This window comes from Zea mays, chromosome 1 (genome assembly GCF_902167145.1).
Source record: "Zea mays cultivar B73 chromosome 1, Zm-B73-REFERENCE-NAM-5.0, whole genome shotgun sequence".
Taxonomy (NCBI): domain Eukaryota; kingdom Viridiplantae; phylum Streptophyta; class Magnoliopsida; order Poales; family Poaceae; genus Zea; species Zea mays.
Window position 1 is genome coordinate 191,568,583 of NC_050096.1, and position 71,178 is coordinate 191,639,760.

General features: G+C 43.2%; 6 protein-coding genes across 19 annotated transcripts; 4 read left to right on the top strand and 2 right to left on the bottom strand.

Annotated features, from left to right (window-relative positions):
- Positions 1-3,123: 3,123 nt before the first annotated feature.
- LOC100384402 (P-loop containing nucleoside triphosphate hydrolase superfamily protein) lies at positions 3,124-6,251 on the top strand. Of its 5 annotated transcripts, none has more exons than XM_008648111.3 (6): positions 3,124-3,573; positions 3,865-4,112; positions 4,202-4,460; positions 5,254-5,433; positions 5,608-5,763; positions 5,849-6,251. In XM_008648111.3, exons 1-6 carry the CDS (start codon positions 3,493-3,495, stop codon positions 6,017-6,019), a joined length of 1,095 nt encoding a protein of 364 aa, XP_008646333.1. In that variant the 5' UTR covers positions 3,124-3,492; the 3' UTR covers positions 6,020-6,251.
- On the bottom strand, positions 6,176-7,252 carry LOC100282049 (thylakoid lumenal 19 kDa protein). Its single transcript, NM_001154962.1, has one exon. It carries the CDS (start codon positions 7,185-7,187, stop codon positions 6,414-6,416), a length of 774 nt encoding a protein of 257 aa, NP_001148434.1. The 5' UTR covers positions 7,188-7,252; the 3' UTR covers positions 6,176-6,413.
- Positions 7,253-9,906: 2,654 nt separating this feature from the next.
- LOC100383360 (RNA binding (RRM/RBD/RNP motifs) family protein) lies at positions 9,907-20,066 on the top strand. Of its 10 annotated transcripts, none has more exons than XR_552746.2 (10): positions 9,907-10,399; positions 11,881-11,981; positions 13,035-13,413; positions 14,251-15,156; positions 15,701-15,752; positions 16,453-16,520; positions 16,604-16,710; positions 18,519-18,606; positions 18,844-19,498; positions 19,882-20,066. XR_552746.2 is itself a non-coding variant. In XM_035959431.1 (10 exons), exons 3-10 carry the CDS (start codon positions 12,790-12,792, stop codon positions 19,108-19,110), a joined length of 1,962 nt encoding a protein of 653 aa, XP_035815324.1. In that variant the 5' UTR covers positions 9,907-10,399; positions 11,876-11,981; positions 12,742-12,789; the 3' UTR covers positions 19,111-20,061. The 10 variants fall into 10 exon arrangements, 8 of the variants coding, with proteins under 8 accessions (XP_035815324.1, XP_035815328.1, XP_008644789.1 ...); XM_035959431.1 differs by adding an exon at positions 12,742-12,884 and having other exon boundaries at positions 11,876-11,981; positions 18,844-20,061; XM_035959435.1 differs by adding an exon at positions 12,742-12,884 and having other exon boundaries at positions 11,876-11,981; positions 14,251-15,144; positions 18,844-20,061.
- Positions 20,067-22,159: 2,093 nt separating this feature from the next.
- LOC100272725 (uncharacterized) lies at positions 22,160-23,372 on the top strand. Its single transcript, NM_001147178.2, has one exon. It carries the CDS (start codon positions 22,277-22,279, stop codon positions 22,805-22,807), a length of 531 nt encoding a protein of 176 aa, NP_001140650.1. The 5' UTR covers positions 22,160-22,276; the 3' UTR covers positions 22,808-23,372.
- A 3,840-nt stretch (positions 23,373-27,212) lies between these two features.
- Positions 27,213-55,025, bottom strand: LOC103641974 (nuclear poly(A) polymerase 1). Its single transcript, XM_008665277.2, has 7 exons — positions 54,892-55,025; positions 28,569-28,608; positions 28,339-28,476; positions 28,154-28,231; positions 27,958-28,065; positions 27,461-27,523; positions 27,213-27,379 (listed from the first exon to the last, which is right to left on the bottom strand). Exons 1-7 carry the CDS (start codon positions 55,023-55,025, stop codon positions 27,218-27,220), a joined length of 723 nt encoding a protein of 240 aa, XP_008663499.2. The 3' UTR covers positions 27,213-27,217.
- A 5,694-nt stretch (positions 55,026-60,719) lies between these two features.
- LOC100281865 (uncharacterized) lies at positions 60,720-62,455 on the top strand. The gene has a single exon (NM_001154785.2). It carries the CDS (start codon positions 60,852-60,854, stop codon positions 62,178-62,180), a length of 1,329 nt encoding a protein of 442 aa, NP_001148257.1. The 5' UTR covers positions 60,720-60,851; the 3' UTR covers positions 62,181-62,455.
- Positions 62,456-71,178: the final 8,723 nt, after the last annotated feature.

Below are 71,178 nucleotides of genomic sequence, written 5' to 3' on the forward strand. Positions count from 1 at the left end.
ACACAGCCCACTCTCTTCTTTTCTTCTTCTTCCTGTTTCTAATACTTAGACAAGTATATTAGTACACAAAACCAATGTACTAAGACTTAGAAACATACCTTTGCTCTAGATTTGCACTTTGTTCAACCATGGGCATTGATTCACATTTAAGCACTTGTGTTGACACTCAATCACCAAAATACTTAGAAATGGCCCAAGGGCACATTTCCCTTTCAGGAGGAATATTGAGGTCGAACTGGAAATGGAAGTTTGGCATTGGCTGTCCCATACCAAAAAATTCAACCGGGAGCTGGTGACCATCATGGGGATATGGAGGCACGGGGTCCTCATCCTGAGGTTGGGCACCAAGCATAAACTGTTGCACAATGTCACATTGAACCGTCCAAGAGACACCCTGAAAACCATCAGCCACAGAGAAGACAATGAACTGTGGTACTTCCTGCAGAGAAGTCACCCTAGCGCGGACCAACAACCTAGTAGCATTGTTAGGATCAGGGCCCCACATGAGCACCCTTCCAAAAGCACCCACCGCATTCTGAATGTGTTCATGAGTCCAGAAATCCATAGGGAAACCAAGCAGAATCAGCCAACATTCGTGATTAAAGGTTAGGGCACGCTGATTCCAGCCCTCATTGTGGCGAATAACAGTAAAGGAAAATCCCAGTGCTTGCTGGGGGCCCAAAGCCACCAAGTTATCTTTGTCGAACGCGAACCTGAATCGCACCAAAGCCTGCCCCAGATGAGAGCGCTGGATGCTCCAGACTTGGACCCGTTGGACTTCCACCAAATACTCACGGATAATATCATCGAAGATATGGAAGTTGACCTCATGCTCCGGCAAGGGGTGAACAAGCACAATGCCCCAATCTTCATGCGCCGAAGGTTGAGGACGAGTAACAGTACGTACCATTATCTCGCGATGATCGACTTGCTGCGCCACGAAGCCATGGGGGAGGAACGGCGTAGGATCAACTCTGCGAAAAGCCATTTCTTTAGCAGCACCAAGAATGCTGGAGGACGAAGGTGGCGGAGGTCCCACACTCGTAAGGGAGCACGACGACGACGGAGTCTTCCAGGGCAGCGGCGCGGAGTGGGGTTTTGTGAACAGTGCAAGTTCCGTGGAAGGCGAAGCGTCGGCACTCGAAAGAACCGCCTGAGAGAACTCACCAAAGTTGTTAAAAGTGGGCGGGTGAGGGGGCCCACCTGTAAGCGAGAGAAGGGGAGGCTGAAACCATAAGCGCGGAGGAAACCCCCAGGAGGCCTTCGCGAACTTATCGGGAAAAGAGACAACCGGTCGATTGCACTTCTGACCCGATATACCAAATATTTGAGAATTATTTCCAGAGAGAGAAAGATCCCGAAAAAACCGGTCACCCGACGCCGCAGGGACAGAAGAGCCATTAATGCCGGGGGCAGAATCCTGTCCAAAATTCTCCGGGCACTGTTCCAAAATCTTCTTGGGCCTCCAAACCAACATCCGCGGGGCCCATGGGGGAACGTGAGGGGTCTCTGGCTTAGACCGAAATCCTGAGCGAACCATGCGGCCAACTCTGCGATTTGAATAATTTTGAAAATGCGGACGATTACGGACAGAGCGGCGGGAGAAGGAAATCCGATCAAAAACCGAACGCCGCTGCATCTGCATCAAACTTTCGGGGGCACGAACAGACCTCTGTCGATGTCCTAAAGGAACCAAATTTGCACCTGTCAGAGCTGGATTACGAGACATATTCACATTCGGGGCCGGAGAAGAACGGCGATGAGAAACCAGTTTCCAGGAATTGGATTCCTCCGCAGAATAACGTTGCCACTCAATAAACTAATTAGGGCCGCCAGAATTCCACAGGTGCAGGTACGCCTTGATTACGGAGCAAGAGTAGGAGCGAAGATGATAAACTGCAAAACCAACAACTTTGCAAGAGATCGAAAAGCGAAACACTCGGTCCGCCAACTGAGAAACTCTGAATAAACCAGCCTCGCCACCAACAAACGATTGAAGCAGAAGGCCCACAGAATCCGGGCACAAACGCATGGAGCATCTGCCAAAGGAGACGACCAAAAAGAACTCATGACGATCAAATTTAACCGGGATGGGGTTGATCGGACGGTTAAACTTGTTGAAAATCCAATCCTGAAAGCGGAGACCGTCGGAGAAATCCAAGGACGAAGCAGACGAACCCACCAGGGGGCCCCCATGGCCACGAGCAGGGGGCGCCAAGGGATGGCGCGCCGAAAGACGCCGGGGGCGACCAGCGCTAAGACCACATCGTCTTCAAGGTTAAGAGTTTTTTATAGGAGAAATTTTGAGGACACCGCTGCAGACAATCCTATCCTCTATTTTATTGATCAGACAATGTTACACTTACGTGGACTAAAGGAGCCACACGTAAATCTGGTATTAAAGAACTACACTCTAGCATCTACTCTCTACTACTCCAACCACCCTGAAATATAATGCATCTTTATTCTTTCAAGTAAAAACTGATCTTAATTACATTCGAAGAGGTTTATAAATAAACGTACTAGCATGTATCACATGAAAAGTGGTAGGCTACTTCCTCATCCACAACCTGGTTTCTGATCACCTTGCATCCATGGATACGTTTTCAAGTTCGAACTAGGCTGTGTGTCCCCATAATGGGTACCGAAGATAAGATAACCACTAAGATACGTGCATACACACTGATCTTTATCGAGAAGATGTACCACATGAGGTCTACATATATAAGCATCATTATGAAAATATGGACCGAAAGGATCATCAAAGTCCGTCCGCAGTGGATCGTGATCGTGTATATAATTGTACAAAATATTGTTTTGCATTATAAATTATACGGTAAAGTTTGAAATAGGAGATATTATATAGATTGATGTTATATTTAATACTACATTATTTATAAGATGAAGTTTGAAATATGAGGTGGTATATTGATCGTTGTCGTTGTTATCCATTCAATTCAAAGGGTTACATGTGGTCGAGGTTCCGGACAATGTGGCCAAGAAAATGTCTCACGTTCATATGTAAACTTTGCACACTTCATCACTGACTGATGTAGGTGACGACCGATGAACTGTTCCGATCGCTTCGCGCGTCATCGCGCTCCGTTTTGTGGTTTTGCTTTTGCCCCCATCCCGTCAGCCACGACCACGTAAGGACAAACGCGAACGGAACCCTCCCCAGCAGATGAGCGGAGTAGGTGGGCGGGGTTCTCCTCCACTCCCGCTCCAGCTTTCTCTGGCCCGATCGATGCTACATTCCCGCGGCGAGCCGCTCGCCTTCCTCCGCGGGCCTTGGGCTACCCAACCCATCGCCGAGCCGCCTCGCGCGGTCCCCCCTCCATCTTTGCCCGGCTCTCTCGCCTCGGAGGACGGACAGAGAAAGAGAGGATGAGAAGGGACTCCTCGACCCGCGTCCCGCGCTCGGGCTATTGGACCGAGGGGTTGCGGTGGATTTGGAGCGCGGGGTGGACTCGTCGCTGATGGTATTCTCCGATGCAAGAGGCAGGGAGAGAGCGGGACAGGGCGGCGGCGGCGGCGGATCTCGGAGGCGTCGCCGCTAGCGTCAGGCCAACGGTATCTCTGCCCCCCGCTGTCGGTCTTCTGTTTCCCCGTCGTTGTTTGTGGTTAGGAGACCATTACCAGCTAGCAGTAGCCACCCGCGCTAGCATCCTGCTAATTGTTCTAACGAGACGCGCGAAAGGATCTCAAGAATTACTTTGCCGTTCCATGTTCCTGTTGATTTATCTGCCTGAATTAGAAACGAGACCAAATTTGATTGCTGTGAGCGAATCCCCAAATGATAATTCATTGTCCCTTCACGTGGCATTTCATGAAATGTCAGTGTCCTTTTTTTTTCAATTGCAGGATACAGCAGCTGTAAGCACAAAGCCGGCAAAGCGATACCCACTGGCCTTATGGATAGGCATATTGGGCCTGATAATGTTAGTCGCTGTGTACATCTTCTCGTTGTCTCTAAAGCAAAATGGGATGCTTTTCGGGCTGATGCAGACAAATTTGATAGAAAAGGAAAGGGAGAAGCCTTGTCATGATCCCAGTATTCCAGACACAGAAATCCCTTACTTGCACTACCCGATGCCAAATACTTATGATAGGTAATGAAGATATATACTGGGTCATGTGATTTTCCTTTTTCTATTTATTTCCAGGTTAGTGTCTGACTTGCATGTTCTTTGTCTGTTAGGAAAGAATGTGCGTGCACAGGGGTTAGGTTCTTTGCTATCTTGTCAATGCAGAGGTCCGGGAGTGGATGGGTTGAGACGTTGTTGAATAGCCATCCTAATATTAGCTCCAATGGAGAGATCTTCTCTGTCAAAGAAAGACGCAGCAATATCACCGCGATCACGAAAACACTGGACAGATTGTACAATCTGGATTGGTATAGCAGTGCTGCTAAGAACGAATGTACGGCTGCCGTGGGGCTGAAATGGATGCTCAATCAGGTAATTCTTGTATTCATCACACTCGCAGGTGGAGCAAAAACTTGCTCACGTGATAATTTGATTTCACAGAACATTTTTCATCTTGGTTATTTATACTCTAAAACCATTCTTCGAGAATAGTTTTATATTGTGGAACAAATTGTATTTACTGTTACATTTTTCCTTTTTGAAACTTAATCGAATATACCATGATTATCTTGCAATTCCAACATAGTTCCGTTTCTTATAACATACCTGTGTGTTTCCTTAAGTGGAACTTTGTTTGATTACTTATGGACTATCTGAAAACCGAGGAAATAAGACTATCAAGTTTTGATGCACTGTCTCCATCAAGATTGCCAATTTTATTTACATGGAAAATTGCTTGCCTGCAAGTGTTAAACGATCTGTTAAAATACTATAGGGAGCGGAGCTAAACTAAATAAACAATGATTTTATCATCTCTCCATCATTACCCCCCCCCCCCCCTCCGGTTTCAAAACTTGTTTGCTTGAACTTTACACAGATGATTGTTGTACTGAAGGTGTTTATTCTAGATAATGGGTACTGATAGATACGACCCTTTGTGTTCTATAGAAACTTCTGCCACAAAGTTATAGATCAGGTTGAAGGACTCATTATCTAGGGTGATTCTTGGTATATATGCTTATTTCAAAAGATCTACTGATTTCATGATTTGCACATAGAACTATTCTTTGTATCACGATTGTTTGTGCGGCTAATTTCCAAAGATATATTCAGCTTCCTTGATCTGTTTTATCTAGTGATATGCTTATTCTAGTGAAAATTATAGGGTCTAATGAAGCACCATCAAGAGATAGTTGAATACTTCAACCGAAGGGGTGTTTCCGCAATTTTTCTACTAAGAAGAAATCTTCTTCGGCGTTACGTCTCTATATTAGCAAATGCTCATGATAGTGCCATGAAACAGTTGAATGGAACTCATAAAGCTCATGTGCACTCCAAACATGAGGTGCACATCTTTCCCTTATGTTCCAGAACTAAGTCAGATTTTATTTAAGCATGCATATTTTGCTATCATAAGTATATTAAACATATATGACTGCAACTTCTATCTGCTAAAATGGTGCAGATGTGTGTCGAGTAAAAGAAAATCCTGTTGATCCTTTTTTTCCCCTTTGTGCAGGCTGAAATCCTTGCTCAATATAAGCCAACCATTGACAAAAAAACATTGATTACTGAACTAAAACGGTCTGATAAGTTGGCAGCTGATGCTCTGGTGAATTTCAAGAACACCAGGCACGTTGTCCTGTACTACGAGGATGTTGTCAGCAATCGCACGGTGAGGCGCTGTTGTTCCGTATCGTTCTGTTGAGGCTAAAACACACTCCTCATTTTCCTGACCAGCTTGTTGTTCCTGTCTTCAGATGCTCATGGATGTTCTGGATTTTCTCAGATTGCCAAAGAGGAAGCTGTTCAGTCGACATGTGAAAATCCACACAAAACGATTGTGCGATCATATAGATAACTGGGCAGATGTTACTGATTTTTTGAAGGGCACACCGTTCGAGAGCTTTTTGAATGGCTCAAGAAGATGACATGGCTAGCTGATGTATATAGTGCTATAGTGAGTTGTCCTTCTGGCGCCTCGTAGGTTTTTTTTTTTGATACCATGATGAAATAAGTATGGGCCACTGAGAGAAATAGTTAGGTAGAGATGCTTGATCCAGGCTATTAGAGCTGTAGAATAAAGATTAAAAACAATACCTTTGTGATTATCAGATATCTAATGCAAGAACTTGCAAAACTGTCTGGAGTCATTCGTGTATACATCAAAGTTTACACTTACACTTGAAAATGAATAGGCCAAGCTCCGTGGCAGAGGAACTGAGGAAAAAGGCAGAGTAGCCTATACAAAACTGATGATTTTTACTAGCAATTACAACGCACCGCGAATCGCTCAGTAGGTTTCTCGCTCGTGCTCAGATGGAGCTAGGTCTCCGTGGCCGGTGGCGGGGCGCCGGGCTGGATGGTCTTGAAGGACTCGTGCAAGCGGCGGAGCATGGCCTCGTCGCGGCTCCACTCGGCGTTGGGCGCGGTGACGAAGTGCGCGTACAGCTTGTTCCGTGCGCACGTCACCGATATGAGGCTGTGCGCGCTGGCGCCCGCCACCTCGTACTCGTAGTACACCTGGCCGGCGCCGTCGGCGCGCTCGGCGGAGCGCACGTCGTCGGCGGACGAGATCTGGTCCAGCAGCCCGACGTCGGAGAGCGCCAGGTTGTCGAGCACGGCGCTGAGCGGCGCCAGCGCGCGGATCCCGGACAGGAACGTCAGGTACTCCTTCTCCGCCCGCTTTCGCGGGTTGAAGAACTCCGAGTCCGTGCCGTTGGTGCCCTTCTCCACCTTGGACACCAGCCGCTCCTTCCACCCCTCCGGCACGTCGTACACGTACTCCGCCGTGTCCTTCTTGCTCGCGTTCCCGCCGTATCCGCCGTAGTTCGCCGCGCTCGCCGCCGTGCCATAGTACACTGTGAACTCCGCCTCGGCGCGGGACGGCGCCGTCGCCGGGGACAGCAGCAGGAGCCCCGCCGCGGCCGCAGCCACCAGCGTCGTAGCGACGGGCCTGTAGTTGTTCCCTGGCTGAGGCGGGAGCCTCAGCGACTGCAGGGGAGGGGCTGCGGCAGCCGCCTGCTGCGACGAGGCGGTCGGGGTGCATGCGGTGGTGAGGAGAGGGGACGCCACGCACGAGAGGAATGAGGGAAGCATGGTCGCCGTCGACCGTCGGTGACACGCGGACGGGGCGGTGGCGGCGAGGTGGTCCGTGGTCGTGTGCTTTGTGTTGGAGGCGACCCGCGAGAGGATAGCAGAGATCGCGTGGGCCCGTGGCTTATCCAAAGAGACGTCGACATGGCACGTTGGCGCTCGTCAAATTTTTAAATCATTTGTTTTTTTTTATCTTGAACGATTCTAAATATGAGTTTGACAAACATATTAAAAAATATTTAGGAGTGTAAAGGAGAGATGGAAACAATCGCATGCCTTCAAGCCCCCGAAGGCTAAAATGCTAGGGGTACAGCGAAATGGAAGATGAACATATGAAAAATTCAATTAATGTACCTTTTTAGTGCTAGTTTGATACACCTAAATTTATATGACTTGGGCTACTTTAACAACTCAAATTCTTTAGGACTAATTTGAAAACACGTATTGGAGAAGATCAAGGGAAAAATTAGTTTATTTTCATCACAATACCCTTCAATTCACATGTGAATTTGAGTTTCTAAACTTCCCTTAGTTATTTGCTTGGTTGACGAGGAATTAAAGGAGAACCATACTATGTTTTCTCAATCTATTGTTAGTAACACAATGTATACCGCTGAATAAATTTCATCTTGACCAAATACAGAAAAAAAATGAACGACCATGCTAAGCCAGGAATTTTAATCTGATCATTCACTAGTTTCCACCATAATAAAGCTAACAAATGGACCCTTAATTTGCAAAATGATTTACCTTTCTCATGAAAAAATGTTGTACTCTTAGAGCAAGAAATTTTTCAGGAGCCCTTGTAGAGCTCACTTTCTAAGTTATCAATTGAATACATAATTGCATAAAAATCGGTTTCTATATATTTTCACACTTCAATATTTTTAAATCTTCTGCGCTTTACAAATACATTCTCGTTATCTATCTTTTGACTAGCGGGGGATCCAAAATAGAAGCTAACTATATTTTTACACTAGAATTAGAACTATATTTCTAATAATTAAAAAAATACAAAGAGTCTCTTGAAACTGCTCCTAGGTTAAGCCACACGTTTATGGCTCAAAGTATAGAACAAGGTCACTTGATCAATAATTAAGCGAACATGTTGTATGTCGGAAATACACTTGATTAATGAATAATTTATCAGTTAATTATCCATATGAGTTTGTGTTTTAATTTTAAAACATTTGAGATGAGATACTTAAATATGAATAGAAAGTATGAATAAAGGTATTTGGAGCATCTCTAAGACTTTATAAATTATCATTTGGAAACTCGATTATATAAAAACTACTTTCTATATCTATTTATTACCCAATAACTTTTCTACATCTTATTTGTACTCTATAGAGTTATTCACGTTTTCTATATTTGGTTAGCGAGAAAACCGAAATAGAAGATGATTATATCTAGATAACCATTTAAATAAGCTGTTGAAGGGTATTTGTTTTTTTACAAAAATCGGTATTCATAAAGACTATAAAGAATATAAAGAGTCTCCCCTCTTGCTATTAAGAGGGAGAATGATTGGAGATAACTATATCAGTTGAGCCATGCCGTTCATTCCAGATTAAAATAAGTTGTTTGGACTATTGAAGCTATAATTAATAGAGATAAAATATGATATAAACAGTAGAATCTAATCTATATCTATACTATACTTAAAGCACCAGTTTCAACGGTCGTCATGCGTCATTTTTTCTACAAATAACTCCTCATAGCTATTTCAAATTAATCCGCTGCACGTCTATAGATGCCAAACGACACCCGACACGGGCCAGATGCACGCGGGCCACAATTATGGCACAAGCACGTCATGTCGGCCTGCTAATTGTGTCGGACCAGCCCGTCGATCTATTTAATTAAATCAGCGTAACAACGCCCGACACGAGCTAGATGCACGCGGGCCACAACTATAACACAGACACGTCATGCCGGCCTGCTAACTGTGTCGGGCCAGCCCGTTAGCCCGTCGATCCATTTAATTAAATCAACGTAACAACGCCCGACATGAGCTAGATGCACGCGGGCCACAACTATGACACAGACACGTCATGCCGGCCTGAATAATCGTGTCGGGACGGGCCAGCACTACGGGCCGAGACTACAGCCCAAGCACGGCACGACGTTCTTTGCTCTTGCAAGCATTAGGTCGTTTATGAGACCATATTGGCGCAATGGACTAAATGGTGTTTGAGGTTGCTGAATTGGATGTAGCAGCAATGATTTGTCACACTAACATCAAAAAGAAAGGTTATTTGTTGGTTTTAAACGTTAGTAATTGCTACGAAGTAGCATAATTTATATGGAGCGCATATAATTTTCATTGATGCATGACTTTAGTAATCACTCTATATTTTGATCTATCTTTTTTATAAGTTTGACTTCATGGGATTTATTTTATAAACTTGATTTCACAAACTTTCTCTTATTTGGTCTCTGTATGATAGAATTATGTCATTTTATAATCTTTGTTCATTTAGTCAATCGTCGTGAACTCTCTTTTAATCGCTCACTTTATTGACCGTGTTTACCAAGACATATTTGTATGGAGTAAACAATAACATCAGTTAGCAAAATCAAAAAATATATTATACAGAGAACAGAGACAATTAATAAAAAATCTTGAATTTTTTTATAAATAGTTTATGTGGTATTATTGTAAGCCGTCGCAACGCACGGAGAACCGACTACGAATTAAATCGAAACTAACATCACAGCGACGGTCATCAAATCGTGCTCAACTTAGTGGCCAAACCACCGGTCCTACCTGGTGGCACCCACGCAAAGGCAACAGAAACGGAGAAACCCACGACAAGCCCAAACAAAAACTCAAAAAAATCTCGCCTGCCATCTCGCGGTCCAGCCCCGTCGTTCACCTCAATCTCCACGCGTCACCGCCGCCTTCCGGCGAGTCTATTCCCCTCCGCCACGCCGTCGAAGCTTTCCAGACCCCGCAGCGGTTCGGATAAGGCGGCCGCCCGCCACCCGCCCTCGTTTCGGCCCCACTCGTCTCGGCCCCGGGACCGCTTCGGGGTGGATCTAGGGTTGCGTGGGGAGGGGTTCTGGAAGCCTCCGCCGCGATGGACGAGGCGGACGATGACGCCCGCACCTTCAAGGTCGGATTCACCGCCGCCGGAGAGAAGCAGTTCCGGGAGCTCGTGAGGGAGAAGCTGCGCGGGTTCAGGAGGGGCCTGGACGACACCCTCCTGGTACGGTTTTCTTCCGTCGCCCTCCGACTCGTTAGCTTATGGTACTAGCGGTTGATTGCGGCTGTTCAAGGACTTGGGGTTCTCTGCAGACTGCAGCTTCAAGTTTTTGGTCGAACTCAATTAACACTTAACAGTATGTAAAGGACTGGTTAGAATTAAAGATGGCTTGTGCGAGTTACGCAACTGTGCCCTGTGTTTTCGTTCAGTGCCGCCCCGCATATAACACCTATTGCTGGAATCAGTCAGTAATCTAATGTCGTTACATCTCGTGGGCCTGCAACTATTACTATGTGATGGCTGTTTGTTCAGGCTAATTGCTGTCTGTTTTCTTTCCCAACTTATAATGTGCTCACTATGCACCAGACTGTTTATAGGTGGGTTCAACAAATGTAATGGATTGGTGGTGGTGCACTATATGCACTAGATTGTTGTGGTGCACTATACTTATGAAGCCTCTTCTCGAACTGAGGATTTTTAAATCAGGATGAATATGAAGTGTTTGTCTAATTGAAGCATGCCTTAGTTTGTACTGCTTCAGTAACTGCCATGTTACTTGATGGCCGTTTTTTATCAGACTGTAGAATGGATCTTACTTGTTGCTGCTAGTCAATATTTTTAGTTGGGCATGCAAGCTTGTCTGTGAGTTAGCTTTTTCACAGGTGAACAAATTACAAATGTACATTACAAATCACAATCGTCAAATTGGTTATCCAGTTCACAAGTGTTGCATGTTATCTGCGGTCTTTTTGATGCAACTTAAATGTAATACTTATTTCGAGCATGGTATATCATAATAATGTTGAGTGAGTTTACTATCCTTGCATGTTAACATATGTGCCTCTTCCGTTCATCACAATTGCACTATTCATATACTTTTAGCCTTAAATTTATAATATTAGTCAACAGTGCCCAAAACAGACAAACAGTGGTGTATGCAGTTTCACTGATAGAACAAAGGGACCTATGAAAGAGTCCGCTGTTATGTTTTTCCCTGTTTTAGTGAATGGTGAAACAATCCAAGTTCGATATTTATCTTTTCTGAGGAAGCACCACAAGTCCACAATACATGGATTACATTGTTTACGTGCATACTTTGTCTGATTGAAAATAGATGTCATTTTATTATTCCTAACTTGTCACAGGAAATGCATGCCATCCTGGAACTTCTAGTTCTATATATCTTTGTTCTTTTTCGTCCTTCCTTGCTCTTATTAAATAGATTCATTATTCTCATAAATAAATGACCCCCGTTTTCCAGTGCAGTATAATAAAGGGCAACGAGGTCAATATACTAACTTCCTTAATCCTTGTGCACAACTCTGAAACTGCATTGCATTTTGTTTTACAGGGAGTAATGCTTTTGATTGCCGTGTACCAACTTTTGTAATCATCGTCATTATCTTACCCTAGTTTTCACTTTATCATGTTGGGATATTTGAAGGGAAACAATAAGTGGATCTCTGTTGCTGTCTTAAGTGCAGGATTATGTTACTATCATGCTCCAGAATGGAAAACGTAAGGATCAAGCCAGTATGGAACTCCATGTATTTCTAGGGGATGATAGTGCAGTATTCGTTTCCTGGTTAGTACTGATCGCACGCATTTCCATTGTTTGTATTCTTTGTTTGTCACCTGTCTGATCTAGTCCCTGATATATTTTGCATGCACATACTTTTTGTATTGTAATTGCTAACTCGCTAATAAGATTGCTATATACAATGGTAAAAGGTTAGTAAATGGTCACCCCTAATTTTAGCATAGACATGGCAAGCGGCATTGTATGTGCCCTAGTATTTGGTTCACTATTCGATGATCGGACAAGTATGTTTATATTGAGTAATAATAAAATAAGGCTCCGATGCACCTTTCCTGTATGAAGAATGAAACTAGCAACTAACTGTGGTGGCACCAAAAGGCAGAGGTTTTGCCAAAGTTGTGTTTCCTAAAGACTTCACAGTAGATGGGCAGAAAGCAGAGGCTTTGACAAGTTTGTGCTTGGTAAATACTTTGCATTAGGTATTCTATGGTATTTATATATTTGTGAACGCTACAAGGGCCTAGTGAACATTGACTACACTTTAGAGTTAGGCCACATGAATGGCTCCCAATATGTATGTACCTTAAAAGTTTAGTTGAATCTAGGTACCTATGCCTTCTAAACACCTGTTATTTAGAATTTTAGATCAGTCCTTATAAGTTATAAGCGTGATTGTTATTGAGGTCATTGATAAATCCACTCATGATAAGTACATCAATCATGAGAATGAATCCTCCACATCCACCCCCACTCACCCATCCAACCAAAAGGAATCTTTTTCACACTTTTTTTTGAATTCATGCAGTGTATTTGAAATCACATTGTGGAGACTGTTATAAGTTCTTAACAGCAAATGGAAATGAGAACATCGGAGCTACTTTTACTTTTGAAACTGACATATGCACTGAGAAATGTGTACTCTTATCTTTTCTTGGCAAGCAGTCCATGGTAATGCATATCTCCTGAGTTAATTCAGCATCCTAATTCATAGGCATCAGCAAGTATGGCTAGAAGATAGAAAAACATTCTTGGTTGGTTTTCATATTATCTCATCACATTTTATATGAATCTGCTACTCATATCGTTTTGTTTTTGCAGGTTGTGGGAACATCTTTCTTTAAATATGCACTTATATGTGCAAGCACAAGAACAAACTCAGGTGGTTAAGGATGATGAGGCCCCCAAAGAAGTATCTGGAAAAGATAAATCATCAGATATGTTCCCAAGAAGCAAATGTCAAACTCATTCTGAGCACCCAATTGAATCAAGTGCAGCCACTACTAGGAAACGTGATAAGCGGGAATGGAAGGGAATTGGTCGGGCGGGTAATGAAAAATTTCCACTTCGAAATGTACTAACTGATATTCTTCACGGGGAAGAGAAAAAATCTCAAAAGTCCAATGAAATACGATACCCTTCATCAAAACAACAGAATGGCAGAAAGCGTGACAGGGATGATGAACCACAACAAGCAAAGGTGTGATGTATTACCTATTACTGGCAAGTTAGGGAACACTGTGCTTTCACAGACACGCGCGCGCGCACACACACGCGCGCGCGCGCACGCGCACGCTATGCCTAAATGTTTGTCTATATTTTCCCAGAACGGACTTGACAAGACTCTGTTAGCTCTAAATTAGTTGCAACTTGCAAATATGTGGTGTAAACTATAGCATTACCATTTTATGCAATTAACTCCCTACCAATTATTTATTAGTTACCATTTTCCAACAATTAAGTCCCTACCAATATTTAATTATTTATTGGCAACCGACGAACCAAATGTTTGTCCATCATGGAAGTGTAATGTGAGTTTGGAGTTTGGACAGCTCATATTCAGTAAGAATGCTGGAGTTTCTTCGGTTAGAAACAACCGACAAAGCTTGTCTATCATGTTAGTTTGTAATTTGGAGAACTATCTGAGTAGGCAGTCCATTTAGTTTATTTTTTTAGAATTTTTGTGAATATTTTGTACTCCCTCCGTTCCACTTATAAGTCGTTCTGGGTTTTTCTTATGTGTCTAGATTTATATTCTATGGCTAGATACATAGTAACAGTTATGTATCCAGAAAAGCCAGAATGACCTATAATTTGGAATGGAGGGAGTATCAAGTTTGGATAAAGAATTTGCTTGTTTGAACTTTGAACTGCTGACCGCTAAGGGGTGAGCATCATAGTGAATCTCTCTAAGCCCTTCGTTGGTCCACTCACATATTTTCCCTCTGTTATATTCTATTACTTCTTACTTCAAAAACCTAATTTGACTTTTTAGGTACTATGACTTATAAAATCAGCTTGTTTTCTTTGTTAACAGAGAGACACCTCATCACGCCCCATGCTTGGTGGTGGTGCTTCCCGTCGTCTTCTACAGTTTGCTGTTCGAGATGCAGTAAAAGCTGTACAGCCAGCCAGCACCTCTGCTGAACCAGCATCCAAGCGTCTGCGCTCTGTGGTTGCCACTACTTCTGCAGAGAACATGCGTGATAGGAGATCAGAAAAATCTCAGGACTACCTGAACGATAGAAGATCAGAAAGATCTCAAGATAACTCGAGTGACAGAAGATCAGAAAGAACTAGACCAATGCTACAGGTACAAGGAGCTGCTTTAGCTCTTAGAGCTGCAGCGGAAGCTGCTGCAGATTCTACAAAGGCTAGATCTACTGGAAGTGTTTTCAAGCGATTGGGTCAAGGGAATGTTGTGAAACAACCATCTCGTTCTCGTGAAGAGAAGAGAGATTATGCTGATTTTGAGCCAGTTACGACCGCAAATGAACATGGTTCTGATCGATATGTTAATAATGAGGAATCTGAAGAGGAATATAGAGAGCTAACCATGGCTGATAGGGTAGCAGGAATGAATGTTGATTCGGGCTCTGAAGATGATGTGGACCGAGATGAGGGGGTTACAAGATACCAAACTTCTATTTCACATGAAGATACTTTCTCATCATTTGCAGAGAAGAAAACTGTATCGGCACAATGCAGTGTTGAACTAGAGACCGATGCAATAAGGCCTTCAAGTGTGAATCACGAGGAGCAACCTGTCCCTTCATTAACAAATACAACAAGTAAAGCTGTGTCTATTTCTGTTGATGTAAATATGGTGGAACCTCCCAGTTATGAAACACCAAAAGATGTTCATGTTGTGGAGAAGCCTTATGTTGCACCCATGAATTCAAATGCCACAAGTGTGGCTACCAATACCAAAGTAAGCAGCCATGTATGTTGAAAAAACAAGTTTGGTACTTAAATTTCTTCCTACATATTGAGTCACCCATTCTTTTGCATTTTGGTTAGGTTTGTATTATATATGGTTAAGGTTTCTACCAGATGTCCTTTTGATTTGTGACTAGATTTTTACAGTTCATAATCAAGTCCTAAGGCAATATTGTAGTCTTTCCTTGATAAATAATAGTTACACTTATATGCTACTTGAATAAATGGCAGAGCAGTTGGGGCATGGATCTTTCTATTCTGCCTTCTCTTGATGATAACTGCCTGTGAATGCTTATTTGCATTTGCTTCCAGTAAAAAAAAGGATGAAAAAAAACAGTTGTTGGCATCTCCTATTACTGCTGTATATGCTCTCAGCCATTAACAAAATGGCACATCATGTCTTCTTCCACACATCTTGTTGATTATGATGCTCATTGGTTTTCTTGTCTATTTCCTATGATCATTTGTCTTGTCTCGTGGGTGTATGCCCTAACTATGGGATAATCCTTGAGTAAATTTGCTTCTGACTGGTGTCAACTTTCATTCAGGAATTAGGCCATGCAGAAGTTCAAAAGGATTCTCAGCGGTCTGCACCATCTGGTATGTCACATATCTACCGATATAAGATTCACTTAAGGGTGGTAATGGATCGTGATCCAAATGGTTTCTTTACAATTTGTTTGAGCCCTTAATTAATTTTAGTTCAAAATTGAATAGAAATAGAGCCCGATCCTAATCCAATCCGATCCTTGAATTTTATAGTGTAAAGTTTAGAGCCCATTACCACCCCTAAATCCACTTATGTTATTACCTTTCATCTGCTGATCTGTTCATATTGACACATGCCAATCTTCTGTCCGGTTGACTATATCTGATCGTTCCTGTTGGTTTTGTGTCCTTCCTTTTCTTCAATAATTGTTAAAACATTGATACATGCAGTAATACACTAGTCAGCCCACCATATTTATTTTACCATATCCCAACTTGCATGGGATTAGAAGGGCAGGCCTGGTACAGTGGTGAGAGCTGTCTCAATGAATCACCAGGTTGTGCGTTCGAAGCGGCCTCTTCGCATTTGTGGGAGAAAGACTTAGCCTCGGTTTATCCCTTACCTAAGAAAAAAAATGTGCAGTTACTACTTACTAGTACAGCAAAATTTGTAAGGATCTGTTGCCTTTGTGATATATTGAGATATGTTGATGCACTGCGCAAGTCATTATTACAATCAATCATAAATAGGAATGGGTTAATCTTGAAGACTGTCATTGATCGCTTGGTATAATATATCTTGTCTTTGTAGTTCCGGTTTCATATAGCACATCACATCCGACAGTGGATGCAGATTCGAGAACACTTTATGTTAGCAATGTGGGTATTTATATACTCTCATCACCTTTATATTATTTTGTGCCAAATAATTATTTTATTCACCTCTGTCAAATTATTTGAAGGTTCACTTTGCTGCCACCAAGGACTCATTATCTCGCCATTTCAACAAGTTTGGTGCAGTACTGAAAGTAGTCATTGTCACTAATGCTGCAACGGGTCAGCCAACAGGGTCAGCTTAATTTTAACTTTTTAATGCTTATTATTAGCTGAGATAAGATTTGTATCATGCTGTTTATTTTACCTGTACAAGAGAAAGATTTATGTTGAACTCCTGTAATTTTGTTGCTTAAATGTAATGAAATTTGGTTTGTTCGTGGTGGGAAAATGTTTGCAAGTTATAGGTGCTTAAACTTAACAGTAGATAATTTCCCAATGGCCACAAATGTGAATGCTATCTGTCAGGACATTTTTTTTCTTGAACACGCAGGAGAGCTGTGTATCATTATATTAAAAGAAGAAAGAAACAAGGTCTAAAATAGATCGGGGTACAACTGACGCCTTACGGCGGCCTAAACGAAAACTAACATAGACTGACTCATCTATAAAACTCTAGCCCACATGTGAGAGGGAAGCAACAAGGGAGGTCAGCCCCTTGGCCCCAGCAGTCTCCCACAGACGGCGCTCATCCCCAATTTGGATTAGGAAATTAGCAATATTAGGGGAAAGGCCATCAAAGATGCATTTGTTCCGGTGATTCCATAAAATCCAAGCACCCAGAATAATGAGGGAGTTTAGGCCATCTCTGAAGGACCCCTGAATAGCTTCTTTTGCTTGATGCCACCACTCCATAAAATTAATATTCGTTGGTTGGGGAGCCAAACCCTGCAGCCCGAATTGCCTAAGAAGGAGGAACCATCATTCTCTTGAGAAGACGCAATTCACAAGCAGATGGTCAATTGTCTCCCTCTCCTGATCACACAAAGGACATCTTTCCGGATGATCCAGCCCTCGCTTCTCAATTCTATCTGCCGTCCAACATTTCTTGTGAGCCACCAACCACAAGAAGAATCGACATTTGGGCGGAGCCCAAGTTTTCCAAATCCGCTCGAATGGTTCGAACTCCACAGAACCAAGGAAGAGCCCCTCATAAGCAGCTTTAACCGAAAAATATGCTTGTCCTCCTTTTCAGGGTAAAGATCAACTTGGGCCACCAGATCCCCAAAGGCGCAGAAAGTCTGCAAGTGCACCAACAGATAAACTCCCAGGAATATCATTAATCCAGAAATGATCTTCGATCGCCTCCTGAACTGTCCTTTTGTTAATCAGCTTCTTAGGAATGGTCTCAAAAAGTCGGGGAGCGATATCCACAATCCGCTGCCCACCCAACCATCGATCACTCCAGAAAAGGGTAGAGGCTCCACTTCCTATCTCAGAATACAAGGCCACTTGTAGAAACTCTCGAATTTTTCTCGGGATATGAAGAGGCAGGGATGACCAGGGCCGACCTGGCTCAGTTTTTTGCAGCCAAGCCCAACACATTTTAAGAGCTCAACTCAGTTCAGTGATGCTGAAAATACCCAACCCACCAAGCTCGTGAGGTCTGCACACTCTACCCCAGGCCACTGCACAATGTCCACCCATGGCATTTTTACGACCACGCCAAAGGAACTCTCTTCTAATTTTATCAATGTCTTTCAAAGTAGCAGAAGGCGGGTCCACAGCCATAGCACTGTAAATCAGCATCCCTGTCAAAACAGATTGCACCAGTACACTACACTAAACTTCTTAATGTTTCAATGAACATTAAATTTATAATAATTGGTTATACTTATATTACATAAGCCCCTCCATTTGATTGCTTTTAGCAGATGTAATTTGTGCAGTTCAAGTTTGAATTCTTGAATTGATGTTTTTGAGCTGAATTATGGTTGAATATGACTGCAATTGATGCAGAAATAACATAGGGACTTAATTCTGAACTCAGGAATATTTGTATGTTTTTTGAAGAGAACTCAATGAGTCCTTGCTATCATACAGGTCTGCCTATGTAGAGTTCTTACACAAAGAATCAGCTGAACGAGCGTTGTCGTTGAATGGCACATCATTTATGACTCGTATTCTCAAGGTATGATTATTCTTTATCTTTTGAACTTTTTTTAGACTACATTTCACTTCTCTACCAATAGACATGGTATTGTCTAACATGGTATTCAAGTAGAGGTTTAATATGGATGATAGTTCTTTTAATGGGTTTTGTTTTATATTCTTATACTGGCATCTTATTGCTCTGTTCACCGTAGTTTTAGATTCCCAGAAAGTAATGACTAAGGTGAGGTCTGTGTTGCTTTTCCTTCTAATGTAGGTTGTTCGACGAAGTTCTCATGAAGCAGCTCATTTTTATGGTTGGCCTGGTATTGGACGATCATCATTATATGGTAGGCATGGTAGGATGGCATACCCAAGAGCTGTTCACCCCGGTGGTTCCTTTAGAGGGCGTGCTCCGATGAAAGCTGGCGCTAGAAGTTTACAGTGGAAACGGGAGCCTTCAGGCACTGATTCAAGTGCAGGTGCGAAAAATGACATGAGTGTGCCATTTTCCTGTGAACAGGTCCTCCCGCCGGCAACATAGGGGAGCATACTATAGCTGATATAATGAGAACTGAATGGTATGTTACTCGTCGCCCCTAATGGCTGAATATGGAAAGCAAGCTGAGAAGATTGTTCCTTCCTGATGCAGCGTAAAACAAAAGTCCGAAAAAACATGAAAATACAAAAAAAACAACAACTAAAACTTAAGGAAAAAAAGAGGGGGAGTTTGGCATTAGGATATGGCTTATCATTCTGGTAACCGGATTGGGTCGTCTTTGCCATATGCGAGTAGGATGACAGCCTGAGCAATTTTCTGTGGACTCCAGCTATCTGAAAAAAGGATTCACATTCGAAATAATCACAACATTTGGGTTGTGTTGGATGGAAGATGCTTATCAGTAGAACAAGATGGGCAGATTTTGGACGAGGTAAGCCTCAACTGTATAGAAGTAACCTATCAATCTGTACCCTTATCTGAATCAATCTCTTTCCCAACCTGAAAAGAAAAAAAAAGCCAACACAAATGATGTGTCTTCTTCTGTTTTTTTTACTCCATGAACTGTTATTTATTGTACTGATTGTTGATTTTTAGTTGGACATTCAATTTGTTGTCAAACAGTTTAACAATGATTCTTCCGTGTGGTTTATAATTAGATTCACCGTGCTGCCTGACTTACAAAATCCAGTTTACTGTCTGATGAGAATGCAGTTTATACTCGCGATGTCTTACCAAGGTTCTTGTATATTTATGGGTTGGCCTGCCTGTCCGAATCTTTCTTGCACATTATATGCTTTTCATTCAATGATGCAGCTACTCATCATGTGGGTTGACACTGCTCGTCGTTGGAGGACTTGTATATATCTTTTTTTGCGGGGAGGACTTGTATATATCTGGCCATTAGTTTACTGACTAATGGTGCATGCTTTGGGAAAAGTAATTTGTTGGAAGCTTATATTAACTCTAAAAAGGCAAAAAATGGCCTTTTTCTTCTGTCTTGTTTCCTTGGAATCACAATGCTTTATGTGGTAAACATCTTTGGTTCTCGGATGGGTGCGGGTATGGTTGCGTAGGAGCAACCGTTATGCATTTATGTACTCTCAAGTATTCTAGTCACTTTAGGTTTATAAATGTATATATGGATATGGACACAGGATGTACTTGATATGTGCGCGATGTATAGGTAGGTTGCTACGTAGTCTAGCTGTAGCCAAGCATCTGCAGTTATCAATTTATATCTAAAAGAAAACCGTACGAGAGACGCCGCCCCGTCCACAAGGTCCCTCAGCTCGCGGCGGGCGTAGTGCTGAGACTATCTGCAACGTTTAACGCTACCGCGCCCTCTCCTCAGCTCGCGGCGGGCGTAGTGCTGAGACTATCTGCAACGTTTAACGCCCCTCTCCTCAGCTCGCGGCGGGCGTAGTGCTGAGACTATCTGCAACGTTTAACGCTACCGCGCCCTCTCCCCTGCGTAGGGGCCCTCTACGCGCTGCAGGTGTGGGCCTCTACGCGCTGCAGCTGTAGGGGTGGGCGCGGGAGTCTCTCAAATCAAGGGATCACTATTCACCTCCTACAGCACTGTGCTGTGGGGCCACGAGTAATTGTTAGTAGATAAAAAAATTAGTAGTAGATATAGAAAATAATATTTTATAGTTGTAGTGGAGTATAGGGGGAACCGCTGCGGGAGATGAAAACATATGGGTGAAATGTTGATGATGTGACCCAAAAAAGTGGGAGATGAAAACATAGAGGTGAAATGTTGATGATCTGACCCAAAAAAGTGATATATGAGGAAAAATTTAGGGGTAACGCTTGCGCATATCCTGAACCGTGGAAAGTTCCTGCACTAAGCACGTGAAGTGTGTTGCGTCTTGCACTAGCATTAGCCGCCTTCGGGTGAGGAAAAACCGCACGCAGATAGTAGTGGCTCTCCAGCGCAGCCGAGCGTCAGCCTTGTGTGTGCCTGCCATCACGGGAGCATAGATTACGCTGGAGGTGCCTTGTGTGCGTCTTAAAAGATAATCCAGTTGCATCATGGTGATAAAGTAGTGTCATGGACACGGCAGCATCCCAGGCAAGGCATGGTACATTCGGCTTCGACGGGCCCTTCTTTCTCTCGAGGTTTGACGGGGTACGCTTGCCAGGAAAAATATCGAGGGTCAACACCAAACGCTGGTTTTTCTCAACACCTCCTTGTCCCTAAAAAACACAATACAATGAATATCTTATATATACTCACTGTTTTTTAAATATTGCGCTGGTCAAGCTTTATTAATTTTGACTAAAAAATTATTAGTAGCGTTTGTAACTCCACGCTGTTTGTGCTCTCTCAAGTAGGTTGTACCCAGGTGATCTTGTTTTTTTAGCGAATGGGACCATGATTAGCAGCTGATCTTGTTTTTTTAGCGAATGGATTAGCTGCTGCTGAAGGCGAGGGATGGGAAGGAAAGAAAAAAAAAGAGACGACGATTCTTCCCCCTTGTGGCGGCCAACAGGGTGGTCGTAGTTGCCGCATGCGTCGCGGCTCCGGGACATTGAAAACAATATCACCTTGGATTTGGTCTCTCTGGCGTAGGGTCCTCTCTCCTCGCCCTCTTGCGTGACAGACACAGAGAAGCTTGCCGTTACGTAGCCCGCGCAGCCGCCGCCGTGCGCCGTAGCCACGACACGAGTAGTAAAGTTGCGTACTCCTTCCTACGAACCGACCGACAACACAAAAAAAAAAAAAAAAACCGTCAACAGCGGTCACGTGCGCAGTGGATGGATGGGTGGGGAGGGAGAGGGAGGAGCATTTGGGCCTGGGCGGCGGCCGGCGTCGACTAAATGCGAATCCGCCGAGGCACAGCCAGCTAGCACAAAGATCAAAGTTCCATTCCACCACATTACAGGCTTGCTGACAGGCACACAAGATTACTCCTCCCCCCCCCCCCCCCCCCCCCCCCCCGCCGTCCCAACGCCGTACCCAGGGGCCAGGGGTGGGCGGGCGCACCGCACCGCACGTCGCTGTCGCGCGTCGGCCCGGAGAACGCGTACGCCGCCCGTCTCCTCCCTCCCCGCGATAAAAGGCCTTCCCCTCCTCCCCAGCCCCCACCAGCTCAGGCCAGCCGTGCGGCAGCTTCTCCCCTCGCCTCCCCCCCTCGTCTCCGCACAGAGAGGGCTCCTCGCTGCCGTGTGCCGGGCTTCACTTTCCCCTCTCGTCTCCTCTCCCATGGCTCAGCGCGACAAGAAGGTGGAGGAGCCGACGGAGCTGCGCGCGCCGGAGCTCACGCTGTGCGCCAACAGCTGCGGCTTCCCGGGCAACCCGGCCACCAACAACCTCTGCCAGGCCTGCTTCCTGGCCGCCACGGCTTCCTCCTCCGCCTCCGCCTCCGTCTCGCCGCCGCCGCCCTCCTCCTCCTCCTCGTCGCCGGCGGTGCTCCAGTTCGACGAGCAGCAGCAGCAGCAAAATCCGAGGCCGCGTGCGCCGGCGGCGTCCGGGCCCACGGAGGAACCGCCCAGGCCGGCCCGGGCGTCAGCTCCGGCTCCGGCTCCGGCGTCGTCCTCGTCCGTCCGCCGGTGCCAGACCTGCCGCAAGCGGGTGGGGCTCACGGGCTTCCGCTGCCGCTGCGGAGACCTCTTCTGCGGCGCGCACCGCTACTCGGACCGCCACGACTGCTGCTTCGACTACAGGGCCGCCGGCCGCGACGCCATCGCCAGGGACAACCCCGTCGTGCGCGCCGCCAAGATCGTTAGGTTCTAGGCGTCTCGGATCCGGCCGGAGGAGCTAGCTAGCTAGCTAGGGGCGGGCACACACACGCACACGCGGTGATGGGCGCCGAGATCCGTCGCCGGTCCTCATCGCCCTCTATAGTCCGTCCCCCCTTCCTCTCCTCCTCTCCCTCTTTGATTGTCCTCTCCTTTTCTTCTTGCTGTCATCTATTTTTATTGCGAGGGGGAAAAATGATTTGATGGTCACCGATCGATCCGTCCTTGGAGGGTGTTGGTTATGTGTTGATCGCCATGCTGTTCTAGAAAATTATTCCGTCTACGAGGACGACGATCGACGAGAAGCGTCGAAAAAGAGAGGGGAGAGAGAATGAAGACGAAAAGAATAGTGCGATGATAACGTTGTTGTTGTTGTTTGTAGCGGTGGTGGTGGTGGCTGGTGGAAGCGATATGGTTCGGTTCGGTTCGGTGTGCTCTTGTCCTGCTGCGAATCACAAATTCCTGTTGAATTTTTTTTATATATCTTTGTATAAAACGAAATTGAAAATGTTTATATGGTGTGCCATGACAGCTATAATACTACCCATTTCATTCGTGTTTGTGTTTGCTCTTGTGTTGTGGTGGTGACCGGTGCGGTGTGCTCTACCACACCATCATGGTTGGTTGGATGGATGGATGGATCAGCTCACCAGCTGCTAGGAGAGTAGCCGACCTAAATTATTATTTTACATATCGTAGAGCCAGACGACAGAGAGAGAGCTCAAAGCTGTACCACTCGAGCTGGAAAAAAAAAGGTCCTCCACCCAATAATCTTGGTGAGCATCCAGACACAGGCAAGAACACGCGGCCCAGGCTGGACCGGAGCGGGACGCGAGGCCAGGGAGCGAGGGGGCCTTTCTCCTCTTCTTCCCGGCGGGAGACGGAGACGGCCCCGTGATGCTCGATCGCACCGCCTCCGCCCCGTCGTGGCGTCGACCGGTCCGTCCGTCCTTGGTCGCGTCTGGCTGCTGGCCGGGGCCGGTCCCCGGGTTCGCTGTCCCATCTCTCTCTCTCCCCCCGCCGTTTTTTGACGGCGACCGATACCGCTAGTGGGAGAGTGGGAGACGGTGGCTCTTGTTGACTAGTAGAATAGGTCGACCAGGGGCCACTGGGGAGAAGGAAAAAAAAAAGAGAGGCTTGAATGCCGCTAGAAAACAGCGTAAGCGACTCGTACGGGCTTTGGAGTCTCGGCCCAAAAGCGCCCCAACCCCGGCCCTTGTCAACTGCTCTCCCAGAGAGCCAGAGGCCCAGCAGGCCGCGCTGTTGCACAAGCTCGGAGTGATACGACGCAGCAGCAATGTCCAAGGAAAACACGTAGATTTTTTTCACCTTTTTTCTTCTTGTAGAGAGTAAATATTGTATAAAAACAATGTACCCGAAGTTTTATTTTTATCTGTAATGATATGCTTGATAAGACAAGAAAAAAATTTGTATCAAATTTTATACATATCTATTTATAATTTTATATTTGTTTTAACAAGTTATATATATATTTTAAAATATTAGATTTGTTCTAACAGTTTGGTACCCGTTTTCCCGAGCCCGCCCCTTGTAAACCTCCGGTACCGATTCAAATTTATAGCTACCACCCCAAAAGAGATGCGCACAAAATTAGAGATAGTAATGGGCTCTAAATTTTACACTATCAATTTTAAATATTAAGTAATATTAGGATACTATCAGACTCTATTTCTATTCATTTTTGAGCTAAAATTAATTGAAGCCTCAAATGAATCGTAAAAGAAATATTTGAATCGTAATCCATTACCATTCCTAAGTGCGGTCGTTCCGGCCCATTATACATTTTTTTGAAAAGAGAATGATTTTTATTTATTCAAATACATTACATTGAGGTGATACAAATCCTTAAAATTCACTTTTGGCCTCTGTACACACGGGCACACAGCCATAAACGAAACCCACACGCGCACACACTAGTGCTTATCAATCCGAAAACTAGACCACGAGCCATGCTCTCGAGAAAAAAACTTCTTGGCCACTTGAGCCGTAACCATTACCGAAAAATTGCACATATTCTGCTTCTGTACCACAGCTCATGTGCAAAGCCAATGTGCTACAGTAAAAAATGATCTGCAAAGGAGATATAGAAAGTTTCTGTTCAAAGATTAAATCATTTCTACCTAGCCGGATATATCAACAAATTGTTGCTCGCTTCATATTAAAGTCAGTTGTTTGACTGCTGCAACTATAATCTATAGAGACAAAAACACCGGATTAAAGTCAAGTCAACATGCCATTTACTCTTTTTTTTCTCCTCAAGATGACAGGTTGCCAATGACACATTTTCTTTTCCATTCCCAAGACAGTGCAATGACGCTTTGCCGATTCTAATTTATTTTAAGCAAGTCAATCGTCTGTTGCGTTACAATGAGCAACGCATACATTTAATGATGAGTAGCATGAGTTGAAAGCTGCCAGTTACTGTAGTAGACCATAAGCGTTCGGATTCGAACTCTTTCCTCTCGTCTGTTTAACTAAACAAATACGCTTTCTTTAGCACTCCTCGAATCAAATGTAAGTTTAGGACTACAATTCAAACTAAACTAGGTAGGTGCTCGTGCATTGCGACGACACATAAATTGTTGAGGGAGATCTATGGCTACTCGTCTAGGTTGATGACAGGCTATCGTTGTTGCTAGGCACCATCATCCTGATAAGGATATAAGTATTCGGGATAGGAAGGAGCGTGAAGTTCTACACGAAACCGAACAGATGCTTGGCGGCTCCCAACTTGCGAAACATGATGGAGATCCTCTTGCATGGACGACAAAGTAACATTAAAAAAACTACAAGATTGATTAAGCTAAAGTAAACGCTCAACATCCACAAACAAGTATTGTAGTGCAGTGCACTTTAATACGCAAATGCTCCCACTGGTCACCTCCGCCTGCGGTTCATAACACCTCATGCAAAATCGTCCCCTACCAAAGAATGTGCTGAAGTAAAAAAAGTCTCATATGATTCATCATCATTGACTGATCAGTTTTCATAACTACAGTGAAATTGTAGGCTCACGCCACACCAGCTGCGATAACATCATCGCTTGGTCATTCATACAAGTGGAAATTGGATTTGCGAGAACAGTAAAAATAGAAGTGAGCAACCATCCATTTCATTGAAGGCTTCATTTTACCAACAAAATAGTGGTGTGAACAGCTCGAAAACTAATTCTAAAACCTAAAATCTTGGACCACATAGTATATCATATTTATCTTCTACAAGATTGTAATACCCATGAACACCACCAGGAGCGGGCTCAGACTTTGGCTGGATTCCGGCAGCCGCCTCAATACTTGTCAGCGTAATTCGATCATATGTCCTGGTGCCAGTAACCTTGGCAAGGTCCACCATGTGCTGCTTAGCTAGCTTCTTAGCATGTGGGTTGGCAATGCCCTTCTTCCCCATGGCCACCAGTGCAGTTCTTGGATTCAGAATAGGGTTGGGGAGGGTAGTTGTAGCTTGGAGCCCAAAAATAGTCCTTAACTTGTATTTATCCTTGAGTATTTGTGATTCCTATCAGGAGTTGTTTAGGTTCAACAGAAGCTCAAGAAGGAAAATACAGTAAAGGGACCTTTACATATAAAAATTATTTTACCTTCGTAGAGTAATCGGCAAGATGCTTTCTTAATTGTACAATCTCTTCTCCTCCCTTTTGACCTTAACAGTAGGTCCTATGTAGGACCTATAATTATTAGGAATTGTGTATTATTGGTATGCATAATTACAGATAACGCTGAACGAAAATAATTTACCTAGTTCTATGATATGTTTGAGTTCATCGTTGAAACTGGTAATAACCTAGAATCATAATCTCCATCTTTTCTATGCTTGTAATGGATCATTATCTCTCTTGACTGCAAAACAAGGTAAAATCAAGAGTGAGCAAACTGACAAAAGTATCTCTGAAAACAAAAACAAAAATACAGAGGAAAATTTTTATGCTTTACCTATTTCTCAATTTCACCAATTTGTTGCCTCTACTGTGATGGTGGAGAAATTCAGCGCCAAGGATGACATCTCGCATTTCAGATTGTGTTAGTGCAGAAGTATTAACATTGTTTTTCTTTGCATAACCAGAGAGAATGAAGTCCCATAGTGCACATACGGCGTCAGAGGCTCCCCATCAGTAGGGTCGAAGTAAGGGATTAACTGAGACAAGCCTTTCTAGATAACTCTCATCGCTGCAACATGCCTAGGATTCAAAAAAAGTTTGGCCATAGATTATCTAAAAACAGACCTAATGTGTTAAATATTAAGTTGCATTCAAGCAACCCTTTAATTAATTACTTAAAATGGGCAATTATTTACTTGTTTTTTAGAATGGGTAGTATGGTATGCAATATAGAAAGATTGTTCAAACAGCAGTGCAGTAAGACAAACTTACCTAAGGAATCACTGCATGAGCAAGATTAGCATACAAAAGGTCAATTGAGACCCCATTAATTTTGAATCCCAGAACAGGCACATGAGCATCTGGTACTGGATGTAACTCAGAAACTTCTGGCATCTCAGCTAGGATGTCATGAAGCCATCTGAAGAAGTACTCCTATGGAGGGAAAAATTAAAAGGTTCATTTGGCATCATAGTGATACAATAACTCTGGGATTTCAAAGGGAGCCCCTCTTACGTTTCGAGTTGCATGTCTTGGAACAACACATAGGGTGTCAATGTCGGCACCAGGGCCATGTACCTGTACAATAGATTACACACCATATTCAGAGCAGTTCCTTTAAGCCACTGTGATAAACAGCATGATAGAAGCAATAATCAAAGATCTGTACCTAACTGAAATTTTAAGATCGCACATGGGGAAAATGAAACATAAAATCCATACACACAATGTTTAATATATACATGTAATATGTACATTATGCAGTAGACCCATAATGGTAAATGAAAGTGGCTAATTATTGAATAAAAAGCCATTTTAACTCTGTGGTAGAGTAATGCCATGTTAAGGCTGATGCCCAGCCGATTCCTCGGTCGCCTTAATTTGGTCAGCCAACTATTTGGCGGAGCACGGAAAGGCAGCAACCAAATGAGACCACACTGTACAATAACAGTTTATAATTTTTTTTAATAAAAAATATATAAATATATTTGATAAACAGTAAGGTGGATTACCCCAAGACGGTATGAACCAAATGTAAAGATCTTTGCATTTGCTTCATGCACAAATTGCTCCCCATACCCGCTGATCCTAGTAGCCTTCTTAATCCAAGCTTTCACAGTCTGCCACAACATCCAACATCTTCAAATCAGTATATGCCTAAGTGAATGATAATCCAAAATGGAGGGGCATCCATGGATATTGTTCAACCTGGTCCAGCTTGCCTAAAACCTCTTCTCGCAAGATAGCCTCATCTTGCCTCTCATCGAGTCGTGCATCTGAAAGGTACTGATCAACACAAATAGAACCACGATGTTAAAACAAATAGCATGAATCTGAGGAAAATAAAAAAATGTGGAAGAGCTTTTGGTTTATCAGATATACAAATCCCCAACCTTTTCAACCTCAGCTGTCTGCATAAGGTACTTCTCAGTCGGCCCACTCAGCGAGATTGGCTCAGTGACTCCATGATAACCACTATTGTTCTTCACCTTCGACATTCCACAGCCCTCACAAACTCTCCGAACACTCAACTTCAGAATTACAAATTCTCACACAGCTAAAGTACAAATCCGTGTCATTTTAGAAGAAAACAAAACCTTGGAGTACAAATTCTTATGAGTACCTCTTTGGAATTGTTAGGTAGTACTTTTAGCAAATTTTGTCTGCATGCACAGATAGGAATATGGATTAGTGTGTGCTCATTGAAGATGTATACTTTTGTTTAGCTCCCTATAAGCTATAACTGGCTTCAGATGCTCTGAGCCTCTTAGTATGTTAATTCGGAAAAAATGAGTGTGGTTCGAATACCAAATACCTTTCCTCCTCAAATTTCAGCTGGGTTTCTTCTAGCACAGCCTAAATGTCTATTGCCACACTACAGGTTCAGAAACAACTAACAACAAACTGTAGTGATACAGATGAAGGAACATGACTTTCAGATTTGATCAGAGCAACCAGTTAGCGTACTCAGTTGAAAGTTAGTCCTTTCCATAGAAACAAAAGGTTAATAGTAGCTTTGCACTCTTGATGTACTTGAGGGTAGGAAAGGGTAAGTAGATGAATTTTCAATGAATTCCATAGAAACATTAGTATACACCATCTGAGTGCATATAATATGCAAACTAAACAAGCTAAGAAAATACAAATTAGAGCGCACACTTGATTATCAGACTGGAAACCATGCTCAAAGAGATGTTAACCATAGGCACGATCAAATCTATAGTGTAATAACTATAACAACAACATAGATAGCCTTGTATACTAACCTACCACCGGCCGGGATTGGTAGCACTAAATTCAGTACCTCAGACAAATGGAAGGAGTAGATTCTAGATATAGAGTAGAAATGTCCTTATAAGCCTCGAGAAATTGGCACATAACCTAAAAGAACTGTAAAGAGGTGCATCGACAATTTGAAAAGTGCTAGTGTGGTACCCGCAATAAGAGATGGGCGTATGGTACCTCTCGGAGCCTTTGGAGAAATCTCTCATCTCTGATAACCCTGGGTGAGCTAGCAGTAAAACTGGGAGCAATAAAATTATCTTCCGTTTTAAAAAATCTATTATGAGTACTGCAACACAGACATGGTTGTTGGAATACATAAGGTTGTTGTGCATTACTGCATTGCTTTATTTTTTATTATTTTCAACAATTCGTTTCAAGCTTGCAGCCTGTTGGTTTCGTAGGGGCTTGCAGAAGCTAGTGCCTGCATTTTTTGAGTTCCCTAGCATGTCACTATATGGTCCATAGAATGACTTTGCTTCACAAAAGAGAATTCTGTTCTCACACATTCCATTCATATGGAATAAAAAGTATTTATCGGTACTTTCAAATAGGTCCAATGTCAGGTTTAAGCGAATAACCAATGCTTAGCTATCAGAACACATTCTCTTCTGTTTCATTTTTATTGTCCCTCTAGCTGTATTTTCAAATGTTGTCTTTGTTAATAAGTTTCAGTCAATCAATAATATTTCTCATTTACTTTAGAAATATTTGTTTAAGATATAAAAATCAGCAATCGTAAATAGTATTACAAATTGTAAAGACTTATCTTTGCTACAACATACATGGACAGTGTAAAGTTGAACTGGACTAACATCAGATTTGGTTTAATTAAAGAGAATTTTTATTTCCATTTCCATCATGACATGAAAATGGCTAAATATCTATAAACCAAGGAAACAAGTTGTGTACCAATTTAGCTTTCCTTTAATTGTGTTCAAAATTAGTAGGGGAATCATCAATGCAATTTACCATTGCTAAAATGGTTGTTCCCATTAATCCAGCTCTAGTACCCTTCGCTTCCTATGCAAGCCAAAGCAAGCACACAATTTGTGAATATGTATAAAGAAATAACAAAACAAGGAATGTGAAACACACTTTATCTTACCTTATTCTTGAGATTCACTGAAACTAAATGGTTGTCAATCCCATTGGAGACGACTTCATATCCTTTTGCAGTCAGGCTCTAATAACAATGTATCCATCAATAAGTGATTCAAATTCTCAAGCACAATTGATAATGCTGCAAAACTACACATTTGTGTTTCTTTCAGCTGAAGTTAATATAAATGTCTGCTGAGTTATTTTATTCTTTTGGTTGAATATAGTACTGACGAGAATGGAACTATATGAAAGTATCATAGGTATCATTGATGAGAAAATAAAAAAAACGGTGAAGAGCATCAGGACATGAACTGCTCGCGATCGTTGTGCGCCTGCGAAGATCCCCTCCTCGATCAGCTTTGGCCATCATGGTCAATTCAGATGACGACAAATAAGAAAAGAAACTAAAAAACGAAAACAGGCAGATCTAACTATTTTTGCTGCTTTCTCTCGGATGTCATCCTGCATGGAAGATATGTAATCTGCAGAAGAATCGACACGACATCAGATTTATATCGCCCATCTGCTTGTACTCTCTTCACAGATAAAGAGCCAACAGTTAAGCCTCGCACAACACAAGAGAAGAGGAAGTCTATTGGAAATAGAATGAAAAAGCAACAGAAAAGAGCACGAATAGAGGGTGCCACCCCAAACCTAGGAGACTATACCTCGTGATAGGCGTAGCAGTGTCGATGCAGATCTCGCAGATCTGGTCCAACCTACCGCGTGCATGGCGAACATGGCTTGGTCCGGCTAGGATTCAACTCCGGCAGGGGTGGAGGAGACGGGTCTACAACTCCGAGGTGAGATGTATGGGGGTAGCGGTGTGGCGGCATCAGCGAAGAAGGACATCAAGGTAAGAGGCCAGCTTGATGTGTCCTACACCAAGAGATAGAAAAGCAAATTTTCAGATAAACCTGGGTAATTGTCTTCTCTATACCTTTTACCACACATAATTCTGAAATAATAATGAACACATAATTCAAAGTTGTTCTTTATAGAGAAATATCTTTTATCGGTGGCCACTTAATCTTCACTGAACACTATAAACATCTGATTGTATCCACTTCAATCAAATCACTCTATGTAAATGGAGCATCAAGGGCCATTCATGGTGGGTAGTGACCTATTGGTCCCTAAACAACACCTTTTACCTCTACAGACTAATAGACACATCGAATCCTACCAAATTCATTTGCCATAAGCAGAAGTGCACACAAAGGTAATAAATGCTTAAGATATTACATCTAAAATATCAATTTGTTCACATTTATCATAGCTGAATATTTAAGCTAGCTTCTACTGTATCGAGCAACCGAGGTGGCACTAACCGGCGGGGTGTCCAGCATATCGTGTACTCGGTAGGCCCATTATGGTATCACAAATAAACGATGGCATATGGTAACACAAATAAAGATGCATCAAAATACTAATCATGCTTAACCAAGTATTTTGTTATGTAATAAAAAATATAGTCCAAGTATTGAATGATCATCAAAGAGAGATAAACATATAACAACCAGTGAAGACTTCTCAGATACAAACCCAACCAGTGAACAACCAAGTATGGCTGAAGATGATGAAAATGCAGTAGTTATGCCTGAGAATTTGAAACCAGGCAATGGTTGTGTGACTGATAATTTGCATATTGTTGGTGGACATGGGGAATGAAGACTTATGGTTGTGTGACTGATAATTTTCATTGGTTAATTATTACTTGCGAGGTGCAAACCCATTTCTGCTCTCAGCCTACCAGATCACTAAAAAATGTCTATCTAAAATTCTAAATTGTTGTGCTGGTTTTGCTTTCTTGAACAATTAGAATTTTTGCGAGTAGCTGCCTTTTGTACAGTACTGGATTTGCCATTGCCTGATGATGACACAATTATGGTGGTTCTATCTCACAATAGATCCATGTTACAGTCCAGTGCTTCTTCTAACATTCTAATTTAATTGTGTTACAACATGCGTCTTTTTGAATTTTTTTCTTTTTTCCTCAACTGTACTGCATTTGCTTGCAGATTATAAAAGGAACAGGATGTAAGAACTAAACAATTTAGAATGATAAACAACATATTGTTAAAAAATATATGAGTAAAAGTATGGTGTTAAACTTTAGTCTTTTGTAAGCAATGTTATCAAGTCGTCTCATAGTCAGGCTTATCGGTGCCATGGCAATCAGTAGTATTTTAAATGTACAATGAGACAGTCAGGTAAATCTTCTTGGAATGATGACCAACAACACCTCAAGTTGCCGGCTGCATTCCAAAGAAATAGCATAGACATAATACATGTATTAGTATTACACTTCGATAAGAATGATTCGAATACAAAAAAGCTAAATTTAGGGTTCAGGTGCTTAATTTGCACAATAGGGAGGGAATAAAGGGATCCAAATACTAAACAAAAATACTCACGATTTGCTTGGCTCCTGCCCAGTCCACTTTGATCCAATCTCCGCTTCGGCTCCTCCCCATTCCACACCATGTCAGATCCATGGCGGCGCTCAGCCTCCGCCATCAGCAGCTGCCAGCAACAAATCATGAGAGGGGGGAGGGTGGTGCGTGAAAACTAACATGATGCTACTACCAAAAATGGGGGAAACAAACCAAAAATAGGGGGAGAAACAAACCTCCTTGTGGGCCGTCTACGCCGAGTTTGGAGTCGCACGACGTCTGCTGCCATGAGAGCTCCCACTGTGCCGAGTGTGGAAGCGCACTCGTAGTAGCTTGGAGGAACAAGAACCAACCCTAAGATCATGAATCAAGAAGAAGCAGATCGGGTTCCAATAACTCATCGGGATTGTGCATTCGTCGCGTGTATGAGCAGCGACGGACGCGCCCTCGTGTGGCCAGCCGCAGGGTGTGTCTGCCGACGTGCAGGGCGAGGTGCGCGCATGGTGGAGCATGCCCCTATGTGGGCAACCATTGACGGCATGCCCCTATGAACGAATGTCGGGACATTAAGTAGACTGAGGTAATTGAAAGCAAATTGATGTTGTTTAACTGCTCCTTGGTCACTGTGTCGATGGCTTATACTGAAAGGAAATTAGGCTTACACCTTTTTCCTAATTGATTTTGGTGGTTGAATTGCCTAACACAAATAATTGGACTAACTAGTTTGCTCTAGTCTATAAGTTTTACAGGTGCCAAAGGTTCACAATAAGCCAATAAAAAGACAAAGAAAGGGTTCAAACAAAGAGAGCAAAAGACAACCCAAAGGCACCCTGGTCTGGCGCACCGGGCTGTCCGGTGTGCCACCGGACAGTGTCCGGTGCACCAGGGCACTCGAAGCTGAACTTGCCACCTTCGGGTAAATGGGAGGCCGCTCTGCTATAATTCACCGGACTGTCCGGTGAAGCACCAGACAGTGTCCGGTGTGCCAGCGGAGCAACGACTACTTCGCGCCAACGGTCGACTGCAACCGCATTCAATGCGCTACAGTGCGCGCCAGAGTCAGAGCACGCACAGTTGGCGCACCGGACAATCTACAGGACCTGTCCGGTGCGCCACCGGACAGCCCAGAGGCCCCACCAGTCAGAGCTCCAACGGTCAGAACCCAACGACCGACTGAAGTGGTTGGCGCACTGTAGGATCTAGAACACCGGCTAGAGGGGGGGGGGTGAATAGGCGGTTTTGACTAAAAGCAAAAACACTAGGTAAATTTAATCAATATAACAAGAGGAATAAATTCCCTAGTGACAATAAGTAAACAATGTATGAGAAACAACTACGGTGATTGAATACTTGAGGAACAATATGCAAAACACTAATTACTTGCAAGGCAATAAGTAATGCAAGAAGGTAGAGACACCGAAATTTATCCCGTGGTATCGGTGATTTGCCGATCATCCCTAATCCACGTTGAGGTGGACTTCAAGCTCTCACTTGCTCCTCTATCAAGTCACGGCTTGATCTTTGAGCCAAGTGGACAAGAAATCACTCAATACCTCGATTCCACTAATGTCACCTTTGCCGCTCCGGCGAGGTAGGCGCAAACCCCTCACAATCAACACCGCGACTTCTCCACAATCTTCTTGGAGAGCTCGACGGAGACAATCACCCGAGCCATCTAGGAGGCGGCAACCTCCAAGAGTAACAAGCCAATGACGCTTGCTCGGTGTACCACCTAGTGCCTCAAGAATCACCAAATGATGCAAATGCACTAGGAACCCTCAATCTCTCACTAGAATGCAATCTCAAGCAAAGAGTGTGAGAGAGTGAGTTGGAGGATCACAAGTGAGCTCAATGTGTGCAAGGAATGGTCAAGAGAGCTCTCTCACACGAGCTACCCTTCTATTTATACCCCTCCATCAAAATCCAACCGTTATGTGCAAAAAGCACATGTTCTGCGCACACGCGGACGGTCCGCGCCCTAGGGCCGGACGGTCCGCTGTACATATAACGGCTATAATTCCCGTTTGAAAACTGTCAGAACTGTCAGAAAAGGTGGGTCCGGACAGTCTGCCTTCCAAGGCCGGACCGTCCGCGACCTGGCAGCACGAGACACTCGAGCCTCGGACCAAGAACAGTTAACACGCGCGGACTGTCCGCCTATAAATCCGGACGGTCCAAGACCTGAGATAGTACTGTCCGGACTAGTCCCCCGGACAGTCCGTAGTCCAAATGTACAAAATCACACAGTCCCTGTCCAAAACATTTTTGACACTTGCGGACGGTCCGCCCATCACAGCCGGACGGTCCGCGCTATAATACAGGGACTGGCCCGAAACCAACCTTCTCTGGTCATGACTGCGGACGGTCCGGCCCAAAGGCCCGGACGGTCCGCAGTGCAAAAGAACAAAGTGGCTGCCTAAGTGGTTAGACTTTGGACCCCTCTGGTGGATCGCGGACGGTCCGCCCTCAAGGCCCGGACGGTCCGCGCATCCAACACTTTGCAATTTTCAAACTTGCTTTTGAAAGAACTTTTAACTCATGAAATTTGAAGCGATGTTAGTCCTCATGCAAATGCAACTACTTGATGCTCTATGAGGCACTAAGCTTTACACAGATCAAAGACATTGACCCCTCTTAATAGTACGGCAATCTAGCCTACTAATCCGGTCAGGTATCTTCTCTAAACTCCTCAAGACCGGCAAAAACAAAACTTATATTATACCTTTGCCTTCATCTGATCCACAACCAATGATTATGATTCTCCAACATTTGCTGTTCTATGTGGTCCAACCCTGCATTCTTATTTCTCCAAGAGCGGTTAGTCCACAAGCAGTTATCATTAATTACCAAAACATCACCAAAGGGGCCTAGATGATTCACAATCTCCCCCTTTTTGGTAATTGATGACAACACTACATAATATATTAAAGAGAACTTTAGTTTTTCCAAATCTTTCTCATACCTAAGGTATAGGATAGATTTTTGGAGATGAGTTTCATAGGACTTATCTAAATTTGAAGTTCTGTCCGAGAGATAGATAAATCCAAATAAAAACTCAGTATGTAAGAAAGGCTCCCCCTAAGTGTGTGCAGGATTATTTGAAGCTGAAGATATAACACACATAATATATCGGAGTTTGATGGAGAGTTTCCTACAATCATGGTTATCAAAGCATACAAGAGATGATCCGTAGATTAAGCGCAACAATATCCTCGATCAACCACACACAGAGTAATTTGAACTAAAACATAGTTCATCCCACAGAATATTACAGATAATAGTCCACAGACATACGACATAGAGTTAACAGTTCAAGCCAGTTCCAAATGCGTAAGACATAAACTAATGCATGCGACATGAAAGATAAATATGCATATGCATGGTATTAATGTCCACATAGACCACCAACTCCCCCTGAAGGAGACGCCAGACAACTTCTCTTCTCATCACTTCTCTCCCCCTTTGGCATCAATTGCCATAAAGGAGAGGCCTCACTGATCATTAGGCGGAGGATGCATGTTGTAGTAGTGAGTGCTGAAAGTGTCAAACAGGGAGGAGAACTGGCCAAAATCCTGCTGGAGTTGCTGCTGCCTCTGACTGATATCATGCATGCTGTCATTTGTAGAAAGATTGTCAAATTGACTGGAGAGAGCACCCGTGTTATCTTGAAAACTCTGTTGCATATTATTCAACCTGGTCATGATAGGATCAGTGACATTAGTGTGAATATGATCACGAAACTCAGAAAACTCAGAGTTGAGCGCATCCCAGTTACTGTCAAAGCGAGACTGCATGTCATCGAGGCGGTGATCCACATGTGTCATCATGCCCTCAAAGCGAGTATCAATATGAGTTTCAAGCCCCTGCTGCATATTGTGAAAATAAGGATCAAAGTACCCTGGACCAGGCTCCCAATATTGCTGAGGCTGAGGAGGAGGTGGAGGAGGAGGCATCTGTTCGCCCTCAACATTAGGAGCTGCTCCACCCTCATAGCCAGGGTCTTCCTCATTATCTGGGAAGGGAGTGAGTGGCCTGGTGAGAAACCCTATCTCATTCTTAAAAGGTCTGAATGGTGTGTGAACAATCTCGCATGGGCCCTCAAATCGTGTCTTGGATTTGATGAGAGCCATAATGTAAGGAGCATATGCTAAATTTTGATTCTTGTCCATTTTCAAATCATTAAGCTGTCTCATCATGAAAAGAACAATATTCATGACTTCACCATTCATGATGTGCTGGATGATGTTCCAGAACTTATCTCGTATTTTACTCTTATCACCACTCTTGGGAAGAATGGTGACTCTGGCAATCTTGTTGATTACAGCAGAATGATGTCTGAGTCATGCTGTCTCTCCAAACCTCCTGGGTATTCCTAGCCTGGCTGGCTCATAAAATTGCACGAAATCCTCAAAGTTATCCTCAGTATAAAGATCTAGCCCAGCAGAAATGGTGCCATAATCCAGACTGTTGGCAGTGGCAAAGTCAACAAAAGAGGCAGAATAGCGCTTGAAGCCAGTCATCCAAGTGATAGATTCTTCTTCTATATCAATCTCTGAGGTAGCCAGGAATTGCTTAACAGCCATTTCATTGAAGTCTGTGCGTTGCCCCATAAACTGATACAGTCCACATGTTTCAAACTTAGGGATCAGACCCTCCATTACTGATTGACTTAGCAAGAAGGACCAATCAATCACCTGATGCTTATGAAAATTTGTATCCACCAAGGTGCCCCAAAAGACATCAAACTGCAGCTGAGTGTGGAAAAATTGAATATTGGTGTCAGATGGCAGAGTGTACTGGTTCACAGTCCGCCTTGAGTAGTACTCAGCCATAGAAAACCTTCGCTTTGGATAGGTCCATCCAGAAGTGCCAATGGGATAATCAGGATGGACATGGGGAAAGTCTTCAGTATCCATAGATTCAGTGCCCCCAGCTGAGGATTGGGCCTCTGAATCAGTGGTCGGAGTATAGTCATCATCATCTCCACGAGGACGCTTTGATTTAAAGCGATCTGCAAGTTTCTTGCGGAGACCACCAAAACCACTGCAATAATGGGACAGACATCCATAGATAAATAGTTGACACAAATCACCACAATAGAAAGGAATAGAACTGCATTGCTCTGCCAGGGTCCGGACGGTCCGCGCTAGGGGCCGGACTGTCCGCGCCAGAGGCCCGGACGGTCCGCACCCACTAGGCGGACGGTCCGCGACCGACCAGGGGCGACTCCGAAGAACCCTAGCCGCCACAAATGTTGAAGTGAGGATTGTGCAGAGAATACCCATCCAACCGAGTTCAAAATTGTGCACAACATTTATAGTGAGTAATACCAACAATCCCACCAATCAGATTTGTAAAACCACTGCTTAATTTCAGATCAGAGAGGAAACCCAAATAATCTCAAAACTTGAAGAAATTTGATGAAATCCACAAGATTTATGAAATACCGTGATGAAGATATGTTGATCGAACGTTGCCACAAGCTGTCGGACTGTCCGTGCGCAACGTCACTTCTCCGTCCGTGCACAATCGACAAAGGAGATTGTTTGGCGAGTGGAGAGCAAGAGATAGAGAAGCAAGTAACACAAATGACAAGACTGCGGTCTCTGCCTGTTTTTACTGCCTGTCGCGGACGGTCCGCGCAGGGGCGGCGGACGGTCCGCGCCCTGATGAGTTCAGACGGTCTGCATTGCTGATCGGACTGTCCAGTTCCTGATTCCGCGGACGGTCCGCGGTCCATGGGCGGACGGTCCGCGGCCTGATACTCAGTTTTCCAATGTCTGTCCACTTTCTGATTTTGAATTTCAAATCCGAATTGGTGCTCATAAATGGACATTTCGACCAATCCAAGAGTCAGTATGCATGCATATTCATATTATGTAATTGAGTTATGCAAATTTTTGCATTAAACTATCTAGAGCAATTTAGAATGAAAAATGCATCAATAATATCAAATAAAAAGCATAAAGAGCATATGTAGAACCACGATGCAGCACGACACATGCGTAGTCAACTTCAAGCCACATTTGAGAGATCGATCACATTCATTTCACTTCTTAGAGAACAAAATCTTGCTTCATCCAAAGGCTTTGTAAAAATGTCTGCTAATTGATCATCCGTGCCTATGGAATAAATAGAGATATCTCCCTTGCCAACATGATCTCTTAAGAAGTGATGTCGTATATCAATATGCTTAGTTCTTGAGTGTTGGACCAGATTGGTAGCCAATTTTACCGCACTCTCATTATCACACATGAGAGGCACATTCTTGAAAATGATTCCATAATCCAATAAGGTTTGTTTCATCCATAATAGTTGAGCACAACAATTTCCGGCCGATATATATTCCGCTTCGGCGGTAGAGAGAGCAACCGAATTTTGTTTCTTAGAAGACCATGAAACAAGAGATCTACCAAGAAATTGACAACAATCGGAGGTGCTTTTTCTATCAACTTTGCACCCCGCATAGTCCGAATCCGAATATCCAATTAATTCAAATTGAGCACCTTTGGGATACCATAGACCAATATTGGGAGTGTACTTCAAATATCTTAGAATTCTTTTAGCGGCTTTCAAGTGAATCTCTCTAGGTGAAGCTTGAAATCGAGCACACATGCATACACTAAACATAACATCGGGCCTAGATGCGGTAATATAAAGCAAACTACCAATTATTGAACGATAAAGTTTTTGATCAACCATAGTACCTCCTTCATCTAAGTCTAGATGACCATTTGTTGCCATTGGAGTCTTGATAGGCTTTGCATTCTCTAAACCAAACTTCTTGAGCATGTCCTTCAAATATTTTGATTGACTTATAAAAATTCCATCTTTCAATTGTTTGATTTGAAGGCCAAGAAAGAAGCTCAATTCTCCTATCATAGACATTTCAAATTCTTTTGACATCATTTTTCCGAATTCCTCACAAAATAATTCATTAGTAGATCCAAAAATAATATCATCAACATAGATTTGACAAACAAATAAGTCTTTGCCAATTCTTTTAGTGAATAGAGTAGTGTCAACCTTCCCAATTTTGAAGTCTTTGGAAAGCAAGAAATCCCTAAGCCTTTCATACCACACACGTGGAGCTTGCTTAAGCCCATAAAGAGCTTTAGAAAGCTTGAACACATGGTTAGGTCTTTTGGGGTCCTCAAAACCGGGAGGTTGTTCAACATACACTAGTTCACTAATCTTACCATTTAGAAAGGCACTCTTTACATCCATTTGGTAGAGCTTGATATTATGTGCACAAGCATAAGCAAGAAGAATCCGGATTGCTTCTAATCTTGCCACGGGAGCAAATGTCTCCCCAAAATCCAATCCCTCAATTTGAGTATATCCTTGTGCAACTAATCTTGCCTTGTTTCTTACTACCACACCATCTTCATTGTGCTTGTTGCGAAACACCCATTTTGTACCAATAACATTGTGGTTCTTTGGTCTCTCAACAAGCTCCCAAACTTCATTTCGAGCGAAGTTATTTAATTCTTCATGCATTGCATTCACCCAATAAACATCAAGTAGAGCTTCATCTACACGGTTAGGTTCCATACAAGATACAAAAGAGAAATGTTCACAAAACGAAGCTATGCGAGAGCGAGTTTGAACACCCTTACTAATATCACCCACAATTTGATCAACCGGGTGATCCTTCACAATGGAATGATGAATTCTTGATACCGTTTGATAATTGCTAGTTGAAGCATTAGGAGGAACCGAAAGTCTTGAAGTACCTTGATCATGAGTATCCATGGTTTCATTATGTTGTTGGCTTTGGTGATCTTCCTCATTTAGAGTTGAGGATGAAGGAATGACAACCACACTATTTTCATCATCATCTTCCTTTGGTTTTATTTCACCAATGGCCATTGTTTTCATTGCATTTATCAATTGAGTTCCCCCAACATCATCGAGATTATCACTCTCATCTTGAGACCCATTTGTTTCATCAAATTCAACATCATATGCTTCCTCAATAACACCATGAGTTTTGTTGAAGACTCTATAAGCTTTACTATTTGATGAATATCCAAGAAGAAAACCCTCATCACATTTCTTCTCAAATTTAGAAAGTCGGCTTCCCTTTCTCAAAATATAACATTTGCAACCGAATACCCTAAAATATGAGATATTTGGCTTTCTACCAATGAGCAATTCATATGGAGTTTTCTTCAAAAGCTTGTGACAATATAGTCTATTTGATGAATGACAAGCGGTATTTATTGCCTCGGCCCAATAAGAATCTGATATACTATATTCCGCCAACATAGACCTAGCCATATCAATGAGAGTTCTATTCTTTCTTTCAACAATACCGTTTTGTTCCGGGGTATATTTGGAAGAGAATTCATGTTTAATACCCTTGTCATCGCAATATTCATCAATTCTCGCATTTTTGAATTCTGACCCATTATCACTTCTAACCTTTTTGATGTCGAAATCAAATTGATTTTGAGCCAATATAGCAAATGACTTGAAAGTTTCAAACACATTAGATTTGTCTCGAAGAAAATAAACCCAAGTAAATCTTGAATAGTCATCCACAATCACAAGACAATAAGAATTACCACCAATACTTACAAAAGATGTGGGCCCAAATAAATCCATGTGAAGTAATTCCAAAGGTCGATGAGTGGACATTTGACTTTTATTTGGATGAGTGTTTGCCACTTGCTTCCCGGCTTGACAAGAGCTACACAATTTGTTCTTCTCAAACTTCACATCTTTTAAGCCACGAACTAAATCATGCTTGGTTAACCGATTGAGTTGCTTCATTCCAACATGACCAAGTCTTCTATGCCATAACCAACCTAGTGAAGCTTTTGAGAATAGGCAAGTTGTGAGCTTTGCCTCATTAGAAGAGAAATCAACAAGATAAAGATTTTCATGTCTAAAACCTTTAAACTTAAGATTGCTACCATCAACACTAGAGATAATAACATCTTCAACCGTGAAATTGCAACAAAATCCTAAATCACATAATTGAGCTACGGAAAGTAAATTAAAATTCAAGGACTCAACCAAGAGCACATTTGATATAGAATGATCATTTGAAATAGCAATTTTACCCAAACCTTTAACCTTTCCTTTGCGATTATCTCCAAATGTGATACTATCATAATTTGAGCAATCTTCCTCACTCATTTGGGTAAACATTTTCATATCTCCGGTCATGTGTTGAGTGCATCCACTATCTAACACCCAATGATTCCCTCCCGCCTTGTAGTTTACCTACAAAAGGAAATCAATCTCTTTTAGGTACCCAAACTTGCTTGGGTCCTTGGATGTTAGTGACCAAGGTCTTTGGCACCCAAATAGCTTTTTTTTGTTTCCAACAATTGAAGTACCAACAAATTTAGCATGAACACCTTTTGCATTATGAGAAAGGACATAACAATGCTCAAAACAAGTGGAGGATACATTTTTGAACTTGGGATAATTTTTCTTAACATGTCCCTTTTTGTGACACTTGTGACACACTTTGTCACATTCTTTCACAAACAATGTCTTTTGCTTTACAAAAGCATTCTTTCCTTTCTTGGGAACATATCCAAGACCTTCACGATTAAGAGAGCATCGTTGACTTCCCAATATGAAATTCAATTTGGCCTTACCACCATATGCCTTTTCTAGGTCATGAGTTAGAGTGTTTACTCTATCTACTAACACTTCATTCTCAACAATAATTTTTGATTCATCAAGAGCAATGTTATCATTGAGAGAAATTTTGCACTTATCACAAATAGGGTTAGTAGATAGTGGTTCACTTGTAAGACTATCAAGTAAGTCACAAGTGACTCCAATATCCTTAGTGACCACCTTAACTTCATGCACAATAGATGATTTTTGAGCATCCGCAAGCTTCTCACAATTTCCTTTTAGGTCATTGTGAGAGGTCTTGAGCTCCTCAAAAGACACTTGTAGGTTTTTATACAATTCCTTCAAGGTCTTAAATTTTTCTTTTTTCTTTGTGCATGTAGTCATCGGCCTCACCTAACATTCTAACAAGATCATCATATGAATAGCCATCATCATCAACATCATCGATATCATCATCATCTTTTACATCATTTAAATCGGTGATGATTTTTACCTTAGCATCTCCCTTTGCCATGAGACAATGGGGGGATGAGAAGAGTGAGGGAGCTTCCTTTATGGCAATTCCGGCATTAAGCTTGGATGAGGTGTCATCATCATCATCATCCGAGCTATCATCCGAGTCCCATTCAACTAAGTAGGCTTTGCCATCTTTCTTCTTGTTAAAGTATTTCTTTTTCTTCTTGTCACTTTCATCTTTGCCCTTCTTCTTCTTGCTTGGGCAATTCATGGCAATGTGACCGGGTTCCCCACACTCAAAACACTTTCTATCATTGAAAGCATTTCTTCTAGATGTTTGACCTCTTCTAGGTTGACCTCTCTTCATCTTCATGAATTTATTGAATTTCCTTACAAATAGAGCCATGTCACCATCACTCTCACTTTCATTTTCTTCATCGTTACTATCTTCCTTTTCAATTGCCTTTGAGGCCTTAGCTTTGAGAGCAATTGATTCATTTTTCACCTTCTTTGCCAAACTTAAAGCATTGGCTTGCGACTTCTTAAATATATCTTGAGTGAGAATTTCTCCCAATACTTCGGTTGGAAAAGTTGTAGACAGATCACTCCTTACTAACATTGTCACAATGGTCTCATATTTCTCCGGAAGTGATCTAAGGAACTTGTGAGTGAAATCCACATCCGGTACATTAAAACCAAGTCCCTTGAGTTCATTTACTATCTCATTTAACTGATTGAACATATCGGATACACTCTCATCTTATTTCATAATAAATTGCTCAAACTTCCCTTTGCACACATATAGTTTGGCACTCTTCACAATTGTAGTTCCTTCATGAATTTCCATTAGCTTAATCCAAATCTCATGAGCGGTTGTGAGATTCTTGATACGATTGAACTCATTTATATCAAGACCATCATAAAAGACATTCATGGCTTGATCATTTGTGAGGATATTCTCATTATCACTGACGGATGGTTCATCTTCTTTTAACACAACAAATCCATCCCTGACAATTGGCCAAATTTTTCCACCCATTGCTCTAAGATGCATTAACATTCTTATTTTCCAATAGTCATAATTATTCCCATCAAAATGCGGTGGCTTCCCAATGTGCACATTGTTGTTGCTAGCCATTTTGTTCCACTCCGGGATGATTAGATCCACAAACAATGGAGTCCTCGGCTCTGATACCACTTGTAGGATCTAGAACACCGGCTAGAGGGGGGGTGAATAGGCGGTTTTGACTAAAAGCAAAAACACTAGGTAAATTTAATCAATATAACAAGAGGAATAAATTCCCTAGTGACAATAAGTAAACAATGTATGAGAAACAACTACGGTGATTGAATACTTGAGGAACAATATGCAAAACACTAATTACTTGCAAGGCAATAAGTAATGCAAGAAGGTAGAGACACCGAAATTTATCCCGTGGTATCGGTGATTTGCCGATCACCCCTATTCCACGTTGAGGTGGACTTCAAGCTCTCACTTGCTCCTCTATCAAGTCATGGCTTGATCTTTGAGCCAAGTGGACAAGAAATCACTCAATACCTCGATTCCACTAATGTCACCTTTGCCGCTCCGGCGAGGTAGGCGCAAACCCCTCACAATCAACACCGCGGCTTCTCCACAATCTTCTTGGAGAGCTCGACGGAGACAATCACCCGAGCCGTCTAGGAGGCGGCAACCTCCAAGAGTAACAAGCCAATGACGCTTGCTCGGTGTACCACCTAGTGCCTCAAGAATCACCAAATTATGCAAATGCACTAGGAACCCTCAATCTCTCACTAGAATGCAATCTCAAGCAAAGAGTGTGAGAGAGTGAGTTGGAGGATCACAAGTGAGCTCAATGTGTGCAAGGAATGGTCAAGAGAGCTCTCTCACACGAGCTACCCTTCTATTTATACCCCTCCATCAAAATCCAACCGTTATGTGCAAAAAGCACATGTTCTGCGCACACGCGGACGGTCCGCGCCCTAGGGCCGGACGGTCCGCCGTACATATAACGGCTATAATTCCCGTTTGAAAACTGTCAGAAAAGGTGGGTCCGGACAGTCTGCCTTCCAAGGCCGGACCGTCCGCGACCTGGCAGCACGAGACACTCGAGCCTCGGACCAAGAACAGTTAACACGCGCGGACCGTCCGCCTATAAATCCAGACGGTCCGAGACCTGAGATAGTACTGTCCGGACTAGTCCCCCGGACAGTCCGTAGTACAAATCTACAAAATCACACAGTCCCTGTCCAAAACATTTTTGACACTTGCGGATGGTCCGCCCATCACAGCCGGACGGTCCGCGCTATAATTCAGGGACTGGCCCGAAACCAACCTTCTCCGGTCATGACTGCGGACGGTCCGGCCCAAAGGCCCGGACGGTCCGCAGTGCAAAAGAACAAAGTGGCTGCCTAAGTGGTTAGACTTTGGACCCCTCTAGTGGATCGCGGATGGTCCGCCCTCAAGGCCTGGATGGTCCACGCATCCAACACTTTGCAATTTTCAAACTTGCTTTTGAAAGAACTTTTAACTCACGAAATTTGAAGCGCTGTTAGTCCTCATGCAAATGCAACTACTTGATGCTCTATGAGGCACTAAGCTTTACACAGATCAAAGACATTGACCCCTCTTAATAGTACGGCAATCTAGCCTACTAATCCGGTCAGGTATCTTCTCTAAACTCCTCAAGACCGGCAAAAACAAAACTTATATTATACCTTTGCCTTCATCTGATCCACAACCAATGATTATGATTCTCCAACATTTGCTGTTCTATGTGGTCCAACCCTGCATTCTTATTTCTCCAAGAGCGGTTAGTCCACAAGCAGTTATCATTAATTATCAAAACATCACCAAAGGGGCCTAGATGATTCACACGCACCGGACTGTCCGGTGCGCCATGCGACAGCAGCCTTCCAACGGCCACATTTTGGTGGTTAGGGCTATAAATACCCCAACCACCCCACATTCAATGGCATCCAAGTTTTCCATCTTCAACACATTACAAGAGCTATAACATTCAATTCTAGACACAACCAAAGAGATCAAATCCTCTCCCAAGTCCGGAATCACTCCAAATCAAATAGTGACTAGAGAGAGCGACATTTGTGTTCATTTGAGCTCTTGCGCTTGGATTGCTTCTTTTCTTTCTCATTCTTCTTGTGATCAAACTCAATTATAACCAAGGCAAGAGACACCAATTGTGTGGTGGTCCTTGCGGGAACTTTGTGTTCCGTTTGATTGAGAAGAGAAGCCCACTCGGTCTAAGTGACCGTTTGAGAGAGGGAAAGGGTTGAAAGAGACCTAGTCTTTGTGACCACCTCAACGGGGAGTAGGTTTGCAAGAATCGAACCTCGGTAAAACAAATCCTTATGTCATACTCTTTATTTGCTTTCGATTTGTTTTACACCCTTTCTTTCGGACTAGTTTAATTCTAACTCTAACCCCGGCTTATAGTGTGTGCTTAAGTTTGTAAATTTCAGATTCGCCCTATTCACCCCCCTCTAGGCGACTTTCAATTGGTATCAGAGCCGGTGCTTCATTAGAGCCTAACCGCTCGAAGTGATGTCGAGAGCATCCGCTAAGAGGGATCTCGGGACCGGCGATAAGTCCGCAAGCTCGGGAAGAACACACTCAAGGGAGTCCACCCACAAGCACAAGGAGGAATCCTCTTCCTCCATCAAGTCCCATCGGATGGGTGACAAGAAGAAGAAGATGAAGAAGGTGGTCTACTATGAGACCGTCTCTTCGTCACCCTCCACCTCCGGCTCGGAATCGGCATCCACCACTTCGAAGCGCCATGAGCGCAAGAAGTATAGTAAGATGCCCCTTCGCTATCCTCGCATTTCTAGACACACTTCATTACTTTCCGTTCCATTAGGCAAACCACCTATGTTTGAAGGTGAAGATTATTCTATGTGGAGTGATAAAATGAGGCATCACCTAACATCACTCCACAAAAGCATATGTGATATTGTTGAGTATGGAGTGCAGGTACCAAAGAAGGGAGACAAAGATTACGACTCAGAGGAGGTCGAACAAATCCATCACTTCAACTCCCAAGCCACAACTATACTCCTCGCCTCTCTAATTCGAGAGGAGTATAATAAGGTGCAAGGGTTGAAGAGTGCAAAGGAAATTTGGGACGTGCTCAAGACCGCGCACGAAGGAGACGAGGTGACCAAGATCACCAAGCGGGAAACGATCGACGGGGAGCTCGGTCGCTTCCGGCTTCGCCAAGGGGAGGAGCCACAAGAAATGTACATCCGGTTCAAAACCTTGGTAAACCAAGTGCGCAACCTCGGGAGCAAAAAATGGGATGACCATGAAATGGTCAAGGTTATTCTAAGATCACTCGTTTTCCTTAACCCTACGCAATTTCAATTAATTCGTGGTAATCCTAGATATACACTAATGTCTCCTGAGGAAGTAACAGGAAACTTTGTGAGCTTTGAGTTGATGATGAAAGGCTCAAAGAAAATTATCGAGCACGACGACCCCTCCACGCCCGAAGCACAACCGGTCGCATTCAAGGCAACGAAGGAGAAGAAGGAGGAGTCTACCTCAAGTAGACTACCCATCAACGCCTCCAAGCTTGACAACGAGGAAATGGCGCTCATCATCAAGAGCTTTCGCCAAATCCTGAAGCAAAGGAGGGGAAAGATTACAAACCCCGCTCCAAGAAAGTTTGCTACAAGTGTGGTAAGCCCGGTCATTTTATTGCAAAATGTCCACTATCTAGTGACAGTGACAGGGGCGACGACAAGAAGGGAAAGAGGAGAGAAAAGAAGAGATACCACAAAAAGAGGGGCAGCGATGCCCATGTGTGCCGCGAGTGGGACTCCGACGAGAGCTCCTCTGACGAGGACGCCGCCAACATCGCCGTCACCAAGGGACTTCTCTTCCCCAACGTCGGCCACAAGTGCCTCATGGCAAAGGACGGAAAAAGGAAGAAGGTAAAATCAAGATCCTCCACTAAATATGCTTCCTCTAGTGATGAAGATAATTCTAGTGAAAATGAGGAGGATAACTTGTGCACCCTTTTTGCCAACCTAAACATGCAACAAAAAGAAAAATTAAATGGATTAATTAGTGCTATTCATGAGAAGGATGAACTCTTGGACACCCAAGAGGACTTCTTAATTAAGGAAAATAAGAAGCATGTTAAGGTTAAAAACGCTTATGCTCTAGAAGTAGAAAAATATGAAAAACTATCTAGTGAGCTAAGCACTTGCCATGATGTTATTACCAACCTTAGAAATGAAAATGCTAGTTTAATTGCTAAGGTTGATTCAAAAGTATGCGATGATTCAATTTCCAATCTTAGAGATGATAATGCTAATTTGCTTGCTAGGATTGAAAAATTGAATGATTCTCTTGCTAGCCTTAGAAGTGAAAATGAAAACTTGATTGCTAAGGCTAAAGACCTAGATGTTTGCAATGTTACAATTTCCAATCTTAGAAGTGAGAATGACATTTTACATGCTAAGATTGTAGAACTAAAATCTTGCAAACCCTCTACATCTACCATTGAGCATGTTTCCATTTGCACTAGATGTAGAGACATTAATGTTGATGCTATCCATGATCACCTAGCGTTAATTAAGAAACAAAATGATCACATAGCTCAACTTAATGCTAAAATTAATGAGCATGATTTAGATAATGAAAAATTTAAATTTGCTAGAAGCATGGTCCATAGTGGGAGACGCCCTGGCATCAAGGATGGCATTGGATTCCAAAAGGGAGACAATGTCAAACTTAATGCCCCTCCTAAAAGATTGTCAAACTTTGTTAAGGGCAAGGCTCCAATGCCTCAGGATAAGGAGGGTTACATTTTATACCATGTTGGTTATCCCGAGCACAAAATTAGGAGAATTCACTCTAGGAAGTCTCACTCTGGCCCTAATCATGCTTTTATGTATAAGGGTGAGACATCTAGTTCTAGGCAATCAACCCGTGCAAAATTGCCTAAGAAGAAAACTCCTATTGCATCAAATGATTCTAACATTTCATTTAAAACTTTTGATGCATCTTATGTTTTAACTAACAAATCCGGCAAGGTAGTTGCCAAGTATGTTGGGGGCAAACATATGGAATCAAAGACTTGTGTTTGGGTACCCAAAGTTCTTGTATCTAATGTCAAAGGACCCAAAACCGTTTGGGTACCTAAAATCAAGAACTAAATTTGTTTTGTAGGTTTATGCATCTGGGGGCTCAAGTTGGATCATCGACAGCAGGTGCACAAACCACATGACAGGGGAGAAGAAGATGTTCTCCTCCTATGAGAAAAACCAAGATCCCCAACGAGCTATCACATTCGGGGATGGAAACCAAGGTTTGGTCAAAGGATTGGGTAAAATTGCTATATCACCTGACCATTCCATTTCCAATGCTTTTCTTGTAGATTCTTTAGACTATAACTTGCTTTCAGTTTCGCAATTATGTAAAATGGGCTACAACTGTCTTTTTACAGATATAGGTGTTACTGTCTTTAGAAGAAGTGATGATTCAATAGCATTTAAGGGAGTGTTGGAGGGTCAGCTATACTTAGTAGATTTTGATAGAGCTGAACTCGACACTTGCTTAATTGCTAAGACTAACATGGGCTGGCTCTGGCATCGCCGACTAGCACATGTTGGAATGAAGAATCTTCACAAGCTTCTAAAGAGAGAACACATTTTGGACTAACAAATGTTCATTTTGAAAAAAGATAGGGTTTGTAGCGCATGTCAGGCAGGGAAGCAAGTTGATGTTCATCATCCACACAAGAACATCATGACGACTGACAGGCCACTTGAGCTCCTACACATGGATCTATTCGACCCGATAGCTTACATAAGCATCGACGGGAGTAAGTACTGTCTAGTTATTGTGGATGACTATTCTCGCTTCACTTGGGTGTTCTTTTTGCAGGAAAAATCTCATACCCAAGAGACCTTAAAGGGATTCTTGAGACGGGCTCAAAACGAGTTCGGCTTAAGGATCAAGAAAATTAGAAGCGACAACGGGACGGAGTTCAAGAACTCTCAAATCGAAGGCTTTCTTGAGGAGGAGGGCATCAAGCATGATTTCTCTTCTCCCTACACGCCACAACAAAATGGTGTAGTGGAGAGGAAGAATAGAACCCTATTGGACATGGCAAGAACCATGCTTGAAGAGTACAAAACTTCGGATCGGTTTTGGGCCGAGGCGGTCAACACCGCTTGCTACGCCATCAACCGGTTATATCTACACCGAATCCTCAAGAAGACATCATACGAACTCCTTACCGGTAAAAAGCCTAATGTTTCTTATTTTAGAGTCTTTGGTAGCAAATGCTTTATTCTTGTTAAAAGAGGTAGAAAATCTAAATTTGCTCCTAAGGCTGTAGAAGGCTTTTTACTAGGATATGATTCAAACACAAGGGCATATAGAGTCTTTAACAAGTCCTCTGGACTAGTTGAAGTTTCTTGTGACATTGTGTTTGATGAGACTAACGACTCTCAAGTAGAGAAAGTTGATCTTGATGAGCTAGGTGATGAAGAGGCTCCGTGCGTCGTGCTAAGGAACATGTCCATTGGGGATGTGTGTCCTAAGGAATCCGAAGAGCCACCACAAGCACAAGATCAACCATCTTCCTCAATGCAAGCATCTCCACCAACTCAAAATGAGGATGAGGCTCAAGATAATGAAGGAGAAGATCAAGAGGCTGAGCCACCTCAAGAAGAGAGCAATGATCATGGGGGAGATGCCCATGATCAAGACGAGGAAGATGAACAAGTTCCAAGACCGCCACACCCAAGAGTCCGCCAAGCAATCCAACGAGATCACCCCGTGAACACCATCCTCGGCGATATTCAAAAGGGGGTAACTACTCGATCTCGTGTTGCTCATTTTTGTGAACATTACTCTTTTGTTTCCTCTATTGAGCCACACAGGATAGAGGAAGCACTTCAAGATTCGGATTGGGTGGTGGCGATGCAAGAGGAGCTCAACAACTTCACTAGGAATGAGGTATGACATTTAGTTCCATGTCCTAACCAAAATGTTGTAGGAACCAAATGGGTCTTCCGCAACAAACAAGATGAGCATGGTGTCGTGACAAGGAACAAAGCCCGACTTGTGGCCAAGGGGTATTCACAAGTCGAAGGTTTAGATTTCGGTGAAACCTATACACCCGTAGCTAGGCTTGAATCAATTCGCATTTTACTTGCCTATGCTACTTACCATGGCTTTAAGCTTTACCAAATGGACGTGAAAAGTGCCTTCCTCAATGGACCAATCAAGGAAGAGGTCTATGTTGAGCAACCTCCCGGCTTTGAAGATAGTGAGTACCCTAACCATGTATATAAACTCTCTAAGGCGCTTTATGGGCTCAAGCAAGCCCCAAGAGCATGGTATGAATGGCTAAGAGATTTCCTTATCACTAATGGTTTCAAAGTCGGAAAGGCCGATCCTACTTTATTTACTAAAACTCTCGACAATGATTTGTTTGTATGCCAAATTTATGTTGATGATATTATATTTGGGTCTACTAACGAATCTACATGTGAGGAATTTAGTAGGATCATGACACAGAAATTCGAGATGTCTATGATGGGGGAGTTGAAGTATTTCTTGGGATTTCAAGTAAAGCAACTCCAAGAGGGCACCTTCATTAGCCAAACAAAGTATATTCAAGACATTCTAAACAAGTTTGGAATGAAGGATGCCAAGCCCATCAAGACACCCATGGGAACCAATGGGCATCTCGACCTCGACACGGGAGGTAAATCCGTCGATCAAAAGGTATATCGGTCGATGATAGGTTCTTTACTCTATTTATGTGCATCTCGACCAGATATTATGCTTCCCGTATGCATGTGTGCAAGATTCCAAGCCGACCCTAAGGAAGCTCACCTTACGGCCGTAAAACGAATCTTAAGATATTTAGTTTATACTCCTAAGTTTGGGCTTTGGTACCCTCGGGGATCCACATTTGATTTAATTGGTTATTCGGATGCCGATTGGGCGGGGTGTAAAATTAATAGAAAGAGCACATCGGGGACTTGCCAGTTCTTGGGAAGGTCTCTGGTGTCTTGGGCTTCAAAGAAGCAAAATTCCGTAGCTCTTTCTACCGCCGAAGCCGAGTATATTGCCACAGGCCATTGTTGCGCGCAATTGCTTTGGATGAGGCAAACCCTTAGGGACTATGGTTACAAATTAACCAAAGTTCCTCTTCTATGTGATAATGAGAGTGCAATCCGCATGGCGGATAATCCCGTTGAGCATAGCCGCACTAAACACATAGCCATTCGGTATCATTTTCTAAGGGATCACCAACAAAAGGGGGATATCGAGATTGCATATATTAACACCAAAGAACAATTGGTCGATATCTTTACCAAGCCACTAGATGAACAAACTTTAACAAACTTAGGCATGAGCTAAATATTCTTGATTCTAGGAACTTCTTTTGATGTTTTGCACACATAGCTCCTTAATATACCTTTGATCATGTCTCTTTTATATGCTATGACTAATATGTTTTCAAGTGTATCTCAAACCAAGTCATAGATTGAAAGGGAATTGGAGTCTTCGGCGAAGACAAAGGCTTCCACTCCACTCCATCAAATTACTCATCCTTCGCCGTCGCTCCAAGCAACTCTCCAAACTTGGTATAATCTTCACTCATACTTTGTTCGCCAAAGGGGTAGAAATTAGCAAGGGCTTATATTTCACTCAAGTATCCGTTTTTGGCGATTCATGCCAAAGGGGGAGAAAGTATTAGCCCAAAGCAAAAGGACCGCACCACCACCAATTTTCAAAAATTTAAAAGAAAAGGTTTTTCAAAATGATGATTTTTCAAATTGGTATCTTAAAACCCTCATCAACACTAAAAAGAGGATTTTTATTAAGGGGGAGTTTTGTTTAGTCAAAGGAAAAAGCATTTGAAATAGGGGGAGAAAATTTCAAATCTTGAAAAATGCTTCTCAAAATCTTACTCATGTGTTCCTTGACTATTTGCAAAAGAACTTTGAAAAGAATTTGCAAAAACAAAACATGTGGTGCAAGTGTGGTCCAAAATGTTAAAAATAAAGAAACAATCCATGCATATCTTATGAAAATATTTATTGGTTCAAATCTAAGTAACCTTTGCACTTACATTATGCAAACTAGTTCAATTATGCACTTATCTATTTGCTTTGGTTTGTGTTGGCATCAATCACCAAAAAGGGGGAGATTGAAATGGAATTAGGCTTACACCTTTTTCCTAATTGATTTTGGTGGTTGAATTGTCCAACACAAATAATTGGACTAACTAGTTTGCTCTAGTCTATAAGTTTTACAGGTGCCAAAGTTTCACAATAAGCCAATAAAAAGACAAAGAAAGGGTTCAAACAAAGAGAGCAAAAGACAACCCAAAGGCACCCTGGTCTTGCGCACCGGACAGTGTCCGGTGCACCAGGGCACTCGAAGCTGAACTTGCCACCTTCGGGTAAATGGGAGGCCGCTCCGCTATAATTCACCGGACTGTCCGGTGTGCCAGCGGAGCAACGGCTACTTCGCGCCAACGGTCGACTGCAATCGCATTCAATGCGCTACAGTGCGCGCCAGAGTCAGAGCACGCGCAGTTGGCGCATCGGACAGTCTACAGGACCTGTCCGGTGCGCCACCGGACAACCCAGAGGCCCCACTAGTCAGAGCTCCAACGGTCAGAACCCAACGACCGACTGATGTGGCTGGCGCACCGGACTGTCCGGTGCGCCATGCGACAACAGCCTTCCAACGACCACATTTTGGTGGTTGGGGCTATAAATACCCCAACCACCCCACATTCAATGGCATCCAAGTTTTCCATCTTCAACATATTACAAGAGCTATAGCATTCAATTCTAGACACAACCAAAGAGATTAAATCCTCTCCCAAGTCCGGAATCACTCCAAATCAAATAGTGACTAGAGAGAGCGACATTTGTGTTCATTTGAGCTCTTGTGCTTGGATTGCTTCTTTTCTTTCTCATTCTTCTTGTGATCAAACTCAATTGTAACCAAGGCAAGAGACACCAATTGTGTGGTGGTCCTTGCAGGAACTTTGTGTTCCGTTTGATTGAGAAGAGAAGCTCACTCGGTCTAAGTGACCGTTTGAGAGAGGGAAAGGGTTGAAAGAGACCCGGTCTTTGTGACCACCTCAACGGGGAGTAGGTTTGCAAGAACCGAACCTCGGTAAAACAAATCCTTGTGTCATACTCTTTATTTGCTTTCAATTTGTTTTACGCCCTCTCATTCGGACTAGTTTAATTCTAACGCTAACCCCGGCTTGTAGTGTGTGCTTAAGTTTGTAAATTTCAGATTCGCCCTATTCACCCCCTCTAGGCGACTTTCATATACGATGGAGATTTAGGAACGAAGGGAGTAATAAAGATTGAAGAAAGAACAATAGGAAAAAGATTTTTTGGTGTGCACGGTCACCTTGACAGAATAGTCAGAAAGAAGTCTTCTCAGTTGTCCAATGTCCTACTCTTGTTCTTTAACCTTAGCATGGAGATTCTGTGTAAGGAAATAAGCCAACCCAACAAGAAAAGTTGAGGTCTGAAATAGGCAGTGTGCCTTGTCCAAATAGGTCGAGCCTAGAAATTTTCATACAATACCCGTGCATGGCGACATATGGGCCTAGAACATCTCCACTTGAATTTGTGAGATAATGTTTGTTTTCATGTAATTGTTGTGCACTAATATTATATCGGATAATTTGTGTACCAAAACATAATCGTACGAATTTTTTGAACAATTCTTTGCGGTGGGAGACATTTGGTGTGAGTTCAGTACCTTGAACAAAACAAGAACTGCCCAAGAAGAAACACAAAGAATAATCTTTACCAGCTCAACAATATTGGTAATAGATATGCGAACAAATTACCGGTTAGAAGAAAAGCCAAGGAATTGCTATTCACCGACCTGCTCCCTGCATGAATTCACTACACGCAAGCACAAACACGAATGGGATGAGACATAAGGACAAGGAAACTGGTTTAAGCTATACACTACCACCAGTTACATTTTAGCAGAAAATCATCATGGGTTGAGAAGACAGACACTCACCATGGCACGACGCTTGGGACAAACCCTAGGAAGCCACCGACCTCAATGGCCGCCCTGCTTCCTCAGGTACGAAGCTCATAATGCCCATCCCGCGGTCAGGAGAGGAGCGGACGGATCTCCAGTGCTTGGGCTTGGGCTGCGCCGGTGGGGAGCGGTCGTCCTCTCGATCCCCCATTGGTGGAGCATCTCGATCCCAGGCTGCCTGCGTCGAGGCCCCAGAGCTACGTCCACCGGATCTGGATCCCGCGGGAGCGAGTGGCGCGGCGGTGGCGATGACGTTGGGGGAGGGGCGGTGGAGGCAAAGGGAGGAGGGGAGGCGGAGAGAGGTCGCGTCTGCGGTGGAGGCCGCGAGGCATCTATCGCGGCAGGGGCAGGGGGCGGGCAACGCGGCAGAGAGAGGAACGTGCGGGGGGAGGTTAGGGATTGGGTGGTCGTGCGGTGGAGAAGGATGGAGTGTGGGAGACGCAGACACACGATGCGATATGGACGGTCCAGATCCATGGACGGCAGAACGGCAGAACGAAGAAGACAGACTACTCTTGCTCTCTTAATATGTAGTACAGATTCGTCCGGAATCCAGTATGAATTACTGCTCCAGTGGCTGCTCTTACCGTTTTGGCAAAGCAGGCAGGCCACGCCACAAACCAAGCTAGTCCTTTTCTCTGCTCTAGTGTTTTTAATATTTCATATGAAGTTGAAGTAAATTCCTACATGATTTCTACAAAAAGAAAACTTGCGTTCATGTGGTGCAACTTGATGTACATCTCAGAGATACTAGCAACGAGTAGTAACTAAAAAAAAACTGAACAAGTGGGAGTATATATAATATAATGCAGTGCTCCACCATACCTATCTAATCTAATCCAATCCGCTGCCGCGATTAGGTGTCAGTCACCAACGCAAAAGAAGTCCCAGACCCATGATTCTCCTCACATGCATGCGGCTCACTGCTCCGAGCAGCAGATGCAATGTTTGCCCGGATTAAACAAATGGGTGGTGATGCATCAGAGGAATGAAAGGTTGCACGCGCAGCTGCCACTGGCGCTAACTAATGTTAGCTGTGTTGTTCAGGCCGGGATAGTGAGCCGGATGAATGAACCACTGACAGCTGCTCGTCGTCTGTTGTTAATTTCCAGCGCAGCCGTTGGTCGTGGCGCTTCTGTGTGCTTGCTTAACAAATCCTTGCAGGCTCTGGCGCTCTGCATGATCTGCTTGCTCCTCGGTGCCTGTGCATCCGGGGAAGCTGGCTGCTTCCGGGAAGCTGCCGCAGTGCCGCCCTAGCTTGCCGAGTTGCTGCAGACACTCGAGCATGATTTTGAGAAAGCCTATGATAAGGTTAGATGGAATTTTTTAGCTGAGGTCTTAAAATTGAAGAAGTTCCCGGACAGATGGACCAATATGGTTATGAGAACAGTGGAGAATGGGAAAGTGTGTGTGAACATTAATGGTGAGAGGAGTAAATATTTTAAGACTTTTAGGGGTCTTAGGCAGGGCGACCCTCTCTCCCCTTTACTTTTCAATTTGGTGGCTGATGCCCTTAGTGTGCTGTTGGATGTAGGGATTGCCAAAGGGCACATCTCTGGAGTTTTGAACGATGTTCTACCAGGAGGTATTTCACATATACAATACGCAGATGACACAGTGATTATGATTGATGGGTCAAAAAAATCAATTTTAAATCTGAAATTAATTTTGTATTGCTTTGAATGGTTATCAGGGCTGAAAATAAATTTTCATAAAAGCGAGGTCTTTGTGTTTGGAGCTGATGACCAGGAGGAAAAAGAGATGGCCAATATGCTTAACTGTTCCCTGGGATCCTTTCCGATGAAATATCTAGGTATATCTATCTCTGATCATAACATTAACTCAGTAATCTCGGAGCCTATTTTGGAGAAAATGAGGAAAAGGCTAGACCCATGGAAGGGCAAGCACCTCTCTTCTGGTGGGAGATTAATTCTAACTAACTCCTGTCTCAGTAGTCTACCTATGTATTGCATGGGTTTTTATCTTCTCCCTAAAGAATTTCATTATAAAATGAATTCAATTAGATCTAACTTCTTTTGGCAAGGAGCTGAAAAGAAAAAATGCTATCACATGGCCAAATGGGAGATGGTAACTAGGCCAAAAGACCAAGGTGGTCTTGGCATCCTTGATAGCAGATTGATGAATGAATGTTTGCTGGTAAAATGGACATGGAAAATTGTTCAGGGGTCTAATGATACTTGGTTCAAACTTATCAAATGAAAATACATGACCAAAGGAAATTTTTTCCTGTCATCGGATAGAGATGCGTCTCAATTTTGGAAAGGGTTGCACAAGGTTAAACACCTATTCAAATGGGGTGCTATTAATAAAGTTAGGGACGGGGAAGGTACCCTCTTTTGGAAAGATACCTGGTGGGGGGATGTGCCCCTAAAATTAGTATATCCCAGATTCTTTGACATATGCATGGACAAAAATGCCAGAGTTGTAGATTATTATGAGGAAGGGGAGTGGCATATCGACCTCAAGCGGCCCCTGACGATTGCTGATTTTCAGGTTTGGGATGAACTTGTTACTAAGCTTGTCGATCAGGAGCTCACTCATGGGAGAGATGAGGTGGTATGGGTACTGGACAAATCTAAAACTTTCACTACTCAGTCTATGTATAGGTTTATGACTGATGGAGGGATTAGAAAAGATATATATAAAAATATTTGGAAGTCCAAGGTGCCCTTGCGGATTAAAGTTTTTTTGTGGCAATTATGTAACCGGAAAATTCAGGCAGGCGTGGTGCTTAAAAAAAGGTTGGAAGGGTAGTGATCGTTGTGCTTTATGTCAAAAGCAAGAAACTGTGGATCATATATTCTTTCAGTGCTCCTTGGCATATTTTGTGTGGAGTTGTTTGAGGCAGGTATTTGGAAGGAACAATATTCCCAGCTCAGTGGAAGAGATGTTCTGTTGCAGGAGTGAAGTGAAACCTAAGTGGACTTCTCTTTTTCGTTTATTTCTGCTTGCAGGCATGGTTTGGGCCTTATGGCGTAATAGAAATAAAATGGTGTTCGAGAGAGAGTTCCCCTGCAGCCCTTTTGTGATCCTCCGTGATGCTGTTTCGTTTTTGCAGAAATGGAAGGTGTTGCTACCTGAAGATGACCAAAGCATGCTAGAGAAGAAGGTAGAGGAGGTGCAGTCTTGTATCTTCAGCTTCAAGAGTGTTGATGGAGGGGGAAGCGACATAGTAGTGATTTGAAGTATTAGAAAAACTTTGTTAGAGATTTCTCAACGCTTTCTGGAGTGTTTCAGAGTGTTCTACTCTTAGCTGGTGGTTCAACTTTGCTGGGAGGAAAATTCTGGAGGTTTTTCTTTTTCTTTTTGGAGGAGTTCATGGCTCCTGTGTGCTGTCTATATTACTTCTAGCTGATCGGTTCACTGATTGCATCTTGGCTATGCTAGTCTATAGGTTCCTTTAGTTCTGGTGGTTGGTTGTCTGATGATTGTAAACTGGTATCCCCGTATGTGTTTGAACATTGTTATATGCTTTCTTAAAAGCAGAGTAAAATCTCGTTTAAAAAAAAACAGCTATTGTCATTTTGGCGTTCGATCTTTCGATCAGCAGAAACAAACAACTATTGTAAGTTGCGATCGCAACATGAACACGTTCAGTTCCTAGACTAGCTAGCTAGCCACTGCCTGCCAAATGCCAATGGCGTCCAAATTCCTCCTGATCCATCACATTCTGCATATGAATGAATATATGATTGATGGGGTTTATTCGATTCCTGCTGCTGCCTTTCACACGTGGGAGGGAACCCTCCGCTTTTGCCGCCTCGAGCTCCACGCCCTAGTTATTGCTCTCTTTCTTGCTCTGTTTTTTTGCGAGATCGAAAAAAGCCGCAGGATTAGGGGATAGATTATTAGGATAGCATCGCGTGTTTTAATCCCTTTTTATGTTTTTTACGAGAAAAGAGGTGAGAGCCTCACATATAGTGAAATTTTTATCGATGACTAGTTTGAGAACTCTGTTTTTTCATGGGATTCTATTCTAAGGGCTAGTTTGGGAACCTCAATTTCCCAAGGGTTTTCTATTTTCCCATGGAAAAATGAACTAATTTCTCTTGAAAAAATAGAAATCCCTTGGAAAATTTGGGTTCCCAAACTATCCCTAAAAGAGAAGAAAATACATCAGGGAGAATGCCTTCTAGCCATAAATCAATTTACGCATGTGTTGGGGGTATGCTTCGTAGCCGAAGATCCTAAAGAAATAAACACCTTCGGCAGATCCTCTTCAAAGCAGCGCCGAAGCCATCAACTATAAAGCTTCGGCACAGTGACATGTCTCAAGACGAAGGGGTGAACCGACTTAAAGATGAAATGACTTAAAAGACCCATGATATTCTGTGTCATTATTGTGGTTCATTGTAAAGGGCATAAATATAATTATACACAGGCTGTGCCCTGTGCTTATAAATAGATGAACAGTACCCCTGTACTGTTCACGCGCTCTCCTGTAATCACGCATTGGACATTTGCTTTTGCTTCACGCGGGTATTTTTGCTTTCCTTCAAGCCGAAGGTACATTTGTAACTTGTTATCATTTCTACAATAATGAAATAGAAATGAGTTAATAATAATAATCATGTGTTTAAATTATTTTTCATACTTTTTATCCTTCCTCATTATTCGTTGTGTTTATGAAGGTATGACCTTCATAACCTTCGTCCGGAATCCATTATATCCCAAAGAAAATAATGCTTCGAAGGACGAAGGACTATAACATTTAACAATTTCTTATGTTGCCTTGTTCTTAATTCATAGCATTTGAGAACAAGTCCCCAACAACATGAAACTAAGTTTTCTCTCTCTCTTAGACTAATAACTAGAGAAAATACCTTTTTCAAGACTGATCTGCATCACTGAACGTGGTCCAATCAAATTGCCCAACACATGTCATCGATAATCTCCATAAAGACTTGTTCGGTTATTCCAATTCCATGTGGATTTTAATGGAAACTTGACTTGGGTGAGCCTTAAAATTCTCGATCATATGATATTAAGTACCACCAAATTTAGACTAAACCAACAAGCTGTAGCAAAGGGGGGGGGATCAGAGATGAGGTGTACTAGTAAATATTCAGTGGATAAACGACATAGTTGTAATCCGGCAAATGCATGTTCCTTCACCCCAAAAGAAGACTTTCTCTTGTTTTGGATGGTTGATTTTTAGATCCATTTGAAAGCTCTATGAACATGTTGGTGTCCAATCAATTGTTGTTTGTTACGCTCTAGCTACAACTAGAAGAGAATGATAGACAGAAGACCTCCGACCACGCTTGCATGCATGCACGTCCAGGTGTCCGGCTAGCTCCACCGATTCAATTGCAATCAAATCACGGCTAGCATTCCAGCTGGGATTTGATTGCAAGTGGCTGGTTTGATTGCATCAGTGGTAAACCATAGTCGGTCGTTGTAATCCTGACGAAAAACAAATCTGGCAGTGAGATGTTCAATTAAGGGTGGTACACAGTGCATACGGCCATAATGATAATTTATATAAGGGATTTGCTAAGCATATAGTCGTCTGATTTTTTTTTCTATTTCTAGACGACAAACTATATATATATATATATCCATCTAATCTAAATTCAACCATCAGAATCTATTTTATTAAACTTATTCTCATCTTTTCTTTTGTTGCTAGTTCATCTTCGCTTTGAGAGGCAACTGTAGGATAGAAAATGTCATGATATATATAATAATAGAACTAGCACAACTTGTTAGATGGAGATCGAAGACGACGACGAAGGGCGCTGTCAGTGTTTCCCTGGCGCCCTCTATATCTTCCTTCCCTCCAAACCCTCCTCGCCTCTCCATTTTAGTTAGTGCGCTCCATTGCGTGGTTGCTCCTGCTCGCTATTCTTAGCCCCAGAGCTCGCGCCACACCACAACACGTACCTCCCGCGCGCGGGGCGTGCAAGCACACGGCTGCCCCGGCCCGCGCGCCCGTGCCGGCCGGCCAGCAGACATGGACATCGACCTCGACCGGGCGCGCGCGCTGCGCATCCTCGGCCGCGGCGCCATGGGCACCGTGTTCCTCGTCGCGGAGGGGCCCTCGGCCTTGCGCCCCAGCCGCTACGCCCTCAAGGTCTTCGACAAGCGCTCCGCCGCCCGCAGCAGGAAGCCTGACGCCGACCGCCGCGCGCGGTGGGAGATCAGCGTGCTGTCCCGCCTTGCGCACCCGCACCTCCCCTCGCTCCTCGGCTTCACCGAGACGGACGACCTTCTCGCGTGGGCCGTCCCGTACTGCTCCGGCGGCGACCTCAACGAGCTCCGCTACTCGCTCCCCGACCGCATCTTCTCCCCCGCGGCCATCCGCTTCTACATTGCCGAGATCGTCTCCGCGGTCGCCGAGCTCCACGCCGCGGGCGTCGTGTACCGCGACCTCAAGCCCGAGAACGTGCTCCTCCGCGCCGACGGCCACGTCACGCTCACCGACTTCGACCTGTCCCGCCTCCTCCACCCCAGCAGGTCGTCCGCGGAGTCGTCGTCGCCCCCGCGGCCAGCGTCGTCCCGCGGCCACCACAACCGCCGGTCGCGCGTCCCCGCGCGGAGCGACTCGGTTCTCAGCCAGCAGGTCAAGTCGTACTCCAACTCCAACAACTCCAGGCCCCCTCACCAGCCCTGGTCCGCGGCGTCGTCGCCGCGGCAGCAGCTCCAGAGCCTGGTCCGCTACATCATGGGGAGCGGCGACGGGGCCGGGGTGGGCAGGAAGAGCAAGTCGGCGCGGGTGTCGCCACTGAGCCGGAAGCCCGCGAGCTTCGGCGGCAGCTCCTCCGCCGCCGCGTGGGGCAAGTCCTACTCCTTCGTCGGCACGGAGGAGTACGTGGCGCCGGAGATGGTGCGCGGCGAGGGCCACGGCTTCGCCGTCGACTGGTGGGCCGTCGGCGTGCTCGCCTACGAGATGGCGTTCGGGCGGACGCCGTTCAAGGGCCAGAACCGCAAGGAGACCTTCCGGAACGTGCTGCAGCAGGAGCTCGAGTTCCCGGGGGACACCCGGTGGCGGACGCCGGAGCTCGCGGACCTCATCTCGGGCCTGCTGGAGCGGGACCCGAGGAGGAGGCTCGGGTACGCCGGCGGCGCCGACGAGGTCCGGGCCCACCCGTTCTTCGCCGGCGTCGCGTGGGACATGCTCACGGAGGTGTCCCGCCCGCCCTACATCCCGCCGCCGGCCGACGAGGACCTCGCGGACGTCGAAGGGTTCGACGTGAGGGGCCACTTCAAGGACCTTCACCAGCCGCCGCCTCCCAAGTCCGCGTCGGAGTCGTCCTCGTCCGAGTTCTCGACGGAGTTCTGACTCTGAGCTCGGGCTAGCTTCTTTTGCGCTTTGGTCCTCGGTAGATTACTATATTGTAACCAGAGGGTCGAGGGTGTCTGTACTGTACATACATGGAGACGGGGATGGTGCTGTAAATTCGACGTAGAGTTGGTGTGGTTGTGCAAACATTTTGGGAAGCGCGAGGGCTCGCCGGCGCACTGTGCTCGAGGCATTTTCTTCGTGTAATTTTTTTTCCGCTTGGCTTGCAAGCGATCACCTGACTACCGAAGAAAAGAAAAAGGATAACTTGAATCGGCGCAATTTTACTGCTTGGTTGAGTTTATATTACTCCTACAACGTAGGCACGGATAAATTCACGAGAATTCTGATGCGAATTAAAGTAGTACTTCTAGTTCCAGAGGACGTGCAACGTACCGTGCTCTAATCATCATAATATGGGGGTCATTAAACTGCGTCCAACAGATTATCCATATAATTATCTAAAATAGTGTTTTACACTGTAGACTGTATTATTTAGATAGTAAATTTTAAAATATAAGATGAGACGTGTGGATTAGATGTTGGAGATAATCTTAGTGAAGCTAATCCTTTATTTCAGGGTGGTAGAGCCACGCTTGACATGCCCACACATTATTTTTGTAAAAATACTAAAATCAAAAATAAAGAAGGGTTTGAATCATACTTGTTGTCTCTAAATCCACATTCACACACCTAACCAACACAACACACACATTTACTTTTACAGCATTTCAAAAAGACTCTTTATTTTTGACTCTATTTATCTCTCCATAAATATTAAACTCTCTATATAACATCTCATTCCAACAGACCCTTCAATATACAAGATAGCTTGGCTAACGAGAGTTGCTAGCCAAATTTAGCTACTGAGAGAGTTAATTTAGAGAGTTAGATAGCTTAGCAAGTTAAATAGCTAGTCTGTTGGAGAGCTATTATGCTATTAAATAGCTAAAATTTGGCTTGACAAACTATTCAGCTAGTCTTTTGAAGATTCTCTTAGTTCAATTAACTAGTGGACCTAGATCTCAAAATTTGCCGTCAACAATGCATGATATAGGCTTTCATATATATATATATGGAGTATAATGACAAGAGTTTTTGGGCTTAGTTATTGCAACTTACTCCATGCTTTAAAAGGCCTCGCTCATGCATGCAGACTCTCAACAATAATTGTTGAGTCGCCATGCCCATCGGGTTCGTACAGACGCTGTGCTGTTCCGAGCTGTTGGTTGTTGAGACAAACCATATATGCCCTCGCCCACGGCGCCACAAATTTTAAATGCCATGCGGAAGTTTAATTAATCTTTGTCTGAATTGAGAGGGGGAAAAAATCAACGTTTAAAATAATTCAGAATCTCTGACACTCTGTGCACGGGTGAACGACGATCCATGCTGATGGACTGGACTATAGTTAAGCTCCTTTGTTTATCATATGTATATATATCTTATTTAGCTCAGAAAACACTACATGCATATAAATATATAATTGCATCTAACCAACAGATCGATTATTGTATGTAGGTATGTATATCAGCGGTTGTCGATTATTTTGATGCACTGGACATCATAACGCTCGTGTGTTAATTATTCATAACGAATATGTGTATTGGCTCCGATGTAGACAACGTCAATCACTAGGGGTGTAGCGCCTGTTGGTGCCCTCTGCGGCGGCACGGATGGTCCACGGCTCTGAGTCAGACGGTCCGCGACCTGAGCGCAGGAGCGACGCCTTCCCTCGACGGACGGTCCGCGCACAGGGCCGGACGGTCCGCGATGGTGCAGGGTTGTCTTCCTTCTCGCTGGAATCTAGGTCTCACCCCCTGGAGGAAGAGATCTTAGGACGCTCCGGGTCGACAGGTCACCCGGGGCGTCCCCAGACGACGTAGAGTCACCTAGGAATTAAGATATTAATTCGAGGAAAAGGCCTTGAGTGGACAACTAGATCTTGCCCCGGGAGGGATAAGATCCTAGGGTCGTCTTGGAGTCGGCATGCCACCTAAGACGAATCTAGACGACATAGAGTCGAATAGGGGTGGAGGTGGATATGCGGAAGGCTATAACTAGAACTACGCTACATCTACTCCTAAGGCAGGAATGATAAAGAAAATAATTGGTTCGATTGGAATGTGTTTGTGGGTTTTCAATTGGTCGTATCCCTTTATATTTATAGAGAAGGAGATATGGACCTATTCCTAAGATATAGCCAACAACTTTTACGTGATTAGATAGATAACCACGCACGATATAAGGATAATCATCTGATTTAATCTAATCACGAGACCGCGAACCATCCGAGCAAGGCCGAACCGTCCACCACTTTTAGTGCTCAACAGTGTGGTCTACAGTCTAGCTACACAGTATGTACGCGCGTGTGTGAGCTTAGCTTGCAACTGCAACCCTGCTGCATGGAGTTGGTGTTTGAGTGCATGCATGACACACTATCGTAGCTGGCTGCTGGTGGTGCGCCATTACACATCTTGTTAGCTGCCTAAACCAAAGCTAGTGTTTTTGTTAGAGACCAAGACTTGTTGCTTGTTGGGCAGGCTCATAATAGTATGCACCAGCTGCCCTGACGCTTTTGGTCTCCTTGCTGGCTTAATGGTTCTGCAAAGCCTCCTGGTGATGGGCCTTCGTTTCGCTCGTCAATTTAGCCATCTTCTTCAGAATTTAGATCATAAACTCAACAGTACGTGTATACGTTGTTTGCTTCTGAGTTCTGACTACCGTTTCCTACGCAAAGTGTGAAGTTTAACTATCAGCTAGTGTAAGTAGTAGGTGTGCATGCGTTTGGTTTATTTAGGAAAAGTTGTTGGAAACTGTTCAGGGAGTAGGAGACATATGGCCCTTGCTTCATGCGCAAATTTGGGGGCTAGCTGGTGGTAATCACCCCAGAAAAAGCTCTTGACTTGTTAATCCGGTAGAGCTATCAAGATAAGGAAATTGATTGTCACTATGGTCGACGGAAACCAGGCGGGCGGTGGTGATGGCTCAAGACACGCCACTAGACACTGCTAGATAGTCCTTCTATCTAGGTACACTGAATCTGCTGATATTTGTAGTGGGGGCTCAAATCATCTAGAACGTTTCATCTGAGGTTATCATCAGAGTTTTTTTTTGCGATAATGAAGATGGCGCCGGTATCTAGTTTTCTTCGTTTTAACATTCAGAATTTGTCGTGTAAAAATAATTTCTTTAAAATAAATTGCATTGTTTTTTGGTTAGTTTTTATTAGGCGTCTCTTATGAGTTTCCATTGGCATGAATTGGATATAGGTATCAATTAGATCAAAGCTATCATATTATATTTATCCTTTTCTTTTGTTGTGCCCCATGTTGCACACCAGTGTATTAGTCAGTTTCAGCTCAAACAGATTTTCTTTAAAGCAGACAAGCAAAATGTGTGTACGTTGCTTCTATTTTCATTTATGCTTGAACATAGAGCATAAAACAAAAATATAGACATGTTTTGTTGGCTACTAGATGGTATGAATGAGGATTTTGGAGCTAATAAACTCGTTTTTTTACTAATTAAGAGCCCTTTGGTAGGCCTATTCCATCAACAACTTTATTGGATGTGATATCCTGGCCCCTTCATTCATGGGAGGAACACTAGGGTGGGCCTATGAATCAGAAGCCTCGCAGAGAGTTCATGTGGAGCCGTGGTGTTTCTGACTCTGCTGGTGAAAAGCGGGAGCGTTCAGAGGACTACCGAGGCAGGGAGACCATGCGTCAGGACTGGGACCATGATGATGATGAAGATTTTCACCAGCATAGGCATCAGGGCACTCGTCGGCAATGCAGCCTCTCTGGGTGGGCGTGTTCCTCGCAATGTCGTGGTGGTGTGGAGGACTGCTATAGCTCGAGTGGAAGATACAGTCCATCCACTCCTTTCCGGCGTAGGGGGTTGGGGATGGGACAGCCAGGGCGCATCTATCCCCAAGATAAAGAACAAAATGGTCTCTTTTGCAGATCCTGTCATCACTGCTATCTGGCCTCCAGATGTTTCTAAAGGGCACATCACTGCTATCTGGCCTCCAGATGTTTCTAAAGGGCACATCACTACTAAAAGTTCCATTTCGACGGGAGGTATGGATCTTGCCACTCAAGCTATTATAACACCCCGGGATCCACAAACACCCCAGAATGCTACTAAACTACACATCTAATATTCATATATAAAATTTCGACAGCATCTCCTTTGAAAATTGCATAAATGGGGGAAGCAACAAAGTATAAATAGATATCATGATAAGAAAACATATAAGACATTAATAATCTGCTAGCAATGGGAAGACAACCATAACAACATGAACTGAATTAATCAGTGCGCACGACTAGTTAAAACAAACATCCTTTGACAAGAAGTTTCTAATTAAATCATGGCTGCGTCTGGGCAGCATTATTATGAGAACGAAGGTGGATGTGCTGCTACTTCCCACTCCCCTTGATGAGCAACAAGCACCTGCATTGAGTAATGCAAGAGTGAGATGAAACATCTCAGCAAGCTAATTGTTCTGACGAGATATTTAAACCACGAATTGAATTCATCAACATTTTAAAAGAGTCACAATTAAAAATCAGAAATGCTTGTAGATATATAACTCATTAGTCCCATTATAACCAATACCATCTCATTTCCTCGAACAACCACAATAGGTTCTATAACACTTCCCTGCGTCAACAATACCTGCAAATATCACTTCAATGTATGCATAGGAATGCAATGTGTAGGTACTCTATCTTCATACCTCTGGGGGTATAAAACCACATCATCTGCAAATATCACTTCAATGAATGCATATGAATGCAATGCATATGTCCCCTGCCTTCATACCTCTAAGGGTATGAAGCCGCATCGTACCCCTTCTCGGGCAACGTACGATGCTAAGTTGTACCGGTACGGTCGGACCATAGGTCACGACAAAACTTCATATGCAAATGAGTCATGCAATGTATATGGCATGCTACATTTATCAATAAACTTCACTTCCTTCAGATACAACACAAACCTCAAATAATACTTCATTTACCTTCAGATACAATACCAACCTCAAATAATACTTCATTTACCTTCAGGGGTGTGAATTAATCTCATGAGTCATACTCAAATCATAATCATCATCAATATATGATTGAGCATCAGTATAATGCAAGCAAGTAAAGCATCACCATAGAGTCCAATTATGAAAGAATCTGATACTTCTGAATATTAGAGTGTAGGCGATAGAAATAACAGGTCAGAACGGAAGCAACCACCGCTACATTCACTTGCCTTCATCGAAGAAGAAGAAATGTACTAGACATGATCTGGAGTGTAGCCACCTGCTAGTGGGCATAAAACTTAGTACAAATATTTCACAAACATTTGCCATCAATCAACAAAACACTCCTACACTTGAAACCAAGACCCAGTGGAAAGACTCCCACCCTGAACCACATGCCATACAGCAGCAACGCTGTTTGTTAATTTTGTATCTTTAAAATTAAAACAGCGGTGATATCAAACAAATACTCTAGGAGTATCTACACAAAATACTCTACAACTTCAGTATTCAATAGATAATTAAATTCTGCCATCTACAAGTTCTAAAACATCTGACAAGATAACTGACTGAATCTGTTTTAGGCAGCAGTATGGTTAACTTTAAAATTCGATATCTCCAAAACTGCTGAACCAAAAATTATGAAATTCTGCTGGAAGTAAGAACTTTTATCCCTCTACAAAAGTCTCCATAGTTGGAAGAGCCAATTCGGCCATTTACTAGATGAAACCCACCAGTGAACAGACCCACTCATTTTTGTCAGGTAAACAGGAACAGCCACAGTAAAACAAACATAACTGGAGTTTCACAAATCATATGAATGCACTCTTTAACAATCTGGAAAGCTTATAAAATTATCTACAACTTCTTTTACCAACCCACAGTTTAATTCTGTTGATAAAATTGCCTAAATCTTAAGAGAACAGATTCTGCACAGAATTATGAGACTGAAAAACTGGTATAGTAAAACTGCAATAACTTTCTAGTCGGATGTCCGATTGAGGTGTTCTTCGCGGCCACGGAAAGATCTACAAATTATCTACGACTCATACATAGACTTTTTATTTTTTTGAGGCCACTAAGACCACGGAAAACTGGCATGAACAGAAACTGTCGAATCTGCCATTCTGCAGAAAACTAAATTCGAGATCAAAACCTAACCCCACATCAAATCCAACCTCTAATCCTTTAATTCCCATGATCCACAACCTCCAAAAGCCTATAATTACAGGGAGGAACAAGGATCTCATCCATACCTAGGGTTTCCCCAAGAAATCTTCAAGAGGAGATGGGGAAGAACATCTCCTTGATCCTCTCTTCCTCTTCAATTCAACGTGCCCCTCCTTTTCTCGATCCTTGCTGCGTAGGGGGAGATCTTGGGGGAGGAAGCAATGGAGGATGGCTGCCATAGGGGGAGGGGGCGTCCAGCCAAGGGGGAGAAAAAGGGGGTGGCGGCCAAGAGGGGGGGTGAAGGGAAAAAAAGGGGTGGCCACCTAGGGTTTTTGTGGGAGAAAGAAACGACGCCTCAGATGACTTCTATCTTTGCATCCAATGGCACACAACCCTTTACCTCATCCACGCACCAGAGATTAACTTTTGGTCAACATTTTTTTTGGGATATTACACTCTACCCCCCTTAAAAAGAATTCGACCTCGAATTCGGCCACTCCAAGCAAAACACCCAAGGTACCCCATATAGCACCACAATTCAAAACATGGGTCCATTATTGGTCTTAATTAACACAAGAACTTCTACCTTGGACTAATTGTCTAAGGAAACTACACGACCTGACATCAAGCATGAAACAACATGTAATGAAGCTCAAAGCATGTCATAGTTGCAATCAACACTCCAATTTCACACCATCAAATTTGGATGCAGCTATACATCAACATCAATGTCTTAAGACAACACTCTTTTATGAAGGGGTAATATGCACCAAGCACAACCCTTACCAACTTCAACCATTAATTTTAATTAAATGGTGAAACATCTACACCCGACGAATGTATAAGAAGATCAAACACCTCACCTTAAAGCACTATGAAACAAGTAGTTCTATTGGAACAAAACTCCTAATCTTCCTAAACCTTATTCTTGCCATCATGAAAAGATAATCATGTAATCTAACATTCCTTGCACCCCACCAAAAGGGAGAAAATCTATAGAACTAATGGAGCAATAAAGCCAAAAGAAGCCAATAACATCTTGTGCGGCATAGTTCATCGAAGAAATGCCAAAAACTCTACATAGAGCACTGATAGCCCAACAACAACACAATACTTGCTTAACCCATGTCACTATACTTCATTCAACATCTCAACTAAGAAAAATATCCAACTAGTAAGGATAACCTACACATAATATAAGTCTTCATCTACTGTAGTTTAGAAACTTACATTTCATTCTATCATACGATGCACTCAAAGTACCAGACATACAAAGTCAATAATAATAACCCCTAATCCTTCACACATTTGACAAACATATTAAGCTGATGTAAACACCACATGATCTAGGAATAGGTGACTAGCCACACCCAACCAACTCTAGGCTAGGCAAGGACTTCCTTCAAACCAATAGATAGGTGGTCTAAAAAAAATGGCTCCACAAGCATGCATCGAAAAGGGAACCATCAGATCCTCAATGTATCAATACATAATCAATGGATCAAGAGAATCAAAGATTTATTCTACAATTAGTATGACTAACAGGCAACCACTTTAAACCACATCTAGGCTTTGTGGCAACTAAAACACACAATATGAGAAAGACATGTAAGCCATTCTGGCTATGAAAAGACTTCCCCCAAAAATCCATATAAAGTACCAATATTCATTTCTTTCAAAACTGGTTTCTCAACATAAACAATCATTCTTTGCAATGATAGTTGGAGCTATCCACCAACCGCTCAACAACTTAAATTCAAATTGATGATTACCTTGTACCCCAAAACACGCAATTCACACTCCTCTTAGAAACATCCACAATCAAGCATATATAACAATATTATTGTAATAAAACTCAACCATGAAAAACATGGTGAAAACAACATAGGCATACTTGTATATCACAAGCATAATAACAACTTCATTCTCACCAATGACCAGCGATATCTACCGCATTAATAAAACAATATCAAAATTTCAGAAATAAATTATATCAAGCATTAAGCCATAAACAACTTACCACATCACCGTAAAGGAATAGGGAGGGGTGAAACTATTGTCATCTGCACTCCAAAGACATTAATATATATCAAAGATATTTGAACCCATACCCTTCATATATGTGCAAGTGTGTCAAATTTATCTTCAAATTGCCAAGAATCTAAAGCCTATGCTTTGATACCAACTGTAACACCCCGGGATCCACAAACACCCCAGAATGCTACTAAACTACACATCTAATATTCATATATAAAATTTCGACAGCATCTCCTTTGAAAATTGCATAAATGGGGGAAGCAACAAAGTATAAATAGATATCATGATAAGAAAACATATAAGACATTAATAATCTGCTAGCAATGGGAAGACAACCATAACAACATGAACTGAATTAATCAGTGCGCACGACTAGTTAAAACAAACATCCTTTGACAAGAAGTTTCTAATTAAATCATGGCTGCGTCTGGGCAGCATTATTATGAGAATGAAGGTGGATGTGCTGCTACTTCCCACTCCCCTTGATGAGCAACAAGCACCTGCATTGAGTAATGCAAGAGTGAGATGAAACATCTCAGCAAGCTAATTGTTCTGACGAGATATTTAAACCACGAATTGAATTCATCAACATTTTAAAAGAGTCACAATTAAAAATCAGAAATGCTTGTAGATATATAACTCATTAGTCCCATTATAACCAATACCATCTCATTTCCTCGAACAACCACAATAGGTTCTATAACACTTCCCTGCGTCAACAATACCTGCAAATATCACTTCAATGTATGC

Coding starts and splice junctions, on each gene's coding strand:
- LOC103641974 (XM_008665277.2), bottom strand. CDS start 55,025: ATGGGGGATCGAGAGGACGACCGCTCCCCACCGGCGCAGCCCAAGCCC. Junction 27,524..27,957: donor TTGGTTCATACCGTCTTGGG/GTAATCCACCTT, acceptor TCTATTGTACAG/GTACATGGCCCTGGTGCCGA. Junction 27,380..27,460: donor CAAGACATGCAACTCGAAAC/GTAAGAGGGGCT, acceptor TTCCCTCCATAG/GAGTACTTCTTCAGATGGCT.
- LOC100281865 (NM_001154785.2), top strand. CDS start 60,852: ATGGACATCGACCTCGACCGGGCGCGCGCGCTGCGCATCCTCGGCCGC.
- LOC100282049 (NM_001154962.1), bottom strand. CDS start 7,187: ATGCTTCCCTCATTCCTCTCGTGCGTGGCGTCCCCTCTCCTCACCACC.
- LOC100383360 (NM_001329235.1), top strand. CDS start 10,271: ATGGACGAGGCGGACGATGACGCCCGCACCTTCAAGGTCGGATTCACC. Junction 11,982..13,034: donor AGTGCAGTATTCGTTTCCTG/GTTAGTACTGAT, acceptor TTGTTTTTGCAG/GTTGTGGGAACATCTTTCTT. Junction 15,753..16,452: donor TCAGCGGTCTGCACCATCTG/GTATGTCACATA, acceptor TTGTCTTTGTAG/TTCCGGTTTCATATAGCACA.
- LOC100384402 (XM_020538927.2), top strand. CDS start 3,727: ATGTTCCTGTTGATTTATCTGCCTGAATTAGAAACGAGACCAAATTTG. Junction 4,461..5,253: donor TGAAATGGATGCTCAATCAG/GTAATTCTTGTA, acceptor TGAAAATTATAG/GGTCTAATGAAGCACCATCA. Junction 5,434..5,607: donor ATGTGCACTCCAAACATGAG/GTGCACATCTTT, acceptor CCCTTTGTGCAG/GCTGAAATCCTTGCTCAATA.
- LOC100272725 (NM_001147178.2), top strand. CDS start 22,277: ATGGCTCAGCGCGACAAGAAGGTGGAGGAGCCGACGGAGCTGCGCGCG.